The 72,089-nt window shown below is 36.7% G+C and overlaps 5 protein-coding genes across 13 annotated transcripts in view; 3 read left to right on the top strand and 2 right to left on the bottom strand.

Annotated features, from left to right (window-relative positions):
- LOC18779777 (ultraviolet-B receptor UVR8) lies at positions 17,252 to 27,995 on the bottom strand. 2 transcript variants are annotated; one of them, XR_002271212.1, is made up of 13 exons: positions 27,628 to 27,995; positions 26,656 to 26,842; positions 26,035 to 26,181; positions 25,626 to 25,707; positions 23,658 to 23,813; positions 22,745 to 22,918; positions 20,975 to 21,046; positions 20,610 to 20,681; positions 20,346 to 20,464; positions 19,032 to 19,117; positions 18,849 to 18,901; positions 17,718 to 18,159; positions 17,252 to 17,628 (listed from the first exon to the last, which is right to left on the bottom strand). XR_002271212.1 is itself a non-coding variant. In XM_007211572.2 (12 exons), exons 1-12 carry the CDS (start codon positions 27,719 to 27,721, stop codon positions 18,073 to 18,075), a joined length of 1,329 nt encoding a protein of 442 aa, XP_007211634.1. In that variant the 5' UTR covers positions 27,722 to 27,995; the 3' UTR covers positions 17,554 to 18,072. The 2 variants fall into 2 exon arrangements, 1 of the variants encoding a protein (XP_007211634.1); XM_007211572.2 differs by having other exon boundaries at positions 17,554 to 18,159.
- LOC109948431 lies at positions 38,372 to 40,220 on the top strand. 8 transcript variants are annotated; one of them, XR_002271054.1, is made up of 4 exons: positions 38,372 to 38,995; positions 39,367 to 39,454; positions 39,725 to 39,830; positions 39,961 to 40,220. XR_002271054.1 is itself a non-coding variant. In XM_020561353.1 (4 exons), the coding sequence occupies exons 1-4, from the start codon at positions 38,769 to 38,771 to the stop codon at positions 40,033 to 40,035; spliced, it is 471 nt and encodes a 156-aa protein (XP_020416942.1). In that variant the 5' UTR covers positions 38,372 to 38,768; the 3' UTR covers positions 40,036 to 40,220. The 8 variants fall into 8 exon arrangements, 5 of the variants coding, with proteins under 5 accessions (XP_020416942.1, XP_020416944.1, XP_020416943.1 ...); XM_020561353.1 differs by having other exon boundaries at positions 39,725 to 39,805; XM_020561355.1 differs by having other exon boundaries at positions 39,725 to 39,824.
- Positions 52,158 to 54,154, top strand: LOC18779606 (small ubiquitin-related modifier 1). Its single transcript, XM_007212965.2, has 3 exons — positions 52,158 to 52,619; positions 53,068 to 53,217; positions 53,783 to 54,154. Exons 1-3 carry the CDS (start codon positions 52,437 to 52,439, stop codon positions 53,837 to 53,839), a joined length of 390 nt encoding a protein of 129 aa, XP_007213027.2. The 5' UTR covers positions 52,158 to 52,436; the 3' UTR covers positions 53,840 to 54,154.
- Positions 59,667 to 62,571, bottom strand: LOC18779566 (putative Peroxidase 48). The gene is made up of 5 exons (XM_020562651.1): positions 62,233 to 62,571; positions 61,340 to 61,537; positions 60,847 to 61,012; positions 60,569 to 60,715; positions 59,667 to 60,496 (listed from the first exon to the last, which is right to left on the bottom strand). Exons 1-5 carry the CDS (start codon positions 62,569 to 62,571, stop codon positions 60,159 to 60,161), a joined length of 1,188 nt encoding a protein of 395 aa, XP_020418240.1. The 3' UTR covers positions 59,667 to 60,158.
- Positions 71,431 to 72,089, top strand: part of LOC109948741 — a 5,223-nt gene continuing 4,564 nt past the window's right edge. The window contains exon 1 of the mRNA XM_020562447.1: positions 71,431 to 72,089. This exon is cut by the window's right edge and continues 2,078 nt beyond it. Within this exon, the coding sequence (XP_020418036.1) occupies positions 71,431 to 72,089 (659 nt within the window).

Raw genomic sequence — 72,089 nt, 5'->3', positions numbered from 1 at the left:
ATGTTGCCTTCCTCTGCTCTAATGGAATATTACCCTTCATCAACACAGACCTCTGCCCTCTGTTTTGGTACTCACACTTCGAATCTTTGGATGTGTGGCTTTCATTTATCTCCACAAAAATCAACGTAGCAAACTTGATCCCTATGCGCTTCGTTGTGTTTTTGTGGGTTATGCCACTCATCAGAAAGGCAATTACTGTTATCACCCTCCTACCTGATGTACCTATCTTACTTTTGATGTGACTTTTCTGGAATCTGAGATGTTCTTTCATGACCCATCATCCAATTCTACGCTTAAGGGAGAGATACGAAGTGAAGAGCAGAATTGGAGCAATTTGGAAAACGAGAAATTCTCCTATGTATAGAAATTATTGATCGTCCCGAGTTTGAAGCACGAGATTACTCTCTGCCGAAATGCAATTAATTGCCCATTCATAGCGATCAATCGCCTGACCCACCTGATCCCTGTGAAAATATTTCTTATCCGAGTCCCAGACCTACAGACAATACAAAACAACAAGATGAAGACCCCCCCATCTAACTCAACAATACCAAAAGACCAATCTCCTGAGAATATCCTTGAGGTAACTACTCCTACTACACTTGTGAATTTAGAGGATAAATATATTGGATGCCAGTTACCTTTCAAACAGAATCGTGGAAAGCCACCAAATCGTTATTCACTTGATATTGGCAAGACATCAAAGTATCCAATTGCGAATCATGTATCCACTGAGAAGCTATCTAAACCACTCAAGGCATTTGTACATCAATTGTCTGTTGTTCATATCCCAACCAAGGTTGCTGAAGCATTTAAAGATCCTAAGTGGGTTCAAGCTATAAAGGAAGAGATGAAAGCTCTTGAGAAGAATCAGACTTGGACACTGGAAACTTTACCACGAGGAAAAAATATTGTCGGATATAGATGGGTGTTTACCGTAAAACACAACGTTTTTGGATCTATCGAGTGATACAAGGCAAGACTTGTAGCGAAAGGGTACACACAGACTTATGGTGTAGATTATGAAGAAACCTTTGCACCAGTTGCAAAATTGAACGTAGTCAGAGTCTTACAGTCCCTTGCAACTAATTTGGACTGACCACTACACTAGTTTAATGTAAAGAATGCCTTCCTACATAGAGAACTTACGAAGGAGATGTATATGGACATTCCTCTGGATATAATACTACTAAAACTGGAACAGTATGCAAATTACGAAAAGCGTTGCATGGACTGAAACAATCACCACATGCATGGTTTGGACTGTTCACTGTGGCAATAAAGAACAATGGTTTCAGACACTGTAACTCAGATCATACTTTGTTCTTGAAACATCAGAAAAGAAAGGTAACAACTTTAATAATCTACGTTGACGACATGATTATTACTGGGACTAATAAACATGAAATATCTCAGCTACTAGTCGGCTACTAAATTTGAGATGAAGAATCTAGGTGGACTCAAATATTTCTTGGGGATTGAGGTGGCCCGATCACAACAAGGCATATTTCTCTCTCCAAAGAAATATATCTTGGACTTGTTGACAGACACAGGAATGCTAGATTGCAAACCTGTAGACACTCTTATTATTTTGAATCATCATCTTGGAGAATACCCGAATCAAGTTCCAACTAACAAAGAAAGATACCAAAGGTTAGTGGGAAGATTGATCTACTTGTCTCATACTCGGCCAGACATTGCTTATGCGGTGAGTGTCGTCAGTCAATTTATGCATTCTCCGAGTGAAGACCACATGAATGCAGTTATTTAGATACTTAGATATTTGAAGTCTGCACCCGGAAAAGGACTTATGTTCTCACATGGTCATCTGAATATTGATGGTTACACAGATGCAGATTGGGCAGTAAGTATAACAGATAGGAAATCCACATCCGGTTGCTTCATATTCATGGGAGGTAATTTGATTACATGGAGAAGCAAGAAACAGAAGGTGGTCGCCTTATCCAGTGCAGAAGCCGAGTTCAGAGGTATAACCAAAGGAATTTGCGAACTCATTTGGTTAAAGAGGTTGCTTACTGAACTTGGGCATAGACCTACATCTATAATGAATCTCTTTTGTGACAACAAGGCTGCAATAGCTATTGCACAGAATCCAGTTCAAGATGATCGCACCAAACATGTTGAGGTAGATCGACACTATATCAAACAAAAGCTCGAAGCTAAAGTAATTCAGTTTCCTTTCGTAAAGTTTGAGGATCAATTGGCGGATATTTTGACAAAGGCAATTTCGAATAAAGTGTTCCACAATTCACTGGACCAATCGGGCGTTGGCGACATCTATGCACCAACGTGAGGGGGAGTGTTGGCGTGACCTGTGGACCATTGACTTCCTTTCTTTACACACTAAGGATTCCCATTATAATTATATTTGATTTACTTTAATTCCTGATTTTCTACTGTAAATAGAAATATGAATTTATTATTTACTTGCCCATTAAAATTCCATTGGATTATAAATATGACCTCCTACAAGGAGAAGAATACACAGAAAATTCCCACAAACAAATATTCTCTCATAGTTCTCATATTTTAACATAGGACTCCTCTCAGTTTCCAAGGGGGAATTCTAGGGCCGGTCTTGTCATTAACAGCTTCACTTTGTGCCAAACCATCCAACAAGCTCAAGTGGTCCAAGACACACAAATTCACAAGACTTGAGGAATGGGTTGTGGTGTGGTAAATGGATTTAGAAGGATCATTGGACACTCTAAAAGTAATAGAGGTTTTGGGTGCTCAGAAGCACCAAAACCCGGGCCCATTCTTGTTGAGTCCAGTCACATGGGTAGGCATGAGAGAAAAAAGTCATGGTGGAACTTCCTTTTGACTGTTGGTTAGACACAAATCCTCTTTGGCACCCTCCCTTGATAGCTCCTTACAAACTAGCCAAAACTTAAATAATAAGGGAATACAAATAACCAAGTATGATTATTTAATCTTATGCCTAGTTCAGACCTCACCGTTTTACAATCTTGAGAAGAGGAATGGAAGAAAATAGAATGGACTTTGCTAGGAAAATAAAACCTGGGAGATTCAACCCTTGGAAGCTAGAGGAATCTCTAACTTCTCTCTTTATTTGGGTCCCTATGAATCACTAAGTCCAAGTACTTTCACTTTTTGATCTTAGATGAGAATGTAGGGAGAAGAAAGAGGTTAGAAGATTTTTATAAGTGGAAACTTATTAGGATCCTCTCCCCCTGGTGGGAGTTTCTCCTTCACCGTACTTTTTACTGGTGATTCTCATCCACCACCAACAACCGCCTTTAATCCTACCATCAATTAAACATTCATTGCGAAACTGGATGTAATCCGGCGACTATGACGGGTTTTGGGTCTGACTTCCCTTTTGCTTTAGCATTTATTCCAATTGAGTGATCCTCTGTCACCATTTATGCCTCCGCTCCTCTCATTCTTTCTTCCAAACACCAACCACCGCTTTTACTCCCCACCAACCAACAAACATTCAATTTCACTCTGGAAATTTGGTGACTGAGACGAGCTGATTTGCATCAGATCTTCTGCCTCAGTAATTTCCTCTCTTTTTTCTCCTCTGCTCAAAATCTTGTGCCCAAATTTGGCTTCAGGCTACCCCTATAGGGATGAACACCAACAATCTACGACAAACAAATTTAAGAAGAAAGGATACGCACCATGAATTCCCCAACAACCAGATCTCTTCAATACTATATATAACGGTCATAGCCATTTACTTTCATCACACCTTCAAGAATCATAAGCATCTACACCACATCAAGCTGAAGCACATATACCACCACAAACATCCTCACTATACCAGTTTGCATTCTGAAAGCAGCTTGGAAAGACTATGGGGAAGCTAAGATAGTATGGGTTAGGGAGAACCTTTTCTCCATAACGGTTATAGATGAAGAAATGGCCAACAAGATTATTGACAATGGAACCTGGTCCGTTATGAAATGTTGTTTCTCTGTGAAGAGATGGCCTCCAAATCTTGCAATTGAGGAAGTTGAGGTGGATATCGTTCTGCACTGGATCCAGATCCGTGGAATCCCGCTGAACCTATGCCACGAGGAGAATGTGATCAAAATAGGGTGCAAAGCTGGGGAGGTGATTGATTTTGAAGACCCAGGAAAACAGAGAGGTTTCCTACGAATTAGAATTGGGGTAGATACCAACCTGCCACTTCTTGCCGGTTTCTGGCTGCCCAGGGCTAACGACTTGGAGACTTGGGTTGAGTACCAGCATGAGAGGCTTGCTGATTTCTGCTATCGATGCGGTCGAATCAGACATTCTATGGATGCTTGCACTTTCGAGGAACCATCTGCAAATGAAATGGCCTATGGAAATTGGACCATGGCAAAAATTATTAGAGAATTTTAGGATTCTAAGCCACCAACCAACACACCTGGAGTAAGAATGAGAGCTGCCAGAATCCGACAACATCGTGGGGAAGGGAAAGATGAGCGTAGGCCTCACGCAACAAGTGAGGGGGTGGGCATGAGATCTCTGGTGAGCCAGAGCCAGCCTGGAATATGTGATTTGACAAGTAGGCAGCTCGAGCGCAGTCGAACGTTAGAAAGCAGGCATAGCCGTAACACCCCTCTCCCATTTTGTCAGGTGGTTCCGGAATCAAGATAGACACAGATGATTTTCCTAAGGGAATGAGCACAGAGCGTGAATTCTGAAAGTGAAGAGGCATTTATCTTGGAGGAACTGAATGTGACAGTGGATTTCAGGGGCAACGCTTTCATTACCAATTGGAGCAGACCTGACCCAACACTGAGACCAAATCGAATGGGCCTTGGGCCATTTGGCACTCCCATGCATGTGGAGCCTTTTTTTCTCAAATCCCTTTGGGCCAAAAATCAACATGGCATCCACTCGAATTATTTCGCATGTTGATTCAACTTTTCAGAATTTGGGCCTAAAGCGAAACCCAGAAGACGAGAGAGCCAGTAAGTTGGAGTCTCCGGGAAAAAAATAGAAGCATGATCACGTGCCTCTTTTAAACCTTGAGGAGGCTGAAACTGAAACCTTATCAAATGAGGCTACAACTGGGAAAGGTCTGGCGGTGTCTGAAGGGTCACAAAAGAGGAGGATAGTGAAGGCTAGGAAAACCACATATAAGGAAAGCAGTAAGCCTAAGGATGCAAGAAGCAGAACTTATGCTTTGTTTGATAGTGCAAATCTCACAGAGGTCAACGTCGCTCAAGCGGATGATTGGTCATATGTCCATATTCCAGCAATTGATCAAGAGTCGGGTGGTGCAACCCGGGGCGGTGGCGGCTGGCCTTCAACAACCACACGTCAATCATGAGCTACATCCTATGAAACTGTCAAGGCCTCGGGCCGGACTTGACAGTTCGTACCCTCCGGGGTTTGGTTCGTAAATTCCGGCCCATTGTTGTGTTTTTCATGGAAACAAAATCGAAGAACAACAAGATTGAAAGTTTGAAACGCAGCTACGGTTTTCAAAAGGGTTTTTCGAAACCCCCCGTGGGTAGTGCTGGAGGGTTGAGTCTTTGGTGGGATGATAACATTGATCCCAAGGTAAAGGGTTTCTCCAAAAAATTTATTGACACAATCATCACTGATAATCAGAGGGGAACGCATTATATGGAACGCCATATAGAGAGGAGAAGGAGGCTTTCTGGAACTTTCTGGAGGGTGTCCTCAGATATACCGACCTTCCATGGTTATGTGGTGGTGATTTCAACAAAATCTTATGGTCTTTTGAGAAAAGGGGTGGTTCGGAGCAGTCTTCCAACAGACCCCACTACCTTCACAACTTCATGGAGAAGGCGGGGCTCATTGATTTGGGTTACCAGGGATCGAGCTTCACTTGGAGGGCTCACATGCAGAATGGTATTTTTGTTCAAGAAAGACTTGATAGAGTTTTGGGGAACTTACTATGGCAGGAGTCATGGCCTAATACTTCCATTAGTCACCACCCGGCCATCGGTTCGGATCACAATCCACTGGTTTTGGAGACAACCATGTATCATAAAAATCATAGAAGGCAGTTAAGTTCGAAGCTTATTGGGCCGATGAGGTGGAGGCTAAACAGATTATTGAAAAAGGTTGGGAAAAGCAAGTTCATGGTCTGTGGATACATAAATGGAAAGCTAAACTTCAACATTGCACTACCCTCCTTAAAAAATGGAGCAGAGAAAAGTTCTCAAACAATAAGAAAAGAATGGAGGCCCTTCATGCTGAGCTCAATGAAAAACAATTAAGGTGGGATAAGAATCATGCAAAGATAAGGCGCATCACTCAGGAGATAACCGAAACCGGGGCAAGAGAGGAACAATATTGGCGTCAACGGTCCAGGATAAAGTGGCTTTCAAAGGGGGATGCCAATACTGCTTTCTTCCACCAATCTACGCTTGCCCGTAGACGACATAATTGTATCCTTAGAATTAAGGGCGATGATGGGCGTTGGCATGTGGGTGAGCAAGCTATCAGGTGGGTGTTTGAAGAGCATTTCAAGAACTTGTTCACTTCTGAGGCTCAATCCATTAATGGTGATATTCTTGATTGTGCTGACAGTGTGATCTCCCAAACTACCAATGATAACTTATTGCAGGCAATTACTATGGAAGAGATAAAAGAGGCTGCAATGCAAATGAGAGGTTTAAAGGCTCCAGGTCCAGATGGATATCAGGGAATTTTCTTTCACAAATATTGGGACACTATTTATGATGAAGTTAGAGGCATCACAGAGGATTTCTTCCTAAACAATCAGAGTCTTGGTGCTTTGAATATTACAAACCTGGTTTTAATTCCCAAAATTCCAAACCCTGAGGGAGTTTCCCATTTTCGCCCAATTAGCCTATGTAATTTATCTATCAAGATTGTATCTAAAGTTATGGCAAATAGATTGAAGGTTTTTTTGCCATAGATCATCTCTCCGGCTCAAAATGCTTTTGTCCCAAACCGTCAAATTCAGGAGAATATTTTAATTGCCCATGAAGCTTTCCACATTTTAAAGCTGCGAAAGACAATAGAAATGTACAATTTGGGCATCAAACTTGATATGAACAAGGATTATGATAGGGTGGAGTGGCATTTCTTGGAATCGGTCATGCTCAAGAGGGGTTTTGATGTCCGTTGGGTCAACTTGGTGATGAATTTGGTTCGTACTGTGCAATTCTCGTTGGTCTTGAATGGGGTGCAGGGTGACACTTTTACACCAACGAGGGGCATCCGACAAGGCAATCCACTATCACCGTACTTGTTTTTAATTGTGAGTGAGGTCCTCTCCCTCATGATTAAAAAAGCTAATTACTTGCAAGGTCTAAGGTTTAGAAGAAGTAGACCTCTTCTCTCTCACCTTCTTTTTGCCAATGATGCCCTCTTTTTTTATCAAGGCTAATACTCAGAACTGTCGTAATATGCGATTGTTGCTTGACGACTACTGTCGTGCGTCTGGTCAACAAATCAATTTCGGGAAATCAAGTCTTTTCTTTAGTCCCAATACACCTGCAAGTATCTGCACGCACTTGGGGGCCATTCTTGGTATGACTATGGTAGATGACTCGGGTAAATACTTGGGTCTTCCTACAATGTGGGGGAGGTCTGGAGGTCTAAGAAGGAGGCGATGCAGTTTGTGAGGGAGAAGTTGTTGCGTAAGTTAAGCGGATGGAAACAATCCCTTCTCTCACAAGCCAGTGAGGAGGTCCTTATCAAAGCCGTTGCTCAAGCTGTCCCGAATTACCCTATGGGAGTTTTCTTATTCCCTAAAACATTTTGTACGAAGATGGAGTCTGAGATTGCCAATTTTTGGTGGGGTCAGAAACAGGAGGAAAGGAAGATCCATTGGGTACGTTGGACCGAATTGGGCCTGCCAAAGCATGAAGGGGGTATGGGCTTCCGTGACTTTCATGATTTCAATTTGGCTCTATTAGCTAAACAGTGTTGGCGGCTTCTCACAGAACCGAATTCTCTTTAGGCTCGTTTAATCAAAGCTCGCTATTTCCCTGGGTGTAATTTTATGGAGGCCACCAAGGGTAGCAGGGCGTCGTGGGCATGGGCTAGTCTCATTTAAGGAAGAAAGGTGATCCTAAATGGGGCAAGATGGCAGATTATGAATGGAGTGCAAGCGAGAATATGGACTGACAAATGGATTACTAACGTACAAGGAGGTGCTTTGTGCCCTGCTCCTGGTGCCTTTATGGATAGAAATGCTACTGTAGAGACTATTATTGATTGGAATTCAAGAATGTGGAAACTGGATTTAATCCGGCCTCTATTATCGACTGAAGAGGCTTTTGCCATTCAACAGATCCTATCGGAAGCAGCTCGGAGGTGGATCGCTTGGTGTGGCCGGATGAGAAAAATGGAAAATACTCTATAATATCTGGTTATCACAACATTCATACCCATCATCACCGCATCTCCGTGTGTAGGCCTTCTTCCTCTATGTCCATCAACCAAGGGGTTTGGAAGTTGATTTGGCACGCGAATATCACACCAAAAATTCGCCATTTCTTTTGGAGAGCTTTAAATGGCCACGTGGCTGTCTCATCTGTTCTTTATAAGAAGAATCTGCCCAACTCTCCCTTATATCTGCAATGAACATGAGGAGACAATTGAGCACATGTTATTGCTTTGCCCTTGGGTTGAACCTGTCTGGTTCAGAGGCCTAACCTATAGAGTTGATAGGCAGCAAATCTCTTCTCTGCATACATAGTTACAGGATTGCGTGATCATAGGTCTTAACACAAAAGAGGAGAGAAGCCGAATTTTCTGTCAGATTGCATACACTTGCTGTAATATATGGAAGACTAGGAATAGGGTGGTGTTTGACAATTACACACCTCAACCCCAGCAAACCCTCAAGGCCATTTTCGACTAGGTAAATGAAAGATTCTCTCTAAAGCATCTAATCACCTCTTCCACCATAAGATCAGGTCATCCCTCTGCCCAGGCTTCTTGGGCAGCCCCTTCTGAGCCTTTTGTCAAAATAAATGTTGATGCCACTTGGAGGAAAAGCACTTGTCGTGTAGGGGCTGGCATAATTATTCGAAATTTTGAAGGGAGATTTCTTGGGGCCAAATCTGTGGATTTTAAAGCGGAGAATGCTCTTATAGCTGAGGCAACAACGTTATGGGAGGGCTGCAAATTTGCTAAGGAGCGGGGTCACAACATGGTTTGTTTCAAGTCGGATTCTCTTATCAAAAGTGTTCGTGGCTCTTTTGGTCGAGGGAGTTGGACTTTGTACCCAATTCTTACCCTCATCCGCAATGAGCAAAGATATTTTGAAGAGTGCAGGTGGAATTGGACCACCAGGAATTGTAATCAAGCGACGGATCATCTTGCATCGCTGGCACTATCGAGAAGGAGTACGGAAGTTTGGGTTGAACAGCCCCCCACCTCTCTTGTGCACATCGTCTGCAAGGATGGACTCCCTTGTCCTCACCATGCCTAATTTGGCTGTTGACTGGTCTTGAATCGTTTTGACATCCTTATGGTTGGATTGTCTTTCTGGCACTTTTCTTTTTGATCAGTCTAAATGTATTGGTTGGTTTTTGAACTCTCTATGTTTTCTCTATGTTCCTTGCATGGACAGACTCGTTTTCCTTTGTATGGGCGTAAGCCTCTTGTTTGGGGTTCTTGTGCTTTGAATATAAGATCTTTTCGACCAAAAAAAAAGGGGAATTTCTTGAATATATCTAACTTATGTAACCTCAAACCCTTATAAATTGAGAATTTGTAAAGAGGAAGAGAGAACTTAGTCTGGACACAGGATAAGAGGGGGGAGTGGGGTAAGAGAGGCACACACGTACTACTTACGCTAGGTATTTGATTCATTCTCAAAACCTTTCAAGCCACAAAGGAACAATTTTGGAGCTTCTGGAAGCACATTCATGCAAAATCCAAACTTCTCTCATCTTCTTTCATACTACCTTTTTAAATCACCGAAGCCAATCTCATTAAGCAACATCGCAAGTCCTTAACCACCACCAAATTCCTCACAAAATACTCCAAAATCTCAAGTATTGCTAAAAAAAGGAACCTTTTCCAACAACGAGAAAGCCACAACGAGCTTCATTAAACATTTTTAGGCAAAGCCTCTGGTTTTCCATGTCTCTACCATTTAAATAACCAAATTCAACATCTTAAATCACTATCTCATTCCCTTAAATATCACTAAAATAGCTCACAAAACACTCTAATCGATCTCAACCATAACCTAAAGGGGAAACATTTTCACGCTACTACCAGTCGTCTTTAGCTACTGTAAGCACCCAAAACTCAAGCTTCCCACATCTTTTAACCCACCAAAGCCACCATGCTCATAACCTTACCCATTACAAAGCTCTTAAATCCTAAGCACAACCAAAGGAAAAGTTATTTCATGCGAACATTTCGTGTTGCTAAATTTGGGGATTTTTAGTTCACACACCAAAAGCCTCTCATGATAAAACTAAGCAAATATTGATTCAAATGAGCCACTAGAGATAAGGTGATCTTGCCATTACATCCCAATGAGCTATTGAAAATTATTAAAGCACTCCCTAACTGTATGTAAGGCCACTATAATATGATGGACTAGGCATCCCCAACTATTATTGTTTTTTACTTCCCCAAAAAAGTCTTTGGCAATCTGAATCTTATGCTTCTACTTTTGTTTTTCTGTTTGGATACATGGTAACATGTCCCCCGTATTTGGCGAGGGAATGAATGATGAGCTAACTTCTTTGAGCAGGGGAACATTCCAATTTCAATGTAATCTCCAAACCAATGGGGTAAAAGCCAAATTTCTGATTTTTAGTCTGAATCCATCTCCAACCCATGAATAGTTTTGTTTTTAAAAGAAAAATTTTGAATTTAGCCTCTTTTGAGTTGGAAATGGCCTAAAGCGCTAAACTCTTTTAAGTGTTTTGGGCATAATGCTAAAAAGATATAATGCCAATGGAAATGGCTCTAAGCTCTAAACTCTTTCGAGTGTTTTGGGCATCAAGTCCACTGGAGCGCTACAAAGATATATATTTTTTAATCAAGAGCACTACAAGATTTTAACTATAAATGAAGGGCAACTGTAATAAAACTCTATTATTTAAATGACTTATTTCTTTGAATTGCAAAAATTTCATCTTCATTGGGTTAGCTTTAATGGCAATTATATTGTTTATTATTGATCAAGGCCAATATTTATTTGTCAAATTCAAAATTTTCACTTGTTTGTGCTGTAGCATGGCACGCTATACATATTGTATCATATTCCGCATGTGTCTAAACGTGCAACATAGGAGTCAAACTCTCAAGAGTCTAATAATGACCCCAATACAAAGCCATATATCCCAAGCTTACTGTCTCTTCTCAATGGCACCATGACATCCTAGGGAACTCTTGTCCTAGAAGATTCGTTTTGTAACCCTTTTCGTTTCGCATAAAAAAATTAAAAAAAATTAAAAAAAATTAAAAATGGCACCATGGCACCAAATGGATGAACGCATGGCCATGCCCAAGCCTAAATGCTCACATAATCTTAACAATGCATCTGGGAAAAAGGCATCCATGATACAGATCGCATAGCATAGCAGCACCGTTCGTAGACACGTAGTGGGCTCAAATTGAAGTTTTAAAGAGGAAGTTGTGATTTGTGGAAGTGCTGTGACACAATCATAATTTGGGAGAAGTCAAAATTTAAAATACCCCAAGTCAAACCTTCCCACACCCGTACTTGGTGAGTCCTAAGTCTGATCAGTTCAAGTCCCACAAATATTCTCTTCATTTCCCCACATAAAGTCCCACAAACTCATCATAATTCCCAAACCCGTCAAAACCTCATTAAAACCATATAGACCTGTTCACAGGTCCAAAGCATCAACTTCCTGAGCTGAAAACGAAATAGTTCCTTCTTCAGACTTGTTCATATGCTTCTCTAGTAGAACATATCCGAAAATTAGCCCAATTGGAGAAACATAAACACCTCAAACCTCAGTTGGAGGATGAACAGCTCATCTCAGTTTGGTACTCATTGTTATGCACGGATTTGTCTTTTCATGCGAGTTTCTGTTGCGATTTCCACCTCTATTCCTTCACGAAAGTTGTTGCTGAGGTCAAATGCTACAAGATATCCAAACGTCAAGGCAATCGGAGATGTCTATCTACCTTAAATTGTGTTCAAGGTGAGACTAGTGTTCTCTTACTCTTCCTGTTTGCTGGTTCCACACTAGTGTGAACTTATTCACGCTTGCATGTTGCCTTCCTCTGCTCTAATGGAATATTACCCTTCATCAACCCAGACCTCTACCCTCTGTTTTGGTACTCACACTCCAAATCTTTATATGTGTGGCTTTCGTTCATCTCCACAAAAATTAACGTAGCAAACTTGATCCATGTGCGCTTCGTTGTGTTTTTGTGGGTTATGCCACTCATCAGAAAGGCTATTGCTGTTATAACCCTACTACCCGATGTACCTATGTCACTTTTGATGTGACCTTTCTAGAATCTGAGATGTTCTTCCATGACCCATCTTCCAATTCTACGCTTAAGAGGGAGATATGAAGTGAAGAGCAGAATTGAAGCAACTTGAAAAACGAGAAATTCTCCTATGTACAGAAATGATCGATCGTCCCGAGTCTGGAGCACGAGATTACTTTCATAGTGATCAATCGCCTAACCCACCTGATCCCTGTGAAGATATTTCTAATATGAGTCCCACACCTACAAACAATACAAAACAACAAGATGAAGACCCCCCCTCTAACTCAACAATACCAAAAGACCAATCTCCTAAGAATATCCCTGAGGTAACTACTCCTACTACACTTGTGAATTTAGAGGATAAATATATTAGGTACCAATTACCTTTCAGGTAGAATTATGGAAAGCCACCAAATCGTTATTCACATGATATTGGCAAGACATCAAAGTATCCAATTGCGAATCATGTATCCACTGAGAAGCTGTCTGAACCACTCAAGGCCTTTGTGCATCAATTGTCTACTGTTCATATCCCAACCAAGGTTGCTGAAGCATTTAAAGATCCTAAGTGGGTTCAAGCTATAAAGGACAAGATGAAAGCTCTTGAGAAGAATCAGACTTAGACACTGGAAACTTTACCACGAGGAAAAAAGAGTGTCGGATGTAGATGGGTGTTTACCATAAAACACAACATTTTTGGATCTATCGAGCGATACAAGGCAAGACTTGTGGCGAAAGGGTACACACAGACTTATGATGTAGATTGTGAAGAAACCTTTGTACCAGTTGAAAAACTGAACGTAGTCGGAGTCTTACAGTCCCTTGCAGCTAATTTGGATTGACCACTACACCAGTTTGATGTAAAGAATGTCTTCCTACATAGAGAACTCACGGAGGAGGTGTATATTGACATTCCTCCTAGATATAATACTACTCAGACTGGAACAGTATACAAATTACGAAAAGCGTTGTATGGACTGAAACAATGACCACGTGCATGGTTTGGACGGTTCACCGTGGCAATAAAGAACAATGGTTTCAGACAGTGTAACTCAGATCATACTTTCTTCTTGAAACATTAGAAAGGGAAGGTAACAGCTTTAATAATCTATGTTGATGACATGATTATTATTGGGACTGATAAACATGAAATATCTCAGCTACACGACTATTTGGCTACTGAATTTGAGATGAAGAATCTAGGTGGACTCAAATATTTCTTGGGGATTGAGGTGGCCCGATCACAACAAGGCATATTTCTCTCTCAAAAGAAATATGTCTTGGACTTGTTGACCGACGCATGAATGGTAGATTGCAAACTTGTAGACACTCCTATTATTCAGAATCATCATCTTAGAGAATACCCAAATCAAGTTCCAACTAACAAAGAAAGATACCAAAGGTTAGTGGGAATATTGATCTACTTGTCTCATACTCAGCCAGACATTGCTTATGCGGTGAGTGTCGTCAGTCAATTTATACATTCTCTGAGTGAAGACCACATGAATGCAGCTGTTCGGATACTTAGATATTTGAAGTTTGCACCTGGAAAAGGACTTATGTTCTCAAAACATGGTCATCTGAATATTAATGGTTACACAGATGTAGATTGAGCAGGAAGTATAACAGATAGGAAATCCACATCTGGTTACTTCATATTCATGGGAGGTAATTTGGTTACATGGAGAAGCAAGAAACAGAAGGTGGTCGCCTTATCCAGTGCAGAAGCCGAGTTCAGAGGTATGACTAAAGGAATTTGCGAACTCATTTGGTTAAAGAGGTTGCTTACTAAACTTGGGTATAGACCTACATCTGTAATGAATCTCTTTTGTGATAACAAGGCTGCAATAGCTATTGCACAGAATCCAGTTCAAGATGATCGCACCAAACATGTTGAGGTAGATCGACACTATATCAAACAGAAGCTCGAAGCTAAAGTGATTCAGTTTCCTTTCGTAAAGTCTGAGGATCAATTGGCGGCTATTTTGACAAAGGCAATTTCTAGTAAAGTGTTCCACAATTCACTGGACTAGTTGGGCATTGGCGATATCTATGCACCAACGTGAGGGGGAGTGTTGGCGTGACTTGTGGACTATTGACTTTCTTGCTTTACACACCAAGGATTCCCATTATAATTATATTTGATTTACTTTAATTCCTGATTTCCTACTGTAAATAGAAATATGAATTTATTATTCACTTGCCCATTAAAATTTCATTATATTATAAATATGACCTCATATAAGGAGAAGAATACATAGAAAATTCCCACAAACAAATATTCTCTCATAGTTCTCATATTTTAGCATATGACTTCTCTCAGTTTCCAAGGGGGAATTCTAGGGCCGGTTTTGTCACTAACAGCTTCACTTTGTGCTAAACCATCCAACAAGCTCAGGTGGTCCAAGACACACAAATTCACAGGACTTGAGGAATGGGTTGTGATGTCGTATATGGATTTAGAAGGACCACTGGACACTCTAAAAGTAACAGAGGTTTTGGGTGCTCAAAAGCACCAAAATCCAGGCCCATTCTTGTTGAGTCCAGTCACATGGGTAGGCATGAGAGAAAAAAGCCATGGTGGCACTTCCTTTTGACAGTTGGTTACACACAAACCCTCTTTGGCACCCTCCCTTGATAGCTCCTTACGAACTAGCCAAAACTCAAACAATAAGGGCATACAAATAACCAAGTATGATTATTTAATCTTATGCCTAGTTCACACCTCACCGTTTTACAAACTTGAGAAGAGGAATGGAAGGAAATAGAATGGACTTTGCTAGGAAAATAAAACCTGGGAGATTCAACCCTTGGAAGCTAGAGGAATAATCTCTGACTTCTCTCTTTATTTGGGTCCCTATGAATCACTAAGTCCAAGTACTTTCACTTTTGATCTTAGATGAGAATGTAGGGAGAAGAAAGAGGTTAGAAGATTGCTATAAGTGGAAACTTATTAGGATTTGACTAGGGGGAATTTCATGAATATATCTAACTTATATAACCTCAAACCCTTATAAATTGAGAATTTGTAAAGAGGAAGAGAGAACTTATTAGGATTTGACTAGTCTGGACACAGGATAAGAGGGGGGAGTGGGGTAAGAGAGGCACACACGTACTACTTACGCTAGGTCTTTGATTCATTCTCAAAACCTTTCAAGCCATAAAGGAACAATTTTGGAGCTTCTGGAAGCACATTCATGCAAAGTCCAAACTTCTCTCATCTTCTTTCATACTACCTTTTTAAATCACCGAAGCCAATCTCATTAAGCAACATCTCAAGTCCTTAACCACCACCAAATTCCTCACAAAATACTCCAAAATCTCAAGTATTGCTAAAAAAAGGAACCCTTTCCAACAACAAGAAAGCCACTCTGAGCTTCATTAAACATTCTTATGCAAAGCCTCTGGTTTTCCATGTCTCTACCATTTAAATAACCAAATTCAACATCTTAAATCACTATCTCATTCCCTTAAATACCACTAAAATAGCTCACAAAACACTCTAATTGATCTCAACCATTACCTAAAGGGGAAACATTTTCACGCTGCTACCAGTCGTCTTTAGCTACTGTAAGCATCCAAAACTCAAGCTTCCCACATCTTTTAACCCACCAAAGCCACCATGCTCATAACCTTACCCATTACAAAGCTCTTAAATCCCAAGCACAACCAAAGGAAAAGTTATTTCATGCGAACATTCCGTGTTGCTAAATTTGGGAATTTTTAGTTCACACACCAAAAGCCTCTCATGATAAAACTAAGCAAATATTGATTCAAATGAGCCACTAGAGATAAGGTGATCTTGCCATTACATCCCAATGAGCGATTGAACATTATTAAAGCACTCCCTAACTGTATGTAAGGTCACTATAGTATGATGGACTAGGCATCCCTAACTACTATTGTTTTTTACTTCCCCAAAAAGGTCTTTGGCAATCTGAATGCTATGCTTCTACTTCTGCTTTTCTGTTTGAATACATGGTAACATGTCCCCCGTATTTGGCCAGGGATGAGCTAACTTTTTCGAGCGGGGGAACATTCCAATTTCAATGTAATCTCCAACCCAATGGGGTAAAAGCCAAATTTCCAGTTTTTAGTCTGAATTCATCTCCAACCCATGTCATGGGGCTAAAAACCTGCCCTAGCAAATAAGGTGGGCTAAATTTTATATAGCATTTAAGTTGTTGTATGCATTTTAATTTAATGTTGTTGTACTCGTTTTCATGTTAAGTGAAATTATATTATGTTTTGAAATTTCAATTTTTTTAGGTTAAAAATGTTCAAAAAATTATATCACGAAGGTTTAAATAAAAATAATATCAAGAAAAATTAACGACAAAAAAGGATTGAACAATTCTTAAACAATTTAATAAAGCCACCAACTCAGGGATGGAGGAAAAAACTGTTTAAATCAGAACAATACATTAATAGTTTTGTTTTAAAAGGAAAAAAATTGGGTTTAGCCTCATTTGAGTTGGAAATGGCCTGAAGCTCAAAACTCTTTTAAGTGTTTTGGGTATAATGCTAGAAACTCATACACATTCGTAAGTTAGAGCTCGACTCATCCTTACGGCGTCAAGTCCACTGCAGCGCTACAAAGATATATATATTTTAGTCAAGAGCGCTACAAGATTTTAACTATAAATGAAGGGCAACTATAATAAAACTCTATTATTTAAATGACTTATTTCTCTGAATTGCAAGAATTTCATCTTCACCATGTCTGTTTTAGCTTTAATGGTAATTATATTGTTTATTATTGATCAAGGCCAATATTTATTTGTCAAATTCAAAATTTTCACTTGTTTGTGCTGCAGCATGGCACACTATACATATTGTATCATATTCCGCATGTGTCTAAACGTGCAACATAGGAGTCAAACTCTCAAGAGTCTAATAATGACCCCAATACAAAGCCATATATCCCAAGCTTACTGTCCCTTCTCAATGGCAACATGACATCCTAGGGAACTCTTATCCTAGAAGATTCATTTTGTAACCCTTTTCGTTTCGCATAAAAAAATAAAAAATAAAAATAAAAATTTAAAAATGGCACCATGGCACCATGGCACCAAATGGATGAACGCATGGCCATGCCCAAGCCTAAATGCTCACATAATCTTAACAATGCATCTGGGAAAAAGGTATCCATGATACAGATCGCATAGCATAGCAGCACCGTTCTAATGTTGTGGGCTTGAAACTTAAAAGGCAGTGAGTCAATATTCTTGTTATTATTGTCACATCTTGACATGCGTTTAGACCTACTGGACAAAATAGGAAACCCTACATTTCTCATGTGTAGACCTCAGAAGCATCTAAGTACATAGGGAAATGCAGTACAATTTCCCCCCAGCAAAATAAGAACTATAGTTGATGTGTCCTGTATGTGGAAAGCAATTCCACAGTTGAAACAAATCACCATAGGATGCCTTCAAACAAAAACTGTTAAACCAACAAGGGTTCGGTATTCCGTTTACATGCATTGTGTTTCCAATGGCACAAGATTTCCAAGCACGAGAGATGAAGGCACATGTCAGTAATGGCTTCATTTGGTTCACACAGAACATTTCAGGAAGTTTAGAAGCCAGAAGGACCTGTCATCCTTGTTTCTTAAATACTAGGGCATCCCAAAGATCATCAAAACCGTACGCGTTTCACGTCGGACTGTGGAACACTTACATCATTCCCATTACCCTTGACTGACGCAGATGTTTGGCCTCGGACCTGCAGAATCAATCAAGCCAATTACCTCTTTGTTGTTAACTTCTGTTCTCAAGCTTTTAACCGTAAACAGTTCTCAAAGTCCACTCCACCAGACTAAAAGAATATAGAAGAAAACAGAACAAAAGAAACCATTTCTTCGAGAAGATTACAAGTATTATTAGTTGAGAAAACATGTGACAGAGATAATAATTGCATTCTAATGGTGTGTTTGACTGAGATTTCAAAAACTATTTTTAAATGCAGTGTTCAAACTATTCAATTGGAAGTTTCCAGTTGTTTAATAGTTGTATGATTTCTGAATTGAAAAGTGAAAACATATTTTGATATTTTCGGTTTGTTTTCACGAAATTAAACAGAGAAAACTGTTTTTGAATGTAGAACAAAACATGCCCTTAGGAATTCAAGCAAGGTGAACTTCTAATTGGCATTCCTTTTTTATTGATCACATGCTTCTTATTTTGATATTTCCATGGATGGGAGGTCAGAGGTGATGACTTCAACACTTGACCTTGATTTAATACTTATATGTGTCAAAAAGTGGAAAAAGATGCAATTGTGCACGTGAGAACATGTTTTTTTATGCTTTCTGTAATTGCCTAAGTCACCTATGGGAATCTGTTTCTCAGTATGCCCTCAACTATGTATCCTTTTATTCAGTTGGATGTTGAACATTTATGGGACACACTTACAGTTTCATCTGGAACAACAGCATATCTCTCTGATGGTGACACCCAAGTTTTCCCTGTTCAAGGGAAGCAGAAGAATGAATGCAAAGATCTAACAGTATCAATAGCAGGTTTTTCACATCATATGTACATAGGAGAATTTTCAAGTGAGGATGACGTAGGCATGCAATGAAGGGAAGAAAGTACCTGTTGCTGGATCAACTTTTGAAGATTCTATCTGTAGCCCGGTAGATCCATCAACACTCAAAGACTCTATAATTGTTGGAACATTCCTTCAGTCCAAAATATAAATCATCAGTTTTGAGACTTCAAAAATGAAAGTTGACATAAGAGATAATGCCAAAGATGAAAGTTGACATGCAAAATTGCCTAATTCAACCTGGATGAACCTCCCATGGTACACCCAGTTATTCATAGACTCACGGGTGCAAGACATGACTACAGGAAAGAGCAATTTTAATGTTGAGCAAGAACCCCAAAGTGCGCAAGCTATGCATCGTTGGATTGATATTGGTCTCCATGTTTATTTTGATCTATCCAAGAAAGGATACAAAAATGCATAACAATTACCAGAATCAGATGGAAACAAGCACTAGCCGAGACTAATACTACGATACAGACTGATCCTAGATTCTGCCTGGAATAAGCAATCAAGCATTGAAGGATTATCGAATGAGTAACTTTAAGTGTTAGATTCAGAGAGACAGACCAGCGGCCCACTATTCATGAGTTGAACACTTCTCCATACGTCTGTTATTTCCATAACTACCCTACTCATTCACAGAATTGATATTTGTTGAGGATAGGTTTAGATGAGAAGAAGAGAATCACTGTATTATCACACAAATGAAAAGAGTACACTGGTTGAATAGAATTCCAACATATAAACTTCCCAAGCAATCAGCTCTATAAATCAACATTTAAAAAGCTAACAGCCTTCAATTAAGCTAAGAGCCTACATTAAGGACAATATCACAAATCTGAAGCCTGTCAACAAGTAGTTCTACATTTTGCCACTCCCTATCGTATCACAACTCTTCTGAGTGCATTGTTGATTTGATTTAATGATAATGATAATCTTACAAGTCCTAAAGAAAAAAATGTTTCATCATTTGACTCTCCTATATAAATTTCAAGAATCTTAAGGTTTTTATATGCTTCTTGTCCTTGACAACATAGTATCCCTGAGCTGAAGTTGACCAACAGTTTTGCTTAAGAATCTGTATTTCATGATTTAAAAACCAATTTTTGGATGCTGTACGTGGGGATTCAGGAACCTACAAATTATCCCAACATCTGCAAAACTCACAGACCTGGAACATCTTATGCAAGTATCAGAGAAGAATAGCACAGTGGCCATCACATTTGTTAAGTTTGTTGCTTTACTACTGTTCCCAAAAGCTTACACTAGTAGGATGTGGATTGAAAATTATCTTTCATCCTAACATGTATGAAACAATACATGGTGCAGAAACATTCAGATGTCAAGATGTAAATTACCGGTCAATTGATTCTCCATGCCCAAGCTGTCCATTTGTACCCCTCCCCCAGGAGAACACATTTTGTCTTTCAGTAACAGCAAGTGTGTGTCTCCATCCACATGTTATTTGAACTACTTTCTGCAAATCCAAAATGCTTACCATTAGACATCAAAAAATTATCTCAGATAAGGATTCAAAAGAAGAAAATCTCCACAGAACTGTATATCAATATCATGGGCTATCTTAATTAATTTGGGGAGATACAGTAGTAATAAGAATGTGCCTGGTCATGAGGAAATTTAACTTGCACAGGAGAACAGTGATCAATATTGTCCCCAACTCCAACCTGTCCAAACTACACACAAAATGGAAAAAGGTAAATAACTAACGAGAAGGGAAATGAGGAACAAGACTTGCTAAAGAAGATGAAGTGAAAAAGAAAATAAAAGGTAGGCACAAGTTTTCCAGTGACCTACATAAGAAAGTAAAAAAGACATCTACCAAGTCGTAGGAATTTGAGTTTATGTTTGGAAAGAGAAATTGTGCAATAAGACGTTTTTCAAGGCCCATGTTCATCTAAGAAACAATTATTTATGAACCAGGAAAAATTAGTTAAAGGTAGAAATTAAGGGAACAAAGACAAGCAACCTTATTCCAACCCCAGCCATACAGTTTTCCATCAGATGTGAGTGCCATAGTATGCCTCCAACCGCCAGCTGTCTGGTAAGATTCAAGGCAAGAAGCGATTAACACAAAGGACTACAAAGAAACAGTTGCAGCCATCATATCTAAGTCAATATCTATCCAACACCAGTTACTCTAATAAATGCTTCATATGTTAATTGAATGTAATCCGCTGCATAATCTAGCAGACGAAAAAAGATATTTACTGAAATTAATCCAGTCAGAATTATGTACAAGTGCGTGCATACACACACAGAGTCTACTGCTTTCGCCTTTGTTTTTACTTTAGTTAGCAAGGAGAAGAATGATGGGCAACCGATGGTTGCAGAACCAATACATCACAACCCTTGTCCCCCACAGAAACCCCAGGGACATACAGTTGGAGATGCATGGGTTCAGCACTGTCGTGGAGTAGTCTGGTCCCCACACATCCTAGAAGAAGGGGATACTGTCGGATGGGGAGCTTATTTGGTTGTATCAATAATTAACTCTGACATTTGGTTGTTCCAGTTTAGCAGTTAATGTTAACCAAAAACCTGAAGAAGCTTGGTTCGCAGGAAGGAATTTATGGGCAATCAATTCCAATGTTTTTTTTTTTCCTCACGAAATCAATTATCTTTAACAAAGATGCCAGCTTCAGCTGGCAAAGTCTCTTGTTTTGGTACAAGGACATGGAAGTGAATCCCATCAAGGTTCAAGAGTTTCACAATGGGGAACAGTTATACCTCCTGTCCTGCAGCACAGGACAGTTTTTTTACTAATTGCTCTACTAGTTATCTATTTCTGGAGAAACTACGATACTGAGGTAATGTCTTACTTTACAGCAGCATCCTTCAGATTTAACTTTCAACCACCTAAGTCTTGCTGTCTAAACCATTCCATTAGCCTCCATTCTATATTTGTTCATTTAGCTCCCAGTGTGATCCTATAACATTGTTGCATATTATGATATGTGCATCTTTCAACTACAACAAAATTTTGTTTTTGGAATGATAACAGAGTCAAACATATATAATAAAATTATATCCTGCTTTCTAATGAGTTGTCCCAGGCATACGATAACATTGAATGTGCACGTCTCAGAGGCAGTTAAAGGAAAAAGTTTTTACAGGCATCACATGTTAACTACTGACAATATCAAGATCGCACAATCAGTAATTAGGCAAAGATGTCAACTAAATGACTAGATGTGCTTTGGAAAAACTGATACATGTCCATGCCAACCATGTGTCTGAAAAAAGCATACATACGTCTGAGCATTCTATTCAATACTCCAAATGAATGTGCACACGACAATATGACTCATCTGAAATGATTCAAAGCCAGAATTCATCTATGTTTCCATCAGTTTTTTGTTTTCCTTTTAAAGTATCACGGGATAGCTTTTAATACTAGTTAGTTTGTTAGATTGGCTATTAGAAAATCAATGGACACCGAAAGCTTAAGCAGTTAGGAAATGGGCCAACAACCTATAGCAAGTTAACAACTGCAGAGAGAGAGAGAGAAAGACACACACATACACACACAGAGAGAGCAACAAATAGTTGAGAAATGGAGATGATAAATGTCAAGCTCTGATACCATACTAGACAACCGCAGACCCCAAAAAGGAATGAGAATACAATGCAATATCAATATAACAAATAACAAGGCAGGAAACTAGTACCAAAGTTGCTGAAATCTTAAAATAAATCAAGAAATGATTACATTAGATTGTAAAAGCTAAGAGATCACCTCACAAATAAAGTTGTTACTCAAGGCTTCTAGCTTGTGAGGAACAAGGTGATCCTCAAAATCCCCATGTCCTAGTTGACCATATTTGCTCCACCCATATGTGTATAATCGACCCAATGAAGAAACAGATATTGTGTGCCGCCATCCACACGCAACCATAACCATCTTCTCACTCTATTTTTTAAAAGTATCAAGTTGATCTTTTATGCAACCAATAAAGCAAAGGCAATAGAGGGATTTGAACCAAGTAGAATGTAGAATTTGAAAGATAACAGAATATTTATGAAGAACAGCTCATAATAAATCTATCGTCAAGAACACCTAGGATTTGATGCGAGGAGTTTTTAATCGGTAACATAACGAGTTTAGAAAAAAAAAAAAAAAAATTGAAAAGAAAAGCCTCCAACTACAATCTGTTAGGATACAAAATAAAATCATCACATGGGAACTTCATTAAGTGAATCATAGAGCGAGGTAAACAGGAATTACCAGGGCCTGCTAGGTTTATTTTTTTGGTTTTGGTTTTTATTATTATTTGAAGATAGAGAAGGAAAATGGGAAAATAGAGAGAATAGAGATGATGGACGTGAATGAGAGAGGAGAAAATGTATATGGAACAATGCATTAAACAAAACCTAAGGAGAAAAAAATAAAAACAATTTTACATAGTTTTCTTTTAGTTTTAGTTCTACGTATCCCATCTCATTTCTTATTCATATCTCTCAAATATGAATGCTTTGTAGGGGAGCTTGTACATTGTACTATGGCACATTCGCTTCATAGTGTTATGTAAATTCTGTTTGTACCTTATTTTATGTTAATATCATTTTGTTTCTTAGTCATCTCAGTACTTAATAGCAAAGATGCTGGCTTAAAATCAAATAAAGTAAACAAAACCAGATCCTAGACATACATTAACCATAGAAACCTTCTCTGGAACCAAGCGATCGTTCCTGTCACCTAGGCCCAAGTTTCCATATCGGCCCCAACCCCATCCATAGAGTGATCCATCTTCTGTGACAGCTGCCGTATGTTCAGCACCAGCAGCAACCATTTTGACAGATATTCCCTGCAACAAAATACAAGAAAGTCATTGCATAAACCATTTCTAGGAAATATAAATGTTTATTAGAAATAACATAAAGGTTGAATTATAAGAAATTGACAGTAAAGACATCCATCAAAGCTCCTAACCACTAAAGATCAATTACAAAGAAAGGAATGTCGCTAAGGTTCTTTAACAATGATGCACATAAGAATGCCAAAAATTTAACTCATGGCCATAAGAAATCTACTTCTCCACCTTGTTTAAAATGTTTTGGTTGTTTCTTTCCATTAAAATTATCCAAAAATTAGCCTAACTGCACTCCAAAGAGTATTCATCTTCTTAAAAACCACCCATATCATCCACAACCATCAAAGAATACCAACTTATTGGCATAACTCACGCCACCCCAAACACTGTAAGTAACCTGATCCAAAGTTCCACAGCTTGTGATCAAAAGTAAATCAATTAATGGGAGCTTTATGTTGACAATTAGACTAATCCAAGAGGGATAGATGCAAGAACACTGATCATAACCCCAAAAGGAAAAAAAAAATAGAATATGAAACCCGACTAGACTTTTAGGCCATTAACAATAAGCCACACTCTGATGTGACAGAAAATTAATAACGAATATGTGACAAAAGGTGAGAAAATGGAAGCCGATCAATAGTTGGCAAAGAAATGAGTGGCAAAGTTGAACTTTCTGAACATCCAGTAGATCCCAAGAGAAGATAATGTCAAAGCAGATGGCCAGGCATCTTCAGTGTCAAAGGATTGGTAAAACTTGATCAGGATCATTCCAATAGAAGTGTTATGTTTGAAGCATGAAACCTATAGAAGGAATCACTGTGGAAACTAATGAAGCGGATGGATTCAGTTATTCAATATCTTAAGAAAGGAATGGAGCCAAACTAACAAATCAAGGCAAGAAAATTAAGAACGGCGCACCACCATTATGAATCACCAACTCTGAGACACACAGCAACAGAAAAAGAAAAACAAAATAGAAAAACCCATCATAACTTGGTGGTCCAAAGCATTGCACAACAACCCTAGTTCCACTAGAACAAGTTACCCAAGCCAATGGAACAAAGAGTCCTATAACAAACACAGATAGGGCTCAAATTACAAAACAGGAAACTTAATCCCACGGGGCTGACCAGTCAGTTTGTACTGAGTGCCAAAAACTTCACAAACACACCCTGCCCATCCGGTCACCCCATTGCCACCGACCAGTCCCCGGATATTCTCCATGCATTTGAAAACGAATTTGAACCGCTATTTCAACAAAGGTAGGCAATAATTTAGGCAATCAGTAATTTTTTTACCCTCAAGACAAATGGGATTTGTTGTTCATTAACTTGTGCAATATTTATTGTAATATGCTTAATGAGCTCAAAAGAACATCAACATTAATAAGAACCAATCTCTAATCCTTTTTCTGGCTGATTCTGCTCAATTTTTGCTCTCTGTGCTTTCCTAATTTCTTTGGAGGAATAAGGTTTGTTATGGTACGCTGATAGTGTAGTCTTTGGATATTCAACACTTTGGTTACTGAAATCTCTCTCACCTGATGCTTCTAAAGCTTTTACAGGTTCCAATATCTATCCTCATAGAACTGACTGATTACCCATATGGCTGCATAATATATATCATTCAAGGTCCCCCTCCCCCAATCATGAAATATAAGACAATATCTAGTGATTCCATGATACAGACTGAAGAACTCAAGCTTTAATTATTACTAAAATACATAGGCAAGAGTGGGGGATCACCAATGTCTCAGAAAAAGAATAAAAAAAAGAACAAAAGAAATAATGTAACCTACAACACCTGAAACGCTTGAATCTTCTGTGGCACAAGAGAGTCTTCTGTGGTGCCAAGACCAAGTTGACCATTTTGATTCCGCCCCCAACTTGAACAACCGAAAACAAATCATTAGATTAGTATTTGTATAAACCTTGGATGACTTTTATCTAGCTCAAAGGAGTGGGAAAGACAAGGGCAACGGGACAAAGGAGAATATTGATAGCAAAACATGTGGCCACTTTGGTGTCGAGTCGATAGTTCAACAACATTGTAACTTAAAACTCAAGTTACAATTCAAACAATAGAACTCTGTGTGTGTGTGTGTCTGTGTGTGTGTGTGTGTGTGTGTGTGCGAGAGAGAGAGAGAGAGAGAGAGAGAGAGAGAGAGAGAGAGAGAGAGAGAAAGAGAGAGAGTTTACAAAACACAACTAACCTTTGCACCTCACCTTCCATCGTCACTGCCAAACAGTGGCTGTCCCCACAAGCAATTTGCCTTATCCTCAGACCATATAATGCCTTTATCGGCTGAGGTGTAAACAAGTCACTGGAATTACCATGACCCAACCTCCCAAAGTCACCCCTGGAAAATAGCAAAACACTAGATACTTATGAAGCTACAAGAAAGCAAGAAAATAACTGAACAATAATAATTCACTTAACAGGTTGATGCCCTCATTACAAATGCATCCAGTCAAGCATAAATAACAATAAAACTTTAGTACACAACTGACGCCTCACTCTGCTCCATAAGATTTATTCAGCCTTAATACTATATGTTCTTATATTTAAATTAATCATGAACAAAGTGATTCAAATGAGTAGTTGAGAAATATGACAAGAATAAAAGAAAATGAAATCAAACAGAAATGGGAGTATGAGCACTGGCGCCTATGAAATGTTTTGGTTAATGGTGTTTGAATTAATAAAAAACAAAAAATTTAAAAAATAGCAATAACAGTTGTATTTCTCACAAGACACTCTATGACCAAGTTTTGAAAAAGGACAAGCATAAAAATAAAACATTAAAAAAAAAAGTTAAAAGAAGAGAACAAACCATCCCCAACTATACGCTTGTGTACGTGAGTCAGAGTAAGCAATTGTATGATCAGCTCCACAAGTAACAGATACTATTTCATGGCCATCCAATGCACTCAAATGTGTCGGTGAAAGTCGATCTTCAGCGTCACCATGGCCTAACTGCCCATCCTCTCCTCGTCCCCAGGAGCAAAAAACATTATCAGCTGTGCATTACGAACAGAATCATTATAGTCCCCACTCCCATTCAATATGTGCCCGTATTAGATTTGCACGATGACCTCAACGATGTTTTCAAATAAAAGAAACCACAGCAATAGCTAGCAAAGTAGCAACAAAGTATATCTAAAGTAATCAACCTAAAAGAGTTATGACCGTTACAGAGTAAAGCTAAGATTGCCTAAGAAGCAGATGTTGGCATATATGCCTATGAGAAAATGGATGGTGTCAACCCCCATTGCAAGTCTGGGAGGGTCAGATCAATGCAACCTCGGTCCTGCTTCATAGCTGAGACCACCAAGTTGAATGTAGCAAAGGTATTTGCTTGTTTCTTTTTTCTTTTTCTTTTTTTTTTCTTTTGGGTAACAAACAACTTTAAGTTTGCACAAGGCTTACCCTTATTAGCATATATTCATATAAGGAAGCAAAATTTCCAAAGATCAAGTCGAACCGGGGGTTTAAAAGAATGGAACGAACATGCTTTTCTTAACTTGCTTCATAAGAAACTACATAGCCCTACTTTTTTAAATTTTTTCTCCAAAAAGAAAACAGAGAACTGGCAAACACTTGAATATGTTAGATGAAGTCATTGGTGGTGGGGGAGACTTATCAAACACAGAGAGAGTAGGGATTGTGAATCGAATCATGGGTGTTTTATTATTTTCCCAGCAGCCAAACAAAGAGTAAGGAAAAGTGTAAAAGGGCAAGTAGAAAGAAAATAAATAAATAAGGGAAAAAGAGAAATGAGGAGGAGATAGGAAGCTTAGCTTACAAAGAAGAGCAACAGAGTGACTGGCACCAGCGGAGATGAGAAGGACGCGGCGGATTGGAGCACCACTGACTTCACTGGCTCCCTCTTCTGCCATTTTCTCTCAATCTCTCTCCACAGTTCAAAATTCCCACAAAAAAAAATGATAGAGATAGAAAAGGAGTCCAAAAGTCTCCTCCAACTCCAACTGGGGAGGACTTAAGAAGAGAGAGAGAGAGAAAAAAAAAGGGGTTAGGAATTTGCTTGTGCAGAAGAAAGGAAAAAAAAAAAAAAAAAGAGTAATAAATTTGGACAAGTGAGTGAAATGGGAGGGACGATTGTGGGTCCCAGTTTCTATTTATAGTGACAGGGATTGGACATGTGCTCTTCTTCCTTGTTACAGGAGGCTTACAGTTTCAGTGAGTACTTACTGATGGCAGAGACTTGGAGAAATAGAAGAGAAACTGAATTTGTGTGACAGGGAAATAATGAGGAACGGAAACAACGGCATTCATTGCGGACGGCCCTACCCACCCCTCTGCATTCTCAACCGCACACCTGTTTTTCTATCTGATTTCAATTTTCAATAGGAACTCAACCGCCACACTTCCAAGTGTGGTCTCTGCTACTTTTGAAAAGTTCGTGTCTACGGACAGTTAAAAGCAACTTTAATGGTTGTAGGTAAATTTAGGGGTATAAAATCACATTTACATGATGATTATTAGCCTCTTCGCATGCGCGGAGGCTTTTTATAATCACACGTGTTGCGCGACTTTAAAAACTTTTTATTTATATATTTTTTTAATTGTGTTTTTTTAGATGATCATCTTAAAAGTTTTCCTTTTATTATTCATGTTTTTTTCAGATCTCGTTTCAACAGTTTAAGCACAATAAAAGAAAAAAATACAATTGAAAAAATAAATAAATAAATAAAAACTTTTAAAGTCGCGCAGTGCTCGTGATCAATGGCGGAACTAGAATTCTTAGTATGGAAGGGTCAAAATTTCAAAATCACTTCTACTAGGTTTTTCATCTTCAACTGGGAGGGCCATCACTAATCTACTTGCAGTAATTGTATTGCTATATCATATATTTTATAATATATTATAAGAGATTAATAATTAAGTGGGGGGGCCAGGGCCATGGCAGGCCTTGCTGTGGCTCCACCCCTGCTCGTGATTATAAAAAGCCTCTTACAATAGCGGAAACGTGTGCGAAGAGGCTAGTCTAATCAATTTTAGGAGCTAAGGCGATTAACTTGTGTTATTGCTTTATCGTTGAACAATTGATGAAAACAAAAGTAAATTTGAAACTGGACACGATGAAAGTGACATTTATACTATCCAAAGCAAATCCAACATTAATTGAAAAATGTCATATAATTTAAGTTAAACAGTACTTTCAATCTACACAACATTGTAGCTTTAGATTATGTACATAAATATATACATATGCACATATAAAGTAAAGAATATATGCAACAATGAAGACCACTTGTGCCACCTATTTGTTTGTAATAGATCTTTCACTTTTTCGTTGTGGGTATTTGTAAAGCTATTTTCTCATTAAAATTATGATTTTTTAATTATCATTATTAGTTCGAATGAAGTCGGACTTCTTTATACACCTCATTTCGAATGATCACTCCTTATTGACTAATTGATATATATATATATATTATCACTATGATAATTGTATTCAGCAAACAACTTTTTTATTCCACTCAGAATTTTTTTAATCATGGTCATCTTATAGTTTATTTTATTTTATTTGAATTTATATATATATTTTTTAGTCTTATTGTTTAACTTGCTCTCTTGTGTAGCAGCTACCTCTATAGTTTTCTTTTGCATATGGTTTAATTAAGCCTCTGTTCAATTGCAAATAAAAAATTACTTAAAATAAGATAAAATATGCAAGGGATGGATGTGAGTTAAACACAATCTTGATAAGAAAGATATGAGAACACCAATGCATTAGCATATTACTGATGGTACAAAAAGTTTAGACATCAAAGAAATTCCTATTTCATTTCTCTCGAATCTAATAACACAATATTAAGGGGAAAAATTTCACACTTCAATGATCTGGTCTTTCGGTACCATGTAATCTTCTCAATCCAACCCCGTTACTTGCATCTCCAACTCGAGAAAGTATATCCTGAAAAGTTTAAACAAATAAAATCAGAGACCATTAGCACCCAATACGCATTACAAAAATAATTTACAACTTAAAGTTGTGTTAAGAAATGTTCAAGATCCAATTCAAAGACCGGAGAAAATGATCTTCTGATCTCAAGATCTTCTTTCAAATCCACCATGCCCTCTCATATGAACTGTTTGACACATAAATACCATAAATAAGTACTTCCTTGTCCTATAAAAGTTTTATACTTAATTGTACAGAATTTGGTTCAAAATAATTTTGGGACCATAGAGAAAATCTATTAAGACCAAGCCAGGTTCTAAACTCAAGTTCCAGTGGCAAATTGTGCTTAACAAATACAAATATGAAGAATAATGTCTGAAATTTTGATGTAACTAATATTCTTGAAGCGCATAACCAAAGCATGTTGAAGCAAAAACTTCCTTTGCATAAAAGGGAGAAAATTAGACTATATAGAAAGAGAACCCACTTAACTGTACCTTTTTTCTTTTCTTTTTAATTTTTTTAAAGTTCTACGTAATTGTTCTTTTACAATTATACCCTACTTTAATTAAAATCAATGCGTATTAAAATTTTAGTTTACCAAGGATATTTTCGGGATTTTTGAAAGTTTCACCATTCACTGTCTTTTGCTTTATATATATATATATATATATATATATATATATATAGATGTAAACGTGATTTTTCCTCCAATGGGAATAGATGTAAATCATAAGATGCAAATACAATTTTGTGTATTAATTAGTTTTTGTGTTAACTTAAAAAAATAAAATAAAATTGTGTGTTAGGTTTATTCTATTTCCAAACAAATTGATGTAAAAATTTTAAATTCAGGGAAGAAATGCTTTCATATGATTTTTTTTTATTAAAGTATCTTCATCTCGACCCTCCGATTCTTATTACATATTTCATCCATTTTTCTATATATATCAAAGCCATATTTACTATCACTCCATCAAAATCATCTGTTTCATCTAAATATCTTTCTTTACCACCACACTACAATGAGCCAACCAAACTTGTTCGACTCTAATTCTAAGGATGAAATCAGGGAGGAGATGATTGTCAAATGGGAGATATCACAGAAAAAGAATGCGGAGAAGACAAGACACAGCGGTCCATCATCAAGAATAAGGATTGTACCAAGAGAACGAGAGGTTGGCCATCTTCGCCTTATGAGAGATTATTTTTGTGCCACTCCTATGTATAATGTAGATAAGTTCTGAAGGAGATTTCGCATGAGGGCGTCGTTGTTCAACCGAATCCTATAACAAGTCGCCAACGCCGATCTTTACTTCCAACAAAGACGGATGCTGTTGGAAATCAAAGGCGGACCTTGCAAGACTCTCGAGAAAGGGGGGGAAATGGGATTTTCCCGGGATGCTAGGAAGCTTGGACTGCATGCACTGGGAGGAAGAATTGTCCAACTACGGACCATGGAGCTTATGTGGGCCATCATGGTCGTCCAACTATTATTCTTGAGGTTGTAGCCTCATTTGACATATTGATTTAACATTCTTATTTTGGTATGCCAGGTTCACACAATGATCTTAATGTACTTTACTCATCACCTCTTTTTGTATAGGTACTTGAGGGAGCAATTACTCCAAACTACTATACTTCATTGTCTACCACTAGATCTTTATTTGGTTGCTAACTGTTTTTCAATCACCTAATTGAGACAAATGAATACTACCTCACTGCACATTTATGTTTCCACTCCCATAAATAATGGGCTAGAAACAAATTACTTCAAATATTCCCTCTTAACCTCCTATAGCTCAAATAAATGAATTTTAATATACCAAATATCCTCCAATTATATTTAAACATTACCTAATATCCTCCAATGATATAGATGTATATGTATAATATATATTCTAGTAGGTATAATACTCATAGAAAAAAAGTGTTGGCGTTGATATACCTACAATATACCCATAATAGGTAAATTACAAGTTCTATTATTGCTGTTGAAGCCCAAAAAATCTAAGGTTGGGCCCAAATATATTTCTAGCCCAATACAACACTTAACCTAGAAAGGAGCCCGACCGGAGTACGCAAGAATTTGTCATATGTGCTTGCACAAGTTATGGTTCACCTGCTGTGCCAAGCAAATACGCAACCTGCCACATAGGAAGTTTAACAAGCTTGTAAAATGTACTGGTTCAACGAACCCGCGCTTATTGTCCCATCAAGCACCATTTAGCACGGCCATAGCCCATTACAATACTGGAAAAGCTCGAGCACAAACACGCCAAAGAACACTTAAGGTCGGGCAAAAAAACCTTTATTTTGGCACCAAGCCAAGCGAATGCCTGGAACTTACTAAGCAGGTTGTGGTATGATGATTACGAGTGTTCATGAGGCCCATTGATGATTCAAGGAGTGGAACTTTTGGCTTTATTAGGAGCACCAAAACTCAGGCCTAGCACCTTAGAAAATATCCCACATCCCTGTTAAAACCAAATTGAAGCCAAACTATTGTACTATACCAAGGCCAACAAAAATTGCACCAATTGGATCAAAACCCACTTTGGTTATACGATGTCATCATCCAAAGCTCCAATAGGTTCAACAAATGATGTAGCATACACAGAGCATGTGGCCTTTTTTCAGATGTGGTTGTTCAAGTGCTTGACTTGTTCAGAGTCGGGCCAAACCACTAAAGAAGTTCAACCTTTTGCTGAGGCTCTTGCAGACGGTCAAGTAGTTGCCTTGCATCTTCTTGGCCTACCTTTATAGATGACTTCATGAGATTATTTGCCCGACCCTATGTCATACAATGCTTCATGCCCGATTTGGCTTTTCTAGCTATGACACCAAGTTTACTTCCCAGAGTTAGGTCCAGCCAACCTCACATTCTGAGGTGACTCGCTTTTAGGCAAATTGATCCCTAGCCTCCCTTTGCCTAGGCATCAAGTTGAAGATTGCTTTTGACTTTCTACAAATGCTTAGAGAGGTCACCCAACGACTTATCAATGTGCTTAGATCATCATTACCCAGATTACTTGACCTTGGACCTTGCCAACACCCTTACTTTAGAGACTAAATAAGAACAATAAGAGTTTTGGGCAAGCATCCTAATTAGTTGAGATCTTCTTTACAGCCTTGTGTTGAACAAAGGTAACCATTACCCATGTGGTTGCAAGGCTTATTACCATGTTGTCGTTAGTTGTCAGATAAGTTTCATTCAGGGTGTTCAATTCCCCATGGTTGAGTCCCTCAACCACTTTTCTTCCTGGAATGTATATCATTCAAGGAAAAAAAAGAGTTGAGCTCATTGAGGGACTTTAATCGTGAGTTGATCAAACTTTTCAACTTCTAAACCCAGGATCCCGAATTCGGCTTCACTGAATTCTTCAAGGCTTGGTGGGAGAAAATGTCAACCACCTAGTTTCTCCAGCCTTCTGAGGTCCATATGGAGAGAATCTTTCTGGGGTTGTGCTTGCTTTTCCACTTACTATAGTTTTAAGCAAGGTAACATTTCTTATTGTTGGACCTATGGACATTTCTCATTTAATATTGGACTTTTTCAGAAGCTAACATTTCTTATGTTTTCTTCCAGATGTTGGGGAGGATGGGAACCCCTCCAGCTATGATGTTAAGAATCCACCAACCGATGACACCACCCCTGCCCAATCGAGAAAGATCCCAAGGAACCCATTGCCCTAGGTACGGTCAGTTTTTTGTTTTAATTTTTTATTTATAAATAAATAATCTTGGATGGTAAAACAATCCAACCCAACTCCCTCCATCGAGCCACAATCAGCTGCCTCTTCGATTGCTCCGGCAAGTTTTCTTCTCACCACATTTTCCATTTTATTCCTAGTATTTTCTTAACTTGTAGTTTAAATGTAGAAATCTTGAACTCCCATATTTGAGGCAGAGGTTGGTGGACAGACTATTACTTCTAAGGCTGAAGTGGAGGTATGTTTTTTTTGGCCAATCTTGGTTGAATTTTCCTAACTTTGTTTGGCGAATTCAGATGGAGGTGACTAGTGCCAACCCTTCCACCAACTCAAATGTTAGCATGCCCAAGACTCAACAAGTCACCCAGCCATCAGGAGATCGTGAGGTTGATCATGGAGTCGTTGATATATATAGTCTTGAGACCACCTCGGTTGACCCAACGACTGTTAGATAGGAAGTTCAGATTTTACTGGATTACACCTCAGTTCCCTAAAACCCATCCGACCATTCCACAAACGGTCAAACTCTTCAAGTAATCCCACACTCTTCATTATTTGTCACATATTTCAGAGACTTGTGAAAACTTACATTTTCTTCCTTTGGCGAATGTTATGGATGGCGACGCACTCCATCTATTGACTTGTACAAAGACCTAAGGAACCGAACCGAGTTGTTGTCTTTCGGTCTAGAAAAAGAGAAACTAGTGGAACCTCCTACATCCTCATATGAATAGAAAAAAAGGAAAAATCGACGTGGTGGTTGAACAGGAAGCTCCTAAACCCAACGATAAAATGGGAGTTTTTAAGAATCAAAATCACATTCATAAGCCGACAATTTTTTTGGCATAGACCTTTCCCCCAAAAATCTGATGAAAAAATTCATGAGTAACTGTATTGTATCTTTCACACCCTTATTAGCAGCCCTTCTTCGGTTTGCCCTTTTCCTTATTTCTTCAACAATAGAGTTGTCTATCTTTGTGGCATCGATTATACAAGTTTGTGAATATTATTCATACTATTAAGATTAGTCTTTCTTTTAGGACAAGAGTTACTTTTGTTGCAAAAAAAATTAGATTTTTGCATATTAAGATAAAAGGTCTTAAGGAATACAACCCACACAACACAATAAACAAGCTTATTTAAACTTAAAATGTGTGCTTTTTCATTAAACATTGTACAACCTAAATTTCCTAAATAACTGAAAAGACACTTTATCTAAATAACATTTAATCCAACCTATTAAGCAACAATTGTACCTCAAATGTATGCTCTGTCAAACACCACCCCAGCCCCCACGTGTTTAGCATAAGAAAGAACCCAACAACATAAATGAAGCATATGTTTATGCCAAAAAAGTCGGCAAATAGCAAAAGAGAAGAATATCAAGTTATGTGACCAAAAAATTCTCTAGTAACACGAGGAATCTAGAAATCCCTATAGCATAAACCAATAAGTAACCCACAATAATTTAATTCCGACTCAGGTAAACAACATATAATTCATATTCCCATTCAAAGCCATAACTCCCAAAAATAAATACAATATTTCCGGAGTTAAAACATATAAAAGCTTGTAGGAATTGGGAACACAAGAACACAAAATAGATTTCCAACATTTACAACTTGGGTCCGGTTAAGCACCTTGCTGTGCAAATTTATCGGCGTTGGAGTCGACCGAAAACAAAATTCCGGACAACCTTGCCGTCGTCATTTCTCTACTTTCTCTACTATTAACACCTACTGTTGTCGACATTTGTCTACTTTCTCTACTATTTTCTTCGGGTGTGAGTTCATTTTGGGGGGATGTAAAAATATCAAATGAGACATGGGAGATGTCGCTTGAAGATATATCTTAACCCAAAATAGAGCTCTTTTTCTTCTTCTTTTTTTTTTTTCTAAGGAAAGAAAGTTTGAAAACAGAAGCCGACGCAAAGAAAAGCAAAAAAGAAAGAACGAAACACAAAACAAAGCAGTTTTTTTTTTTTCCAGAAACAAAGATGAAGCCAATGCACAGAAAAGCCAAAAAGAAAGAACGAAACCCAAAACATAGCTTTGTTTTTTTAAAATAAAAACAATCGGCCAAATATTGCAGCATCAATTGGAAAATTACAATTTCAAGTGGGACAACTTTCAGATGTTGTTCGAACCCATATTCCTGAAAAATTTCCAAGCCAACTTGAGCAAGCAAAAGCAGCCACTGTATTACATATCCTAACAAATTGTGCAAGATTTAGGGCGAAGTTTGAGGAAGCAGGTTTCAACAAAGCTAATAGGTTTTTGTTGTTGGTTTGTCTAATTTATATTTGTAAGTAGTCAACCGTTTGATAAAGATCTTAGTGTGTATTTAACTACGAGCTATTACGACTCTAATTCTGTGTTATTAAGTAAATTTGTATTTTTTGTGACTCTATTTTTCATCATATCATGGACGTAGTATTTTATTTTTATGACTATGGTATGACTCACACCCTGATTCAGGAATATCCCTTATTCTTGAATCGGGTTGTGACAGTGTGTTTTTGTTCATTTTAGCATTTTCATTATTCATTCTCTGTTTTTATGTCTAAAAAAAACATAAGGTTTATGTTTGGTTAAAATTATTTTTTTCTAGTTAGGAATCTGAAGATTTGGCATATGATGTCTTCTTCTGTTTTTTGTGCTGAATCCATTCCTATCAAGAGCTTAAAATTGGATTTTTCGTTTGGAAGTTATGATCACATTTTCACTCAGGGGTCAAAAGTGGAAAGTATGTCATATGATTCTACATGTGTTCTATTTTAGACATCAGTTTTCACAAGTTTTCAAAACGAATTTCGGGAATTGATTTGAATTAAAGTTGTGTTTTTATGTCTATGTTTTGGGAATATAAAATTGGTCAAAATCTATGGAGTATTTTTCAAGATATTCATTGAAAACTAGACGTTAATCAAAGTTGAAAATATGTAGTTTTTGAAACCTTTGTTTTCTAAATTAAGGTACTACTTTTGCTTACTAATGGAGACTTATATGTTATGTTCTTATTGCTAATTCTTTTCTAAAGTGTTACCATGAAGGTTTATGCATAAAAAAAAATTATAATAATTGCACCCACATAGCCATGCTCTTAATGTTTTGGTAGACAATAGTGAAGACTACCTTTGTTAGGTATTTGAGCTTTAAGCCATTCTTTCAGAGGGTTTTATTGTTTATACTCTTAAACATTCTTCAATTTTGTCTTCATTAGAATATCTCATTAGGTTTTGCATTGGATACTAAAGAACTTTCTCACTTTATGTAGGTGCATTACTTTCAAGTTAGGTGGACCTTAACATATGATGCTAGGCTATGCATCTTTCCACCACTAAAATGCCTTAATTCCATCTTGTATATGGCCGTGGTCCAAGAACAAAAGTTGATCCCCTAGTTAGTCCGAATCTATTAGTATAGGTATGGTAGGGTGCACTACAAAAAAAAGGGTCATTACCGACCAACATTTTTCGAGGGACCTGAAATTCCCTCGGTAAAAGTGTTTTTTCCGACCAAAAAATGGTGTCCGTTGGAAATATGTCATGGGGCTGAAATTTGTTTCCGACAAAAAACATACCCTCGGAAAAAGTCTATATGGTCGTCGGAAATGTAATTTATTTGGCGGGAAGACTTAGCACCAACTTTATTAACGACAAAAAGTATGTTTGTCGGAAATATGATGATTATTTCCGAGGGGTTTCTCATTCCGTCGGAATTGTTTGACTATTTCCGAGGAGAAATATGTCCTCTCGGAAATGCCGTTATATTTACAACCAAATTCATACTCAATGGTAATAGTTGTACTTTTTTCCGAGGGCATGTTCACTTTTGTCGTAAATCACAACCTATTTCTGAGGGCAACTTATGGTCGTCGGTAATAAATTTTCTATTTATGAGAAGAATTAGGGACCGTTGGAAATGATTATCTTAAAAGATTCATAATAAATTAAATAAAAATAAAAATAAAGATTTCCAAAGCTTTAGGAGGAAGAGAATGTCATCACTAGGACTTCATAGGAATTTTCAGTGAATTTTTTGGATTTTTAATGTATTTTATATGATTTTTAGGAGTGAAATCATGTAAAATTCATATTAAACTGAATTGATCGACAAGTGGCAGCTTCTTTGAGGTGCATTTTCTGTATTGGTGACTCGTCCTCATACCACAATGCCATCTGTCCCTTTTCTTACTTTTTTGTTGTTTATCTTAAAAAAATTAATAATAGATTAAATAAAAATCCGAAAAATGCACCAAGAAAAGATACGAACTCCTTATGAAAAATCCTTTGATTTTAGATGTCTAAAATCATGATTCCACATAATTGAGTTCATGGTAATGATTGGATCAAAGAAGCAAGAGTGTTAGGTTATCAAACATTAACTAGTGTTTGGTTTGTTTACACAAACTAATTTGAGTTTTTGTTGTCACTCTAAATTTTTATAAGTAAAAAACAAACGATTTTTGAAGCTTTAGGAGGAAGAGAATGTCACTAAGACTTCGTAGGAGTTAAATCATATAATGTATTCATTATGATTTTTAAGAGTTAAATCATATAAAATTTATATTAAATTGAATTGATGGACAAGTGGCAGCTTCTTACATGCGCCACCTGTCCTTTTGCTTATTTTCCCTAATTGTTTTTTGCCAATTTCTGCCCAAGTTTGTTTTTTCTATGCACTTTTTTTCACAAAAACTTACTTGGAGAAGGTGAGAGTAGGTTTTGGAGTAAAAACGCATAAGATGAAGAAATTTTTTTTTATAATTTTGGAGCTTTAAATAGAAGAAAATATCACAAGGAGTTCCTATGAATTTTCAGTATATTTTTCTGATTTTTAATTAATTTATTATATATATATATTTTTGGATATTTGACTTAAACTCTTTTTTATTTATTTGAGAATTGGTGTGGGGAAGAGCTCTTTCATTTTTCATTGACCGCCAAATAACTCCAGCCAAAACTCAAATTTCCCCCTTCTTCACCAGCAAAAGTGAAAAATGGGCAATTTCAGAAACCTAGCAGCCGCCTCCAACACTCACTCTCCCTATGCGTCTCTCTCTCATCCCCCTCTCTCACTAAGTCATTGTCTCTCCCTCTGCGTCTCTCTCTCATCTCATCCATCTTCATTTGCCTCTGACCGTCTCTGTCTCTCTCTCTCACGATCTCACCCTCTCCGTCTCTCTCCCGATCTCACCCTCTCCGTCTCTCTCACGATCTCACCCTCTCTGTCTCTCTCCCGATCTCACCCTCTCTGTCTCTCTGTCCTCTGTCTCAATTAGTTAGATTTCAGTCTCTTTTTCATGTCTCTGTTTTATTTTTTTTTTGGTATAAATTATCATATGGGTTTTTGGTATTTCGTAAATGTCTTTCAATTTTCAAGGCATGTGGTCTTTTCTATTGTTAATTTGTCACTTTTTGTTTCAGATTTCATTTGGGTAGCAGAGAAAATGCATATTTGTCAATTGTGCATTTTACTTGCGGTGATTTGGTTGTACAGGTTCTGTCATGAAGCATCAACTATGATGAGGTATACTTCACTGAGCCTTTCTGGTATTCCAGATTTATTAAGATCTTTGCCTTGACAATTATTTATTCTATGCATACTTGGATTGATTGTTGATGGTCTTGGTTCTTTATTTCATGTTTTATTTTCTGTTGCTCACCTTTAATGGCTAAAATATTTGGGTTTGTAATGTACTCTCGAAAGAGCAATACCTAAAATAGGGCTTCGAATTAAGTACTTCAGAAAATTTCTTATAGCATGTATTTCTGTTGTATTAGGTACTGATATAATGCGGGTTTGATGTTCCTCTACAAATTCTTGAACTATTTCCTTATGGTATCCTAACCATATATTTTCTCAAACTTATTACTTGGAATGCGGGTTTTGAAATGCAGGGACATACCAAGCCTATCCTTTCTGTGTGCTGGGATCTATCTGGTGAGTTCCTTGCATCAGTCAAATTATACATGGTCATCCTATAAGGTAATAATAGGATACAGTAAATTCTTCTGATTTGTTCTTTTTCATTACTGTGTGTTTGATTAGGCATAATGACTTATCGTGAGTTTAGACTGTTGTATGTGGTCTATTTATGTCAATTGCCTGTGGGTCAATCCATGTTCCCATGTTACCTCTTTAGTTTCATGGATATCTTGTATTTGCCCTGAGTGTTTTTTTTTTTCCTTAAAATAGCTTTTACTGGTGGTTGACTTGATTTCCACGGTTAGATGATCACCTTTGTTTTTTACACAGGTTAGAGCATACTTACAGCGTCAATGGAAGCAGATTCTATCTGGAAGGGTGTCTCTTCAGGATTTTGTATCTGCAAAGGAGGTTTGCCTAGGCACCTACCGTGCGTGTATCTATTTTTCTGTTCTTATTTCATTACTGTCTGTCATGTATTGTCTTCTTACTTGATATATTTGATTTTACACATTGACTGAAACTTTGTTTTGGAAACAGAACTAGCTCTGTTCTTGTTTTGACAGGATAAACAAACAATGTTATTGTTAATGGGAAATAGCAGCAGCCCATCATTAGCGAAGATTCAAAGGAAGCTCTGAAGCATGCATTCGAACTCTTTAATGTTCGATTGGAAGTAGACTTTGGGACTAGTGATATAGGACATAGCTTAGGATTGTAATGAATATTTGTAATTTATTACATTTGTCTTTTATTAATGATGATATACACTATTCTTCGAACAACAATTTTTCAATTGAAATATTATTTAGATTTTTTGACAAAATATTTGTACGTTTAATGCTTATAAATGTAGTCGGAAAAACATTTTTTCGACAAGCTTCCATGTCGAAAAAGCACAATTCCAACGAATTATATTTATCACAGATAGTAATCTAGGGTCGGAAATACTATTTTCGACAAATAGTCATTGGTCGAAAAAATAGTATGGCAAGAACAATAGATCTCGATCAAAAATTATTTCCGACAGGTGCGCAAGTATTTGCGACCACATTTATTGTTGGAAATGAATTTGTATGGTTGTTTTGAAAATCTATTTCCGATAAAAATATAAGCAATATCGACGAAATATGGGTGTCGAAAATACATTATTTCCGACAGAATGGTCGAAAAAAAAGTATTTGCAACCGTCGTTTTACCGACGACTTCCGATGAACTTTTGCCGTCGGAAAAGCGAATTTCCGACGGCAAAAGGCTTTTTGCGACCACAAAATACCCTCGCTAAAGGCATTCTGTTTTGTAGTGGTGTTTCGAGAATTTTTCAATCGTTGAAATTTTCTCAAGACACCGAAGCTTTGCCTGCGGTGGGTGGCGGTGGGTGGGCCACTGGGAGGCGGCCCATTCTGTTATAAAATGTCCCCCTTGTCGTCTTGAGCATGACAGTATGCTCGGATTTGGAATTTGTTGTTGTTTGACTATCAAACAGATATTGCGCCTATTATGTGGTATCCGAGTTCGGTAGGTTCAGACTGCTCTATCGGTCCCAATTTTAATTCTGTTATTCTCTGTACTTCTAGGATCATGTAAGAACTTGCGGATCGAGAATTGGAGTCTCGGATACTTCGAATCAATGGTGCTAGAGTTAGGTGAAGCGAGCCATGTTCGATCGTGCGATTGGCTCACATCCAACCGCTCGATCGAGACCAAACTTGCAAAACTTATTTAGTGGACATTGTTAAATGCATAAGAATTTTCTTGGATCAGAAATTGGAGGTCGTGAGCCCCGTAGGCCCGGTTGACCAATATAGGAAGTTTGACCCCTCGGTTGACCTTGAGTCTTCCGAGATAGTTTCACCTTTCAAAAAGTACTAAAATGACCTTATAAACCTTCTTAAAGGTTGCCCACACTTGGAGACTCGAGAGCTTGAGTGTCGAATTAGAATTTGTTGTTGGGTACGCTTATTAATTAGATCAGTGTATGCTCTCGAGTGAGGTACCCACACTTTGTGTTTAATGATCATTATTTTCAAGGATGGAATGTTATGCGTGTGTTTATTTGATTATCTTGACTATTGGGATTTATGAACTCTTATTGTAGTTTTAATTGTGGATTATAGTATTTTGTGGTTATTGGATATTATATTGATATTTGAAGTTTATGAAAATATTTAGAGTTGTGGAATATATGATTATGGGATACTTGATTGAATGGTTGTGAAAGCGATTCTTGGGACTCGGCAATGATTATTAGGCAGTGAATGGACAATTGTTTTAAATGTGCGTTGTTTTCAGAATATTGGAATGAATGTATATATGTGTGTTTATATGTGATATAAATTGGAATATAAGGATGGTGTGAATTGATGCATGATCTGATGTTGAATGACAATATTTTATGTGCGAGCCTGGAATTCGAATTTGATGGTGGAAACCTGAGTGGTTTGGGAATTAGTATTTGGTTTATGGAGTTATGAAAATATGCTATCAGATCGGTTTTGGCTTTTACACTATGACTTGAGAATTACAAAAAATACGTGGTTATTATTATATGGGGTTTGATTATGAAAGTATTTTATGGAAGTTGCATGTATAAGCAAGTTTTGATTATTATTTGAATGATATTTTAGGTCTTTATGAAATTTATGCTTTTGAGAGTTTATTTTCTATACTATTAATAAATATTTGGGTACATTGGAATATTGAGAATTTAGGAAAATTGAATTAAGGGAGGGTATATTATTTTATATTATATAATATGGTTTGTGAATCTCACCATCATATGTACCTTCCCTAGTTACTGTACCCACAAGTAGTGTTGGATTTTCCAGCGTGTGGGTTCCCCGTGTTGGATCATTTTCCCTCAATACATGATGTGCACTATGATATGTACCTTCCCTGGTTACGTAATCCACACGTGGCGTTGGATTTTTCAGCGTGTGGTAAAGATTCAAGCACCTTTGGTCAAGTGTGCCATAGGCCTTGACCGTCTTCGCGTGTAGGACTTTGATTGGCCACATGTGGCATTAGATTTTCCGGCTTGTGTGCTGTAGAGCGGTAGTCAGGATGGCTTGTTCCCTAACCACATGGTTGTTGAGGAATCTTCCATGTGGTCTAGTGAAACAATCCCCCAGTTGAAATGTTTTCCCCTAGTACATGATGATGGTGTGGGATGTGTGTGTGTATATATATATATATATATATATATTATTTGTTTATTTATATATGTGGAAAAATATGTGGATTTATTTTCGGGTTGGGGTTTCTTGAGCATGTGTATGGTGAGTGCTCTACACATGTGTGATAATTGTCATGATGTTTGAACAATGTTGCTTTGCAATATACGCCTTGGATAGGGTATGGTTGCGGGAAAGAAATGATTTTGGAATAGTAATTTGAGATCAGAATAAACGGTTAGTTTTAAAAGAGTTATGCATAGTACATGTGAGTTTTTACAGGGAAATGGTTTTGAGTTATGAATCTTGGGAAGAAAGGAATTTATGAAATATTGCCTTGTGGTAATTGAAGTTGAGAATGAACCTAAATTTAATTGTTGGTTTTACTTGGACAATATCTGTATGTTTCTGAATCGTGATCCTTTTTTTTGTCATAAGAACTACGTGTGGCTTGATCCTTCACAAAGGTACGTAGGTAGCTCAGGGTGTCACCTAGGAACAACCGTGAATTAAATTATTATTTTTGTTGAGTTTTGTTTTGCCCGTGTAGGGTTAAAGTTAAGGCCGGATGCCTATTTTGTAATCTATTTGTCGTTGCATTGTGTATGCTGGCAGTTGGTATTCTATTTCTGTTGTTTTTTACAGGTGGAAAATTTTTTGTAAAGTCCATTTTTTTCAAGGGAGATTGTCGAAATTTCAGTAGAAGTCGACTGATATTAGGTCCGACATCGGGTAGACGTCGGACGGGTCTTATCACTCTCACACACATTTTTTAAAATATGCATAATGTGCAATGTTTGACGAACATGCAAATGTTTCCAGTATTCTAACTCAAAGAATATTGACTTCTTCTTGAAGCAATTTTCATTGTTGCTGGCTGCTTTAAACTTTGCCTTTTTCTTCCCCCAACATGCATGAATCCCATTAAGCTTTTTAAATATTTTATCTCCACTCGAATTCTTCCCCCAAATACTTTCTTTAGTTTTCGATACGGATGGTGTCGAGGAAGAAATCGCCTATGTCTTGTATAAACATTCTTCTTGCCATGTGTCAACCAATTTGAATATGTATCTTCCCCACAAATTGGACAAGCATAATATCCCTTAACAACGCAGCCAGACAGATTCCCATATGCGGGAAAATCATTTATCGTCCATAATGAAACAGCCTTTAAGGTAAACAATTGTTGTTTGTATGAATCATAAACTTCAATGCCTTCCTCCTATAGATTTTTCAAATCATCAATTAAGGGTGTCAAATAAACATCAATGTCATTGTCTGGCTGTCGCGGACCTAATATCAATAATGATAGCATCATAAATTTTTGTTTCATACACAACCATGGTGGAAGATTGTAAGTAATCATTATAACCAGCCAGCAACTGTACCAATTACTAAGGCCCAGTTTGGCATTGCTGTGCTGTGAAAATAATCGCTATCAGATTTGCTGTGAGAGAAATCAGCTGTGAGAGAAAGCAGTTTGGCGTTTGGTAAAATTTTTGTTAAAAATGTTGTTGGTACTGATATTATGCATAATCAGAAAATGATTGCCGCATAATCATTAAACCCAGCTCCTCTTCGAAACTGATTCCTACATAATCAGAAAATGAAAGCACGTCATTAGCTGCTTTCCTTTATAGCTTTCTCTCACAGCAATTTTTAACAATAAGTGATTTTCTCACAGTTTACCAAATGGGTTGGGCTTCTCAAAATTTTTAAAAAATCACTTATTACCCAAAATAAGCAATACCAAACGGGCACTAAGAGAACTATGGGGATTTATGCCATCTGTTGAAAGAGCCAGCCGAAGATTTCTAGTTTCCGCTGCAAAATTTGGCCACATCTTGTCAATAAGCTTCCAAGATGGTGAATCTGCTGGGTGACAAAGTTTGCCATTAATTACTCCTCCATGGGCATGCCAAGTCAAATCCCTTGCCATTTGTGTTGATTGAAACATTCTCTTAAACCTCGGAATTGGAGGAAAATACCATAACACTTTTGCAGGAGTTCCTTTCCTATTCTTAGGTGAACTATCTTTTTTTGTTTTCCATCTTAATATGTTGCATATTGGGCAAGAAGAAAAATCCTTATACTCATTCTTGTAAAGTATGCAATTGTTTGGACATGCATGTATTTTCTTATATTCCAAACCCAACGCGATCATCGTCTTCTTAGCTTCATACATCGATATAGGCACTTCATTGTTTACCGGAAGCATTTTGCCAAGAGAACTCAACAACTCTGAAAAACATTTGTCAAAAATCCCATTTTTTTCCTTTGATGTTGTGGAGAGTTCCATCAAGGAAGATAGCTTTGTATAATTTTGGCAACCAGAATATAAAGGCTTTTTAGCATCTTCAATTAGTTTTCTAAAAGAATCATGGTTAGCAGTACAAGGATCATAAGCAGCATTAACCATTTGTAAAGTTTCTTGGACCTCCTCGTATTTAGATGACTGATCTAAATTTACTTCTCTACTTGTTGTTCCTCTAATATCAGCCACCTCCCCATGCCAACTCCATATCTTATAACTTTGATAAACACATCTTATAAACATATGATCTCTTACCCCTTTAGGAGTCTTAAACATCAAATTTCCACATATTTGGCATGGACATTTCATGAGTTTGGGGTTACTTGCATGACTTACAGCAAACGCAATAAATTGCTTAACACTATCTTCTTATTCTCTTGACATCCAAGTTTTATCCATTTCAAACTTAAAAAACATTCCGTGCAATATGGGCCACTTCATTCTTTTCACCAATGGTCACACACATTACTAAGATAAGAATTAATCTTACAATGCAATATATAAATAGAAATGTATAGAAATTTGTAAATCATACTTCCTATAATTTCATACAAATAATAATAATAATAATAATACTTGGCTGCAATTACTGACCTAATACCAGAAAAGCATGATTAAAATTGGTAATCAATTTCTTCTAGATCTATAGTTTTTTTTAATAGAATCATCCTAATTAAATTAAAATAGTATATTTCTATTGCCAATGAGCACATATATATTCCTTTCTAGAAGAAAAAAGCTACTGATCTCAATTTATAGTTATAACTTATTTCAAAACAACCACCCATACATTACCAAAAGACACATAGATTTTCAACATAATATCACAAACTTAATAAAAACTAAAACACAAAAGCATTAAAAAGTTCACAAAAAGACCTATAACCTATATTATATTAGCATAAGAACCTTTCCTAATCAATTTTATCATCCAACAAAGATGAATTTGCATGTTCTTTTTTTTTTTTTTTTTACAGTGCCACAAGATAGTGATATCTTGAATTTTTTTTTATTATAAAGAAAATGATATTGATATGTTGATTAAATATAAAGAGATGTAGTAAATTCATTGAGGGAAAATGTTGAGTAGGTGGTGGGCACTCCTTGCCGCCACTAACTAAAAAGAAGAAGAACTATCCTAATTTTCTAATAAGACAAAAAGAATACAATTCAGATCCAGGGGAAAGATAAGAAGAAAGGAATCTAACTCCACTAGTCAACTAAACTTGACTGGAGAGTGATAATTTATATTACTTAAAAATTATGCTAAATTTTTTAAATTCGATTAATTGTAGTTCATATATGTAGAGATATTGAATGCCCACCTATAAAGCTTGAAAAAATTAGGAATATTGGAGAATAAAGAACACAAACCCAGTTCTTCGTCGGCAGCAAACTCTTCAATATTCTTGACTGTTTGTTAAAAATACTCACTTTTCTCACATTTCAACATTCTCTCTGGTTCAACTCCCCGAAGCATCTTGATATTGAGTGAGATTCATGTCAGGTACCTAAGAAATGGAGAGATAACACAAAACTTTCTGAGAGATGTACATAGAGAGAAAATACTGTAGAGCATGAAAGATGAACAGAGTCGGCAAAAACACATTCATATGAACTAATAACTTTGGATAGATAAGAAATACACTTGAATTGTTGCCACCCCGACTAGCCGAGCATGAGCCCACTAAGATTTGATATTCAGATTATTTAAAAATTTATGTATCCAATTTAAGAAATGAAGAAAGAGTGGAAAACCTTAGGGACTCTGATATTTTTGGTTTTGAAATGAAGGGAAAATGTGGTGACCAAGAGGAAGAGGAGTTGAATATAGGGCAAAACACTTAGATAAATTTTGAGCGAAAGGAAGACCCGCGAATTAGCATGCTTGTTTTCCTAAGGATATTTTAGAAAATGTCAGGTATGAAAGGGTTTTAATTGAAATTCTTTATAAAATGTCAGGGAAAAGTAATATACAGTTGACGTTCTTTATAAAATGTCAAGGAAAAGTGATATAGAGTTGACATTCTTGATAAAGTGTCAGGGAAAGTGATATATAATTGAATTTTTTGTAAAACATCAAGTAAACCTGCTAAGAGTTTCGTAAAATAGTTCATGATTTTGCAAAAAGCGTCAACTATTAAGTGTCCACTAAGGCCTATTTTCTTGTAGTGTACTTTAATCAATTTATATTCCTTGTTTCATTCATTATTATAGTTGTGATATTGAAACTTGTAATTGGCTATTATAGGTATTTTGGATTGTCTAAGATAAGGTTGGGCGAGGGATTCATTCATAATCTTATATGCACTATGAATGAATGAGTTATTGTTGAAGCCTGGGTTCAAGCTAAGACACTTCTTGGTTTTTGATTGTTCTTCTTGAACTTAATGGGTTGTCCTTTAAATTTGGCTATGGGGTTCATTAGTTGGGTTTAATTGAGGATACTTGGTGACACCGTGGCTAAACAAATAATCATAATAACGAAAGAACAAACCCTTGGAATCGAATTAAAACTTTATTCTCAAAATTAACTCAATACTTAGAATAGGATTGTTATAGTGAAGTTGGAGACCTAGTATTCATCCATTGATTTTCAAAACCAATTTCCAACATTTGTTATTTTATTTTCTTCCTTCAAATTTTCGGCACTTAGATTAAAATTGAGTAATCGTATTTTTGGCTATTTTAATATATTTTTAATATTTCGTTCTTATTTTCTATTTTTCTCAAGGTATTCATATTTGGAATTAATTGATAAACTTTACAAATCTCTGTGGGAATGACTTTTGTATTTGCTTGCTATACTATCATATTAATTCGTGCACTTGCAAGATATAACTTTTGTTCATTAAGCTCCCACAATGGTAGTACTTCAACGAATTGGGATTTTGGTATGAATCCATTGATGATGATGATGACTGAGACATCTTACCTATACATCCCTATTCACCAAGCTTCAACAAGTTCGGAACCCAATTCAAGAGCAGTGGATGCAGCCGTTATCAAGAAGACATTTGCAATTTAGGGTTACTTTTTGGTGGGGGCTGCAACTAAATCGAGAGAGGGAAGAAGACCCAAAAGGGTGGGAAATGAAAATGACCTTGAAAGACAGTTTTACCCTTCATTTTAACAGATTCTTGTAACGGAAGTGGAGCCATGATGAAAATTGCTAACGGAACCGGAGGTGAATGACCATCACAACCATTTTGCGAATTGAGGGATGAAAATGCAAATCGAGTGTAAGTTGAGGGACCATTGCTCCTAAAAAGCCATTCATACAGCAAGGCTAATAAGTTTTGATCCAAATATATTCATATTTTGAAATCAATCAATAGAAAATAGATTTTCATAGAAACATGAATTTTAACTCAAACCCAGATTTAACCAATTCCATGAGTGATCATAGTTATGAACTCCATATGATTTGATAAATAAAATTGTTCATGATGCTCAATTGAAATCAATTCCATAGAAAACATATTTTCACTAAATCCTAACGTCTTTGTATGAGCCTTGCCAACGGGGTCTAGTTTAGTATTTTTGTTATCCTTAGCCAATAACACAATGACACGTATGATAACTTTTCTACGTGTCATTGTGTTATTGGCTGAGGATAGAAAAACAATGCTATCCTTGTTAAAAGTAATTTTTTTTTTGATTTAGGAGGGAAGGAGATGAGGAGAGAATCTTGATCCAATTTGGTCCATAAAAAAATTGGATGAAGTTACCATTATACCCTTTATATTGAAATCATTTATTAAAGGCTAAAGCGTTGTTTTTCCCCCCTCAACTATGATCCTAGTCAAACTTAACCCCCCGAACTAAAAAGTCAGCCAATTCAGCACTTAAACTTATCAAAAAGCCAATTTAGCCCTTACCGTTAAGTTTTTTGAATTTCATCCAATTTTTCTTTAATAATAAGGGTAAATTTATAATTTTAAATAAAATAAAATCAAATACATATAACCAAAATAGTAAAATAATAAAAGCAAAATAAAAAGAAACAAAAGGCTTGCGCCTTATCGCCTCAAGGTTTACGCCTCGATTTGCAAGACAAAATGCCTAACTTCACAAGACATAAAACGCCTCACTTCAACGCCTCGCCTTTCAAAACATTGACCCTAACTACACCCCCACCCCTTGCCACATCCCAGCTCATCCATCTAGCAACTCCTCTCTCTCTAGCATGATTGAGTTCATGGATTCATCAATTTATCTTAAAATCAAACCACACAAATAATCACAAGGAAGAAGAACATGTGTTATTTGGGCTTGGCCCCCTCTTTACCACAAAAAAGAGGGAAAAACATAGCGATAAGAGTTAAGAGAATCTAAAGAATAATCTTGATATTGGGTCTGTACTTGATGAGGACAACGGGGACGACAACAAAGATGATAATGATGGAGAAGATGGTATTGATAATGGTTGTTGTTGATTGGGTTGTGATGGAAGGTGAAGATTTTCATGGTTAATGGGCAGGGACAGACCCACAGTGGGGTCAATGGGTCAAACAACCCCATGGGGTCCATGGAAATAAGCTTGTAGGTCTCCTTAAATTGATTGTGCAACCCCATGGATGCCCTCCATTTGTTTGTTGTTTGGGTTGAACGAAATGGCAGCCTGCGCGAGAAAGAAGAAAAAGTGCAGCGAGTGTTTTTTTAAAATTTTAAAACACGTTAGGCAAAACGACATCGTTTTGGCTTGGCAAATTTTTTTTTTTTAATGAGCTGGAGAAAACGACGTCGTTTTGGGGCCCATCGAATTTTTTGTTAAATGGCCTGGCCAAAACGACGGAGTTTTGGTCCAGGTCTTTTAAAAAAATAAATTAAAACAACCCCCAGTCATTCTAAAACCCCTCCACCCGATCCTAGCAACTCCCAAAACCCCTCCCCCCAAACCCCCATTTGCAGCCTGCTCCATTGTCGTCGCCGCCACTGCCAAAAGCTTGTTGCCGCGTCTACTCTCACAATTCAAGTAAATTCTAACTCTAAGTCTAAATTAATTGAATTGAAATTATGATTTTATTTTATTGTTTTGATTTATTGGATGTTTCATTTATGAATGTAGTTTATTATAATGCTACGTTTTCAAAATATGAAACCTAGTCGTGGATAACTGTAGCTTGTAATGTTGTTTTTCATACGAATTATGAATGTACGTACTACAGTTTCATTTCTAATGTTATTTTAATCTTTAAAAAAAAAAAAAATAACTTTTACACTATGACCCCATGAGGTAAGATTTATGGGTTCGTCACTGTTAATGGGTATGGGCGACTTTCATGGATAATAAAGTTTGAGAGATTTTCTGGGTTTCAGCGAGAGAGAGTTTTTTTCAATGTTCTAAATAGTTTTGTTTTTAATAATAATAAATAATCTAATAGTAAGTCACGTGAAGAACATGTGACATTCTGGATGGCAAAATGGATGAAATTCAAAAAATTGACTGTAAGGGTTAAATTAACTATTTCAATAAGTTCGGGTACTAAATTAGTTGACTTTTTAGTTCAGACTGTAAATTCAATTAGCTTGATAGTTCAGATTGAAAATCCTTTATTAAAAATAATTTTGAAGTATTATTGACATTTTACTTTTATTTATTTTTATATTACTCTATGTATTTAAGTTTACAATGTAAATAAGGAAGTACCTCTCATTTGGATTCAAATGAAAATACTAGAAAATCAAATTCTCACCAGATCAAAATATGAAAAATCGGTTTTAGTGCAAAATACGATTTAGGGTAAAAGTGATGGCTCATTAAGTCAATATATATTTCATACTAAAGTTTTCTTATTTGATGTGTGAGGAATAAAAGCCGCCAAAAATTATCTTGAGAAAAGATTATTCCGAAAACCCATTTTTCATACTTAGTCAATATTTTTACCTAAAACAATTTTTAATGTATGATATGAATGCATAAAGGACCAAGGGTGGATTTATGCCTAGGCTGGGGTGGGCTCCAGCCTAGAAGAAGATTTTTAATGTTAAATATGGTTTAAATATTATAAGTTTATTCCTACTCCAATAAATATTAGCCCACTACACCAAATAAATATAATAAACTAATAATAGCCCAATTTAAGTAAAGTAAATAATAACCCAGTCTTCTATTTAAAATAAGCCCATTCCTAAAGCATATAGGGAGTAATAAACATCAATCCAAACCTATATAAATTTGATTAGAAGCAGAACTCACGCTAAGGCTCTACCAACTTGAGCTATTCTAATTGTACTGATATTGGGCTACACCCACAGAGAGCAAACATCGAAAGATTTCTTCTAGCCACCCAAAACGCCGTATTTGAACCTTGAGAGCCTAGAGGAAATAGCTCTCCTCCTCTAAAAAATTGTACCAACCTATCTTTAGTGGGTTCTTCAATGTTGGTAAGTTTTTCTCTTTTTATATATATATATATTCAATTTCTAATTTTAATTGTTGTTGTTAAGTCTTTATGATTTAGGGTTTGGGTGAAATTTTTTGGAGATTGTTGATATATGTTTTATTTAAATAACTTGAATTATTAATTAACATATATGATTTTTGTTGTTTAGTATTTCTTGTTATGATATCATGTCATATGATGATAATAAACTGGCAAAGAGAGGAAAAATTATTTATTTATTCTTCAAAAAAAGTGGTAACAATAACAAGGATACACCTTATGCATATAATGTTGATACTTCAGTTTCTAAGGAACTTTCTGAACTCGGATCTCAAGTAGTTGAATCTAAAGAGTTTGATATTGCCTTTTTAGAACGGGATCCTAGGATCCTAGGAAATGCATTCCAATTTGTGAACACCCAATCAATCAACGTGATGAGATTCGAAAGGCAATCTCTTAAATTTTTTTTTTTGCATTCGAACATGTATTTTTGAAGTTGGACAAGTGTTTGATATGATATTTGTTTATATTTTGTACTTCTTTGTGCTATATTTGCTTGTAATGTAACTTTGTTTGATTTATAAAATTTTATTTACATTTTTGTTTCAAGAGAAAAAAAAATTTATAATATATCTCCTTTATATAAAATAAAAAAATTATTTAGCCTACCCTTATAAAAATTCATGGATCCGCCATTGTGAAGGACCCTATTTGGTTTATATTAAAACTTTTTAAAAATTAGTATATGGAGCTATGAACTGGCGTGGTTTATATGATTTAATGTTTACTTTTATTTCTAGAAAAACAATAGAAATTGTAAGTATCAAAAAAATAATCATTAAATTTTAAGCTAATAACTTTAGTTAGTCTATTCATTAAAAAATTTATGATTCCACTCTTGATTATTGATGTTTTTGAAGTCATAATTTTATTTACCAAAAGAGGGAAAGTCACGGGTCAGTCTCTGAAGTTGGGTGCAGCACGTAACTATGCCAAATCTATTACATTGATTGAACCTCACCTGCTCCTCTTCAAAGCTATGTACGTACGTATGTACCTTTCCAGACAAAACTTATAAAAAACAAAACAAAAACGAAAAGACACAAAGCTAGTTTTGCGTGATCGAGCTCCCAAAAACAGAATTGACCATAAAAATAAAAAAAAAAATGCTCCCAAAAACAGAACTCAGACCAACAAAAAAAATAACTCCCAAGAACAGAACTTCTGACCCCAGAAAAAGCTCCCAAGAACAAGAACACAACACAGAGAAAAGAAAAACCCTAGCTCTTAAGATGTCTGGAGGTCGATCTGATGAAGACACTGTGCGTCTCAAAGTTCAGTTCAACAAGGTTTGATTCTCCCCCACTCTTTTCCTTGCATTGCATGTGGTGTAATTGAAAAATTTTAACCTTCTTTTTTCAGTTTTTTCTTTCAAATTTTCCTTTTCCTATAACCAAATGAAAGGAAGAAATTGGGTTTCCATTAGGGTTACTGGGAGTTTGGGGTTGATGGGTTTATATAAGAACTAATAAGATAGAGAAAATATTTTTTCTCTCCGAGAAACATTTCAACATTAGCCAAAATTTGGATTATAAATTGACTAAAACACCGTTCCAATCTGTACTGGAAAGGAAACACCAAATTAGTTTCTGTTTCTCGCCGTACCTGATTTAGTTTCATGTTTTCTCTGTTGAATATCACCAAATTATCACTGAATTATTATGCCACATCTTAGAATAAATAGATCCACTGTAGTTTAATGGGATTCATTTGTTTTATGATGAGATCCACGTGTAGGATGGAGTTCAAACTTTTTTCCGGGTTAAACGAAGCACCAAACTGCAAAAACTCATGGAAGCATTCTGTAAAAATCGTTCCCTTGACCCCAAATCAATAGAATTCACGTTTGATAGCGTCCGACTCGAGAAGAACAAAACTCCTGAGCAGGTAAAAGTTCATAAAAGTTACTTAGAATGTTAATCATGAAAATAAATTTCATTGTTGCTAGAGTTGTATCACGCACGGGCCTTGTAGGAACGCACTACTAAGTCTAAGCGTAAACTAAATATTATCTCCAACTTAATCACCTTTTGGGTGGGAGAATGCTCAATGGATCTCTACATATACAGTTTTAACTCGAAAGAGCTCGGTGCAATTAGTAGTGGATTACATGTAGTTGATAATGTAGATTATTGTTGTATTTCTCCAAAGTGGGGATTATATTTTGCATCATGACTGGTATAGAGCTAAACTACCCTTTATAGCTTGTTGGCTTTGTGTTACATCCAATAGGGCTTAGGTTCGACTAGCATCGAATCCGTGATAGATCACCGTAAGCTGTAATTTAATTGTTGGTGAAATGTTTGTTACTTTACTAGCTGATGCCCTTTGATGCATCAAGGCCAGTTTGAACAAAAGTTATGCTTCTTGTGGAGTTTAAAGTCAAGCACTATATATTTCTGTTTTCAATGATGTGTCCATTGATTCTTAGTTGCGACTTAACTTTGTGCAGCTTGGAATGGAAGATGGTGATCTGATCGATGCCCTTGTGTCCGGTGATGGAGCTTAAAAAGTTAAAGCAATCATGATGTATATGCAGGAAGGAATTTGTGAAAATTTGGATTTCATTTTCGACTGTTGAACTTTATTAGATATTGAGATGGGTGTTAGTTTTTTGGAAAAACAGTTTGAACGTGAACCATAGGATAACAGCAGTCAAAAAATCTTGCCAGTCCAGCCCATTAGCCTTGGTGGCACTGGCCAGGTACTAATATGATGTTTGTGTCTTTGTTCTTGCTCTGCTAAAGCTTGCACTAGCAAGTTTTGTTTCCTAATCAACATTGATGCTCTCCTTATCTAATCCTTAATCTTCTGCTGTGTTATATTAATTACAGTTTTTATTTATAAACGGAGACGGGAGATTCGATCTTGAGCCTCTTCCAACATTGTGAAAAGATGCAAGAGCTAGTACTGTGCTGTGTTTTCTGTTCTCATGTCATCTAGACTTGTATTTACCCATACAAAAAAGCCTTTAGTTTAGGAGGGGGTGAATGGAAAAAAGGTATACACCCTGGACAAATTAAAAATTCGCATAACTTAGAAGGAGAAGGTTTCCCCAAGCTTTCTACAACAAAAGCGAAAAAATAAAAAAAAACAAATTGTGTCATACATGTAACATGTACAAGTTGAGACTCCATATGTGGATTTTGGCATTTGGTAATTAAAATTAAAGTTTTTTTTTTAATTTCTTTTTGTTTGTATTTTGAAGAAATCCAATCTTTCATTGACTGGTAATACTAATAGGTATTCAGACTAGCATGCGTTTCTCTCATCTCTACATTGTGTAATGGAAAGCAAACTTTGGTTAATTTTCCAATTATATCCAATTTAGAAATATAAAAAATAGGAAAATTTACATAAATATCATCTGAACTTTTAGGTATGTGCACCATTACTATCTAAATTTTTAATTTTTATTATTAACCACTTGAACTTTATAGAGTTGCAATATACCATCTATATCTAAACTTTCCGTTAAGTTTAAGGACGATTCTGTCAGTTCACAATAACTAAAAGACTTAACATTTTTAAAACTAACAAAATTAAATAATAAACCTAACCTAATTATTGTTCCACACCCCTTCCAACACAAATGCTTCCCCATTGCCCAGTAGCCTCCCCACCTTCTGCATACACCCTACTTCATATCTCTATCTCTCTCCACGGAATCTATAAAATATTTGGTGTAGTTTGTTGAAGAGTTGAAGGCCAACTCGAGGGTGCATTACTTAAATGGGTTAATCAGCCCCTTCTCTCACTATTGATGGTACTATCTAGACAGGGGAATCCTTGCCCCTACCAATTAAGCTTCTTTTTTTGGTATTATGTTGGTGGTGGCTTGATTTACTGGGAGGCTTGCTTGATGTGCTTCTCTGTATCCTATATTGCCCTTAATTGTATGGTTTTTCTTGTGTTTCCGTTTTGACTTTTGAATGAAATTTCATTGTATGAATATTAAAAAGGAAATTTAGAGGTTTGAAGATCCATGAAATCCATCTCCCCAAAAGCCATGATGTATGTAGAGAGTAGGGGAGGGGTCTACTAGGCAAGGGGGAAAATTGTTGATGGATGGGATGGGAGAAACCGTGGGATGATTTAGGTTAGGTTTTTCATAAAGAAAAAAAAATTATTAATTATTAATTATAAATTCTGTTAGTTTTAAAAAATGTTAAGGGCCCATTCGGTAACGTTTTAAGGGGTTGTTTTCATTTTCAAAAAACAAAAATGAGGCAAAAACATGTTCGGTGGCCCAACAACAGAAAACACTGAGAATGTTTTCATAAAATGAAAACAAGTTCATGTGTACTTGTTGAAAACAAAATATGAAAACAAGTTCATGTGTACTTGTTGAAAACAGAAAAAAAAAGTTGTTTTCATTCTTATGGGAAACGTTTTCATAAAAATAACTCACATATTATTATTTCAAATTGTACTAATAGACACATTTTCATTGTTTTTGTTTTCTAAAAATGTTTTCTAATTAATCTACCAGACGCATTTTCATTTCCTGAAAATGCAAATTCGTTTTCTTGTTTTCATTCTTTGAAAATATTTTAAGAAAATATTCTCCGAAAACGTTACCGAACGGGCCTAAGGTTTTTTAGTTATAGTGAATTGAAGGAATTGACCTTAAAGTTAATGGAAAGTTTAACAGAGTTAGACATGTAGTATTTATGTAAATTTCTCTAAAAAAATAAAAATAAAAATTATAAAGAGTCTTTGTTGTTAGATAAAATTGTAATTCAACTTTAATTACAATTTATTTAAAAACAAAACAAAGAAAGTCAACGGTCAGTCAACTTTAATAAAGTAAGTGGTCTCTTGGTGTATCCATTAGTACAGAAAAAAGAAAAGAAAGAAACCATGATAAAATAAAATCCTTGCGGAAGATGAAATGATATATGAACCCTAATCTTGTATACGGGAAAAAGAAAAGAAAACAATCACAGTAGTCCTTGAGTTATTTACAATCAGAAAAATTCAACTCTACATTGGGAAGGGGGGAATGCTTTGCTTGCTGCTATATATCTGCACATACTAACAATTCACAAATGAACATGACTATTAAAGATGGCTAAGGGAATAAATATTTCAACAGAAATTTTCTTCCATCTCCATCATGGCCCCCGGTCGGATTCTGTCAGGTAAGAAGTAGCTAGCTAGAGACTGGCAGAGTGCATTCCAATCGGACCTGACCTTGAGATCCAGTGAGAACATTAAGGTTAGACATCTTCATCATTGCCCGGGCAAAGTCCATCCGGAAGGTTGATCCATTGTCTGAAGCATAAGCTCACCAATCTGGCTGTCCTCTCATTAGCCATCAATTGCTGATCAGCAAAGAGAAGTCCTCTGCCTCTCAACAAGCTCTGGTAGTAATGAGTGTCAAAGCCTGCCCCAGACAATACAGATGATGACAGTTGCTGAGAGTATGACATCCCCCTCCGCGCAGGCTTCTCACTCATGCCCCTTGATGCCATTGGGGATGATGCTATGGATGCTTCCATGGGGGCTGCCGTGGAGGATGCCATGGGAGACGTTCTTGTTACCATTGTCTTCACAGAAAACTCTCATCTCATTGAAGAAACTAGAAGAAACAGTTGGGTCTGGTTTCCCTGTCCCCCTGAAGTTGTGAAGGCGAGACTGAATGAACTCACATCCAATCTTCCCAATGTTGTGCCCTCCTTCAGATATGAAACAAAACAAACAAAAACAAAACAAAAAAAAAAAATCAGAAGGGAAGAATATGTCAAGACTAAGTTGTAAGTTGTGAGTTATCTAAACGAGAAGTTGGATGCAAGAAAACAGCTTAAAATGAAAGCTCATCACCCCATCTTGTTTATGTTATACCTAAAAAGCAATGTATGATAAAAAATCGGAAACTTAAACAATGTCTACTCAAAATATTCAATAAAAAGAGAAATTGGAAAAGAGAATATTAAAATAATGAAAATAATAGAAAATATAATATTTTTGGTTGGATAACTTTTAAAATGAAAACTGGTTTTTGTATATTTTGGTTTGGATAATTTAAATGAGAAGATTGTTGTTGATCGAATTTAAATGTTGTATTTATCCGACTTAAAAAAAAAAAGAATAAAAGAATAAAAGTGGAAGGTTGACACATAATTTACATTTTCAAAAATGGCTAGTACACCATTTTTGTTTTCAAGTTCCATTTTCATTTAGATGAAAACTGGTTTTTTTTTTTAATCATATATATTTTTTATATTTTGGGTGTGTTGGTGAGATAAAAACCATAAGAAATTAATCCTTGCGGAAGAAGAAATGATGTATGAACCCTAATCGTGTATGACAAAAAGAAAACAATCACAGTAGTTCTTGAGTTATTCAGTTTGATTTTGCTTAACCTATGGAACCACGAGACCAAACTTAATCATTTTGACAGACTCAAAGAAATCAAAACCAATTTGAGAAAACTCATAAATATCATGTCAAAAGCATCATATACCTAAATGAGCGCAGGGTAGCTTCTTAAAATTCCCAGATAGAGTTTTCAGATTCCGAAGCGTTAGAAAACCAGGAAAGAACAACTTGAACCAGGAAAAAAAAAAAAAAACGAAACTGTTACATCAGAATGAAAAACCCAGAGTTTCAAGATTCATAGAAACCAATAGCAACATCAAATTGAGTTGTGAATCATGCAATAAGAAACACTCAGTATTGTTGTGCATATTTACCTTAACTATGCTTCTTGTCGAGGGAAGTTGAAATGAAGTTGAAATTCACCGAAAGTAACTTAACTCGAAATTCGGTGCAACTCCTTCTCCTAACTTTGATCTCAAAGAAAAAGAAAGTGTTGCAAAGAACATCGACTTATGTTACTAGGGTGAGAAGTCTCGAATGTAACTGCTCCAACGATTTTTTTTCTTTCTATTTTTATGAAAAGGTTTGAAGGTTCTGTCTAGTTATATAGACTTGGGAAACCGACTTAAGCACAACTTAAGTTGGACTTCTTTGCTTCCTAGCTTTTAGGCCCAAAAAATAATTTCTAATATTCAATAACTAAAAATTTGGAAAAAAGAAAAGGCAAAAAGTATTCGATATTAAAGAATGAAAACACAGATGCGTAATGAAGTTGATTTTGTTGAATTATCCGGTGATGATATACATACCATATCCTACCTGTTTGGTTTGATAACTTTTATAATGAAAACTGGTTTTCTTTTTCTTTTTTGGTTGGATAATTTCCATCATAATCCATTTTATATAATTTAGATATATCCATGCATGTTTGGTTTGATAACTTTTAAAATGAAAATTGGTTTTTATATTTTGGGTGTGATTTGGTGAGATTAGTATGAAGTTGGTTTTTTAGGGTTATTTACTCAAATGGTCCTCAAATTTATACTCGAGTTATATTTTGGTCCCTCAACTAAATTATTCGTTCAAATGATTTATAAAGTCTATATTATTCGGTCCATTGGTTCTACTGTTACATTTGACGAAAACATTGACAGAATGTAACAATAGGACCAATGGATCGAATAATTGAGTTGTGGACCATGTGCATGATTAATTTAGTTGATGGACCAAAATGTAAATCGGGTATAAGTTTGAGGACCATTTAAGTAAATAACCCTTTAATTAGAGAACTTTTTTTTAAAAAAATTTAGAGAACTATGAAAGTAATATTTTTTTTTTTTAGAGAACTATGAAGTAGTATAACAGCTGTGAAATTCTATTCCTCTCTCTTTCCTCTCCTGGTAAAACTTGGACATGGAATTTTCTTATAAAAAGAAAGAAAAAAAAAACTATCAGAACCTTGGGGAAGAGGAAGTTATATATATATATATATATATATATATATACAGAGAGCTTCCATTGAGGGATCCCTCAAATAAGCTTATTTGAGGGACACTCCTTGTAGGCCCCACTCCGGATTGTATTTCACTAATCCAAACCGTCTATTTTGTAGATACTCATTCAAAGATCATCTCTACAAAAAATCACTTGAATCCGATATCATTTGACCACTCAATTAAGTTATTGAAATTTTAGCATTTTCTTGAAGCACCGTGTTCATTGATTTTGTAAGACACAATTGGATGTCGAAACGGTTTCCGATTTGTCTAATTTTTTGTAAGGATGATCTATGAATGAAGACCTAAAAAATAGATGGTTTGGATCATTGAGAAAAAAATTGTAGGGTACCCTAAAGGGCGTCCCTCAAATAAAATTATTTGAGGGATCCCTCAATAGAAGGGGACTGGATATATATATATATATATATATATATATATATATATATGAACTCTAATCTTGTATGGCAAGAAGAAAACAATCACACTGGTCCTTGAATTATTCAATTTGATTTTGCTAAACCTATGGAACCACATGACCAAACTTAATCATTTTGAGTTATTAAAATGATTCGTTTTTTTGTTTTTTAAGTTATTTTGTTCTGATTATAATGCCTCCATAGTTGAGTTCCATCATTAAGAAGTCTCGGACATGGACATGGATTTTTGAAAAAGAAAAAGAAAAAAGAAAATCCCATTTTGTATATGGCAAAAAGAAAACAATCACACTAGTCCTTGAGTTATTCACAATCAGAAAAATTCAACTCTACATAGGCGGGAAGGGGATTAATATTCTGTAGTTAAACTTTCTTTGCTTTCTGCTATATATCTGCAGGTCCTAACAATTCACAAATGAACATGACTAATAAAGATGGCTAAAGGAATGAATGTGGTCTAACATGGCTAAAAGTTTCTCTACTGTACAACCAGAGGGAACAAATATTTCAACAGAAATTTTCTTCCATCTCCATCATGGCCTCCGGTCGGATTCTGTCAGGTAAGAACTAGCTAGCCAGCTAGAGTGCATTCTAATCGGACCTGACCTTGAGATCCAGTGAGTGCATTAAGGTTAGACATCTTCATCATTGCCCGGGCAAAGTCCATCCGGAAGGTTGATCCATCGTCTGAAGCATAAGCTCTCACCAATCTGGCTGTCCTCTCATTAGCCATCAATTGCTGATCAGCAAAGAGAAGTCCTCTGCCTCTCAACAAGCTCTGGTAGTAATGAGTGTCAAAGCCTGCCCCAGACGATACAGATGATGACAGTTGCTGAAAGTATGGCATCCCCCTCGGCGCAGGCTTCTCATTCATGCCCCTTGATGCCATTGGGGATGATGCCATGGGTGCTGCCATGGGGCCTGTCGTGGGGAATGCCATGGGAGACGCCATGTTAGCTGCCATGGGTGATCCTTGGCTACTCTTCTCGTTACCATTGTCTTCACAGAAAACTCTCATCTCATTGAGGAAACTAGGAGAAACAGTTGGGTCTGGTTTCCTTGTCCCCTTGAAGTTGTGAAGGCGAGACTGAATGAACTCACATCCAATCTTCCCAATGTTGTGCCCTCCTACAGATATGAAACAAAACCAAAAAAAAAAAAATCAGAAGGGAAGATTATGTCAAGACTGATTAATCTATTTCAGCTCAAAACATAAAGAAATGAAGAAAAAGAAGGAACAGAATTTGTTAGTTGAGTACCTAGAAGACTGACGGTTTCTCTGTCAGTAAAACCTCTGAGTGAGAACAGATGAAGTGTCTGAGTGATATTATCATCAGGTTTTGGAATCTCAGCCATGGCTTCATCATAATAGGAGCGGGCACTATCTCTTCTACCAGTGAAAAGTGGATAAAAGGGACCACCAGCCTGTCATTTTAGATAGGACAAACACTCAGAGAAGAATACTGAAACAAGCAATCAGATAATACAGTTAAGTGCTCTGTAGCTCTTCCACTTAAATAATGAGGAACTACCAGCGAAAGAGTTAGTGAACAGCTAACTAATTCACAAGCACCAAAAGTTGAAGAACTAAATGTGTGACAGTTTTGGTTTCTTACTTCTCTCTTTTAGTTCTTTTTTCTAATAGTAATTAGATGGAATGGAAAGAGAAGAAACTGGAAATTTTTGCCTTAGAGGTTGTTTAATTAAAACAGGAAAGAATACGTCAAGACTCGTAGGAGCAGTAAAACATACCAGAACAACGCCATCTCTAGTGGCAAGAGCAAGTATGTCAGCACAAGATACGACTGCAGGACAAACATTTTCGAGCACCTCCTTGATCTGATCAATTTTATCAAATCCCTTCAAGCTCTTATTTGGCACAGCCTGCTTCTCTACGGAATGGTTTTTATTCCCATTGCTGTGATCCAAGAGGACAGAAGCATCACAACCCTGATTCAAAAACCCCACAACATTAAGAAAGACAGATAGAATTAGACAGAAACCCACGTAAGGTAATCATAGCCCAACTAAGGTTAGAGCCAATACATGCTTGATTAAAAAGACAGAAACTAAGGTTAGAGACAAAAGACTCAAAGAAACGAAAACCCATTTCAGAAGAACTCAAAAATATCATGCCGAAATCATCTTATAGCATTGTAGCTTAACATTCCCAGATAAGAGTTTTCAGATTCTCAAGTGTTAAAAACCAACCATAAAAGAACAACCCAGAGTTTCAAGATTCATAGAACCCAATAACAACATCAAATTGAAGGTAAGAATCCGAATAATCAGAATCAGATTCCAATACCCTGAGCAATCAAAACCCATTTGAGAAACCCACACAGGCGAAGAAAAGGACGACCAAGATTAAAAGCAGAAAACCTAAAGCAATCAAATCCTATTTGAGAAAACCCCACACGAATGAAGGAAATGACCACAAAGATTAAAAGCAGAAAACCCCAGAGCAATCCAAACAAAAGCCATTCATAGATGAAGAAAAGAACCATCAAGACTAGAAGCAGGAAACCCACACAGATGCAGAAAAGTACAATCAAGATCAAAAGCAGAGGACCCAGAGTAATCAGCACAAAAGCTATTTGAGAAAAAAAACCTCAAAGATAAAGAAAAGAAGAATCTTGGTATACCTGAATGAAGCAATCATGGAAAAAGAGGCGCAGAAGCTGAGCAGAGACATTCTTGTGCTGGGAGTAAATCTGAGCCATCGTAGACCTCACAATGGTCTCAGCTTCAGGGCATGTATCGCGGTAGAAATCATACTCGATGTTCGTTGCAGCAGAATCTGTCATCTCCATGAAGAAATCTTGGCCTCCATCCGCAGACGCCAGAGAAACCACTTTGACCAGTGGTTCATGGGAGGAGAAAGAGAGAAAGGCTCTCTCTGACTCGCCTCTTGGGATGCTCCATGACAGAAGCACAGAGAAGATCACCACCAGAGCAAAGGCCCACCCTTTCATTGCACTCATCATCCTCTTTCTTTCTCTCTGGCTCGCTCTTCTTCTGAGTGTGTGCGAGAGCGGGAAATGAATAACTGAATGAGCTTTTCCGTTTGGGCTGGGACCCTTTTTAAAGAGGAGTTGGTTAATTCGGGTTTAGCATATTTTCAATTTAACCCTCAGACTTGGGAAAGTTACAGAGATATTTCTTTTGAGGCCGTACTTTCAATTTCTTTAAAGGGAAAATTTTCTTTTAAATAAAGATTAGCTCATTTTCATGGGACACAATTACACAAATTTTATTTTTCTTTAATTTTAAATTGATTACTAATACAAAAATAATAATAATAAATGAAATAACTCAAATGGGACACGCTTAATTTAAATTGTCTTACTACAAAGTTGTTTACTGTTGCATTTTTCCGTAGTTTTGATTAAAGTCATACTAATGAGTGTGCGAGCGCGAAAGAATAAAAGTGGGAAATTAAGATGACGAGTTCGTCTGTTCAAAAGTCTATCTATACATGAAAAGATAGAACGAGGTGACTGTTGATGGAAATTGGACAAGTGCACGATCAGTGCTACGTGAACACAAAGAGATAGAGTACTTGATTGGGGAAGCAATGCTTCATACATCGAACCCCTCAAACGACGTGCCCCTATCACTTTCAATTAATGTTGCAATCCCAATCTAATCCTAGATCCACTTAAGTTCAAACTCCATCCTTGCAGCTTCTTTCCCAACCCCAAACTCATCACATTCAATCTTGATATATAATTTTTTGCACATTGAAATAATTGCCTCCAAGCAGGTTGATAGGTCATTCTGCATCAGAGTACCAAAGAAGGTTGATAGGTCATTCTCTCAAGGGATAGAATCAGTAGGGTTGTAATCCATTTTGTTAGGAAGGGTAGAGATAGAAAAGGCAACTAATGTGGTAGTTCTTCTAATCGACACTAAGGAAAGTCTATTTATACATGAAAAGATGGAACAGTGTGATCGTTGATGGAAACTGGACAAGTGCTCGATTAGTGCTACATGGACACAAAGAGACGAAATTGATTGGGGAAACGATGCTCCAAACATCAAACCCCTCAATTGAACGTGCCTCCATCGCTATGGTTTCCAAAGGCTTTACACAAAAGGAAGGCACAAATTATTTTGATACATATGCTGCAGTTGCTAGAACAACAACCACTACTACAAAAAGTGAAAAAGACGACCAGAAAACAACGACGGTCTAAGTGAAAACCGTCGTGGTTTTTAAAAAGACGACGGTTCTAAAAACACCGTCGTGTAATACCACCTTAGACAACTAAAAAATGGAGATTCAAATGGCTGTTCAAAAACAACGACGTACCTAATTAAAAAACCGACGTCTATTTGAAACAGATTTTCGCAGTGTAAAATCAAAGCCAACAAATAACGGCAGAAGTTATGAATCGACCGACGTAGAAAGTGAAGACGACGATTTCAATAAAAGCCGCCGTTTTTACTCATAAAATAACACGACGAGGTTTTCGTATAAGACGCCGTATAATTACAAACAAATCCACGGCTTTAAAATACAAAATATCGCCGTATTAAATTAATGTACAACGACGGAAAATATAAATATATCGACGTCATTCTCGTATAGTTCTACGACGTTATCTTTAAATCGTACTATAAAATTTAACGTCGTATTTATTCATTTTATACGTCGTACCTTTAATTTAAACCGTCGTCTTAATAAGAATTTTTGTTAACAATTTTTTCCTTTATTTTCTTATCCTACGTCGGTAGATCTACTTAATGACAAGAATTGAAATCTGTCATCCAAAAAAGAAACTTTACATATTCCAGAACATTAATTTCCTTCATTTTAAATTTCCTCCAGAAAAAAAACTCTATTTATAACGCACTGTAATTGAAAAATAAACTGAAAGGTCACGGGAAAAAAATTTCTATTCATAATTTAAAAATTCAAATCCACGTCGGTTATATTAAACCTAACGACGTTAAATGAAAAGATTCCACGTCGCAAAACAAATATTGCGTCGTGTTAGTTTAGGGTTTCTTTAACAGTTTCAGTTTCTTCAACAGTTTGGTCCTTTATCTTTCTGCAGGACTTGTATAGTTCAAAGCATTGACTTGTATAGTTCAAAGTATAGTTCAAAGCACTGATTCGATTGCTCATGCTTTATCGCATTCTGAAGCCATTTCTATTCTTTATCGCATTCTTGAAACCCATCTTCTTCTTCTGAAGCTCTACGGATAAAGGAAGAGGCTATCACAAATCTAACGGATCTTCTTAGCCAAGAAAATCAAGCAGAGGATCAGGCACATCTGATCTTCAGATTTCCCTGAGAAGCGAACTTTCCTTCGACAGCGAGTGGAGGCCAGGCTTGCATCTCTTTTGATGGAAAGCAAGGAGTATTCAGAAGCACTAAGTGTCCTATCAGGCTTGATCAAGGAAGTGAGAAGGCTAGTTGACAAGCTTCTTCTTGTGGACATAGATTTGATGCGAGTAAGCTCAATTTCTCTTTGAGAAAGACATCCAAATTATTGTCTTTGAGATGTGAGAGACAGTGTCTCTGAGAGAGGAAGAACTTAGAACCCTACATGTAAACCGAAAATGAATGAAAGCGACAAATTTATAGAATAAATTTTTAAAACCAACGGCGGTCCTTACAAAAAAACCGCCGTTTAAATTGTAAAATCAACGTCGGTATGACCGACGTATATTACAGAAATCCACGTCGGTACATTAATAAAACCGACGTGTTAAATGATCTACCATGACGCGAGTTATTACTTATGTACTTTAATTTTTGAGTTTACTACGACGGTACCTACAACACTACTGTCGTACTTATTTACCACGTCCGTAGTTAAATGTACCGTCGTATTTTGTAATTTATACGTCGTAGTTATATGTAACCGCCGTATTATTTTTTTGAAATGGTTTTATATGTAAGCAACTTTTCGTCTACCTGACTTACACATGCACTGTTTCCAAACCCGATTAAAATTTCAATCTCCCAGAGAAAACTTTTAGACTTTTTTCCTTGTCAGAGCACTGTCAGAGTATCTCATCGTCTTCCTCTCGTCTTCTTCGTCGTCTCTGAACTTAAACATCGATCGTCTTCCTCTTGCTTTCATTGCACGCAAAAGGTAAGCTTTCATTTTCACTATTTTGGTTGCTGTTTTGCATGCTCATACGTTTTTTGTTTGAAAAATCTTTTTACCTTTTTTCTGGCCAAAATCATTTTACTTCTTTCCAAGTTCGATAAAATATACAGACAAAGAGGGAAAGTTTCCAACTTTGAAGACAACTACCTTAACTAAATAAGACGACGGTAGCTTCTTATTTACGTGGTTAAATATGTAGACCACGACGGTTCGTCAGTCGTTCTAGCGTCGTCTGAAAATTGACAAAGTTGTTTTTAAAATTATAGTCTTTTTTTTATTTGCTTGTTTAATTGCAGGTTTGATTTCTCTGAACAATGGTTTTTGTTTTTCCCTAATTTGATAAAATATAAAGAAAAACAAATTAGGGTTGGTATCTAATATAGACGGCAGTATCTTATTGTTTTACGTCGTGTGAATGTTAATACCACGACGTCATATTAAAATACCGTCGTCTATATAAGATTCAAAAACTTTCTTTCTTGGCCTTGTATTTTATCAAATTAGAAAACAAAAATCATGGTTCAGAAAAATCAAATCTGCAATCAAACATTCACAGAGAAAGAAAGAAGGGTTTTGGATCCTTATATAGACGACGGTATATTACTACTGACGTCGTGTGAACATCAATACCACGACGTTATATAAATATTCCGTCGTTTATAGTTAATTATCACGTCGTTTATAGTTAATTATTTCGTCGTTGTTTAATTACCTTGGTTTAAACATTTATTACGTCTGATATTATTTCATTGCGTCGTTTAAAATCATATCATACGTCGTATTTTATTAATAACCGTCGTTTGTGTTCTTAATCTTTTCTTGAAATATTTTCACTTGCAGTTTTGTCTGTAAAAATGGTTTCTCACCAAGACCAAAGTAAGGATTCTGGCTCCAAGAAAAATGGAGGTAAGGAGCTTGGAATGGTACCTCCTCAAGAGAAGTCTTCGAAGATAATGAAGTCTTCGAAGAAGATGAAGTTTGCTTCATCATCTGCTGATACAGAACCAACCAGCGCGACAACAATCTCTGATGATTCAAAGGCTGGTCGAGGTATGAGCACAATGCCTCGTGTTGTGAAGAGAAAACTTCAGAAACTGAGGCCAATTGTTGAGTACAATAAAAGGGGGAAAGGAATTGGCCAAGCACATAGTGAGATGCAGTCCTATATTGGTGTGTTGGCACGCTCCAGAGTTCCACTTGTGGACTTGAAATGGGCTCAAATCCCCAAGGATATAAAGGAGCAGATTTGGGAAGCAGTTGACATTGCTTTTGTGGTAGGTCAAGGGGGCAAGAACTCTGTCTTAGCTTCTGCTGCCAAGAAATGGAAAGATTTCAAGTCTACACTAACGAGGCATTATATCCTTCCATACACCAATGACAGGGAGAGATTAAGCCAACCCCCTGAAACATATAAATTCATAGAGAAAGCACAATGGGATGCCTTTGTAGCTTCAAGGTTATCCAAAGATTTTGAGTCTGTGCATTCTCAACATGCACAGATTAGGGAGAAACTCGAGTACAATCATCGATTGTCTCGAAAAGGATATGCTGGTTTGGAGGATCAATTGGAGGAAACCATGCCTGGGGTAGAAATTGATCGATCTACCTTATGGAAGAGAGCTAGACAGGACAAACATGGTAACATCCCTGATCCAAAGGTGGCAGAGAAAGCAAAATTAATTGTAAGCCTACTCACTCTGTTTTAAATTTTTATTAAACTGTGAATAATTCTTATTACGTCTTATGTTATATTTTGCGTCGTGTGAATGATATTACCACGTCGACATTTTTTAAAACACGTCGTTAAAGGTCTAAATAGGAATCACAACTCTGTTTTCTGTAATTATAGCATAAGATGTCGGTGGTTCATTTTCGCGTCGTCTGTATTAAATTACTACGTCGAAATGTTTTAAACAACGTCGTTAAAGGTGTGAATTTTGAATCATCCCTCTGTTATCTGTAAATAAAGCATAAGACGTCGGTGGTTTATTAATTTCGTCGTTTTAAAAAACTAACCACGTCGGTATAACTACCGTCGTGATAAATTATAATAACGTCGATTTATATGTTATTGCGTCGTGTGAAATTATATAATACGTCGTTTGTATATAAATAACCGTCGTGTGTTTTTGTTCTTACTTTTTTATATATCTTTGTTTTAGGATGATTTGCAAAAACAAGTCTCGGAAGGCAAAGTCACCGTATCTGGCAGCAATGATGTGCTGACCATGGCTTTAGGCCCCGAGCATCCAGGCAGAGTCAGAGGAGTAGGTGCTGGGATCTCACCAAAGCAATATTTCAATTTACCCAAACCACAGAGAGTGAGCTTTGACGACCGTTTGAAGGACAGTTTAAGAGTTCTCCTTCAAGAAGAGACTAAAAAGATGGAGGCTAAGGCAAGGGAAGAGGCTTTAAGGATGGAGGCTAGAACGAAACAATTGGTAGAGGCTGAGAGGGAGCATTTCCTGAGTCAGCTTTCCCAATTAATTCCCAATTTTGATCCAAGCATGCTTAAACCCAGAATTAGCCAAAGTCCCAAAAATCCAATGTCTGACAAAGCAAGCTGCTCTGGAGGTGATGTGAGATCCCAGCATTTTGAGGATGATACTGCCAAAAATGGGAAACATCAGGAAGAAAAGGTAACATATCTGAACTTTGAATTCTCTGTTTTTTTAAAAACCATTAGACGTCGTTATTATTAATAAAACCGTCGTTTGAAATACATACCACGACGATTTTAAAATAAACCGTCGTTTGTATTTCAATACCACGTCGTATTTAGTTTACTTGTTTTACACGCCATTAAACGTCGTTATTTTTAAAACTTTGTGGTTTTTAGACGACGGAGTTAATCATTTCCGACGTAATAGATGAAGAGAATAAAGAAGAAAAACAAGTTGAAAAGGAGAAAGAAGATGACGACCAGGTATGTTCACATAACTTTGCCTTTTTTATTTGTTTTTCAAAATTCCAGACGTCAATATTTTTCTTTAAACCGTCGTTTGTTTACAACTTAGACGGCGGAATTGTTTTCTAAGACGTAATAAATTATTCACCACGACGGTTTTTTCACCGTCGTTTAAATTCTTTTCAGACGACGTTTTATTCCTTAAACCGTCGTTTTTATTGAATTACCACGTCATTTTTTTTATTTCTTTAAACAGGTTATTAAAGTTGTTGATTATTCAAATATGGAGGCGCCATCTTCTTTAAAAACCCTTTGTTGTTATGTGGAAACGACACTTGTGCCTCAGGATAAGACCCTGCACTTTACAATTGATAAGGAGGTGTTTGGTCTAGAGCGCGATACCTTCCTCTTGCCTGAAGATATTACACAATTTGCAGGCATGGAGGAAATAGGAGCTACAGTCATTGCTGTATATATGAGGTTTGTCATTCTAAAATAATACGTCGTTGGTTTATTTATTGCGTCGTCAGTCATTGCTGTATATATGAGGTTTGTCATTCTAAAATAATACGTCGTTGGTTTATTTATTGCGTCGTCTTAACTAACTAACCACGTCGTTAGTATGTACCGTCGTGATAAATATATTATAACGTCGTTGTCTATTTCAGTACGTCGTGTGAAACCTTATAATACGTCGTTTTGTTATACATAACCGTCGTGTGTTTTTTTTGCGCTGACTTGTTTATATTATTTTATATATTTAGGTACTTACACGATGTTTTGAAACAAGCAAATATGTGCACAATGGTTGGCTTTATCGACCCTGCTACAGTTAGTGCCAGCTCTGGCACAATAGCTGACAGATCACGACTGGTAGCAGCTCGACTTCAGAGGACTGACGGTGAACAGATTTTCCTGATGCCTTACAGTCCAGGGTTAGTCTCCTTAACAGGATTTTGTTTTTATGATTTTCAATAAATGACAGCGTATAAACTAACCACGTCGGTGTTTTATTTTATTGAGTCGTTTGAAACGACTAACCACGTCGGTAGTTATTTATCGTCGTGATAAATATATAATGTCGTCGATTGCTACTTTATTTCGTCGTGTGAAATATTATAATACGTCGTTTTTGTAAATAACCGTCGTTTTTATATTAATTTTGTGCAGCCGTCATTGGATCTTGCTGCTTGTAAGAGCAAAGAGGGAAACAGTCTATTTTCTGGATCCTCTGCCAGGAAATCGTGTGGTCGATGAAGAGGCCAAAAACATCGTGAACAGTGCTATAAAAATTTATAATTCTCACATAGCAAGATCAGGCCGTAAGGCAGTCATTTGGAAAACTCTGTCAGGCACACCAAAGCAACCCAGCAATGTCGAATGCGGGTATTACGTGATGCGCTTCATGAGGGACATCATCATGGATCCTTCCTTGGGGTTTGAGAAGAAGGTAAGAAGAAATAACCTTCAAACATTTTACGTCGTTTTTTGTATTATCAACGACGATCATGTAAAATTACCGTCGTTGAATAGATATACTACGTCGGTTATGGTCGTCTGTGATTGAATTTCCTTTTATTTATAAACCCTAATAGTCATTGTTTATGCAGTATGCCAAGGGAAAACAGGAAGAGCCATACCCCCAAGAAGCAATTGATGAAGTCCGGAATGAATGGGCAGAGTTTGTTTGCCTTCACCTGGAATAGGGGAATTATTGAACACTTGATATTTATGTATAATGTACAAATTTTGTCTATAATATATAATGTAAAAATTTGTTGAGGTTTTCTTAAATTAAAAAAAAAAACAAACATACAAAATGCGTAACCGACGTGTAATACTTTTCCAACGACGTAATAAAGTCAAAAGCTGATAAGTCCATAAATATACTCATTTATGTACTCTTTTTACTTTGGTTTTGTAAGAGAATTAGATTTAAAAAGGGCTTATTACTTTATTTTTCTGATTTTCAGCTTTTCTGCGCTCTTAGAAGGTTTTTAAGGGAAAATCAACTTTTCGGAGGAATTTTAGCGCAAGACCAATTGGAGATGAAAGCTAACATCTTGAAGTTCAATCTATGATTTTTCTAGAATTTTCTACCGAGCCAATTGGTACATTATTACAAGTAAAGTTAGCCCACGTGCAGACAGGACAGTTTCGTACATGTTGTATACACGTATTGATGTAAATGCCATACACTTTACATACACTTAAGAGAGAATCATACAACTCGAGTCAAATGCCATGATCTTGTTGTGAGTGTCGTCATCATATGCTTGCTAGAAATTGATTATCTATTGTTGTTTAAGGATTGATTGATTGTTTGGAGGTGGATAGTAAGTCCTAGCTATTGTTCTTGATTGATTTTAAACCAATTTCTCTTAAACTCTAATTTAAATTCTCTTTTGTTTCCTTTTCCTTATTTTGTTTGATTCACAAAAACAAATCAAAACCCCCCTTGGTGTTGGCGTGTGTTTGGAAGTCCTTTGTTTTGATTTTCATTGCGTGACATTGATAAACATCTCTTTAGATCACAATCTCCATGGGATCGACCCTTGCTTGCTTACTATACTATCATTTGATTTGTGCACTTGCAAGGTTTTAATATTGTTGTTAAAATTTACCAACAAGTTTTTGGCGCCGTTGCCGGGGATTTTCAATCTAATTGAGTTTTGTTTTCAATTTCAGGTATATGCTGGGTCGTCGTTCGCAGAGTCACGAGCTTATACCATACGACCATGAACTAGAGAACACACTTCGTTATCTCCATCGAGATAAAAATAAGCAAGATACACTTCCAATCAAGATGGGAGACGAGTTGGAACTCAACAACCTCACCCGACCTTTGAAGGATTTCACAGTTCCTAAAGCATTGGACCAGCCGTCTTGTATTGCGTATCCAGCCACTACAACCACCTTTGAGATCAAGAGTGGCACCATTCACCTTTTGCCGCAATTCTATGGTAAGGCTGGGGATGATCCTCACATACATATCAAGGATTTCTTTGCCGTGTGCGCGACTATGCACAATGGAGGGATTAGTGATGAGGCAATCAGATTGCGTTTATTTCCATTCTCACTCAAGGAACGAGCCAAGGAGTGGCTCTATTCTTTACCTAGTGCATCTGTCACCACATGGACATCATTGGCTTCCAAGTTCCTTGCAAAGTTCTTTCCAGCTCAAAAGACAAACCATATTAGGAAGGAGATCATGGGAGTGCAGCAACTAGATGGAGAATCATTTCATGAGTATTGGGATCGGTTTCAGAGACTCCTAGCTTCGTGCCCTCATCACCAAATTGAAGATTGGCTACTTATGCAATACTTTTATGAGGGATTACTTGATTCGGAGAGGATGATGGTTGATGCTACTAGTGGAGGAGGTTTGATGAACAAGAGTGCTACTCAAGCCAAGGAGATGTTTGAGAACATTGCAGCAAACTCTCAACAGTTTAATTACCGGAG

This window comes from Prunus persica, chromosome G4 (genome assembly GCF_000346465.2).
Source record: "Prunus persica cultivar Lovell chromosome G4, Prunus_persica_NCBIv2, whole genome shotgun sequence".
Taxonomy (NCBI): domain Eukaryota; kingdom Viridiplantae; phylum Streptophyta; class Magnoliopsida; order Rosales; family Rosaceae; genus Prunus; species Prunus persica.
Note: the sequence above shows the minus strand (reverse complement) of the source record. Positions and strands in the feature narration are given on the sequence as shown.

Excerpts from the sequence above, each read along its gene's own strand:
- LOC18779777 (XM_007211572.2), bottom strand. The coding sequence starts at position 27,721 with ATGGCAGAAGAGGGAGCCAGTGAAGTCAGTGGTGCTCCAATCCGCCGC. Across the intron at positions 20,682-20,974 it reads ATGGCTGGGGTTGGAATAAG|TTTGGACAGGTTGGAGTTGG; the intron begins GTTGCTTGTCTT and ends TTTTGTGTGTAG. Across the intron at positions 18,160-18,848 it reads CTGTTGTTCCAGATGAAACT|GTCCGAGGCCAAACATCTGC; the intron begins GTAAGTGTGTCC and ends TTGATTCTGCAG.
- LOC109948431 (XM_020561353.1), top strand. The coding sequence starts at position 38,769 with ATGTCTCTGTTTTATTTTTTTTTTGGTATAAATTATCATATGGGTTTT. Across the intron at positions 38,996-39,366 it reads GAAGCATCAACTATGATGAG|GGACATACCAAGCCTATCCT; the intron begins GTATACTTCACT and ends TTTGAAATGCAG. Across the intron at positions 39,455-39,724 it reads ATACATGGTCATCCTATAAG|GTTAGAGCATACTTACAGCG; the intron begins GTAATAATAGGA and ends TTTTTTACACAG.
- LOC18779606 (XM_007212965.2), top strand. The coding sequence starts at position 52,437 with ATGCTCCCAAAAACAGAACTCAGACCAACAAAAAAAATAACTCCCAAG. Across the intron at positions 52,620-53,067 it reads TCAAAGTTCAGTTCAACAAG|GATGGAGTTCAAACTTTTTT; the intron begins GTTTGATTCTCC and ends ATCCACGTGTAG. Across the intron at positions 53,218-53,782 it reads AGAACAAAACTCCTGAGCAG|CTTGGAATGGAAGATGGTGA; the intron begins GTAAAAGTTCAT and ends AACTTTGTGCAG.
- LOC18779566 (XM_020562651.1), bottom strand. The coding sequence starts at position 62,571 with ATGAGTGCAATGAAAGGGTGGGCCTTTGCTCTGGTGGTGATCTTCTCT. Across the intron at positions 61,538-62,232 it reads TCCATGATTGCTTCATTCAG|GGTTGTGATGCTTCTGTCCT; the intron begins GTATACCAAGAT and ends TTTTTGAATCAG. Across the intron at positions 60,497-60,568 it reads AGACAATGGTAACGAGAAGA|CACCCATGGCATCATCCCCA; the intron begins GTAGCCAAGGAT and ends GCCCCATGGCAG.